At 37.0% G+C, this 71,872-nt stretch overlaps 5 protein-coding genes across 10 annotated transcripts in view; 1 reads left to right on the top strand and 4 right to left on the bottom strand.

The window, feature by feature from the left end:
* The first annotated feature begins 10,200 nt into the window (after positions 1-10,200).
* Positions 10,201-14,178, top strand: LOC116118754 (calcium and calcium/calmodulin-dependent serine/threonine-protein kinase-like). Of its 2 annotated transcripts, XM_031404729.1 has the most exons (7): positions 10,206-11,020; positions 11,518-11,572; positions 11,668-11,778; positions 12,555-12,787; positions 12,966-13,173; positions 13,681-13,740; positions 13,837-14,178. In XM_031404729.1, the coding sequence occupies exons 1-7, from the start codon at positions 10,302-10,304 to the stop codon at positions 14,011-14,013; spliced, it is 1,563 nt and encodes a 520-aa protein (XP_031260589.1). In that variant the 5' UTR covers positions 10,206-10,301; the 3' UTR covers positions 14,014-14,178. The 2 variants fall into 2 exon arrangements, with proteins under 2 accessions (XP_031260590.1, XP_031260589.1); XM_031404730.1 differs by lacking the exons at positions 13,681-13,740; positions 13,837-14,178 and adding an exon at positions 13,276-13,517 and having other exon boundaries at positions 10,201-11,020.
* Positions 14,179-14,340: 162 nt separating this feature from the next.
* On the bottom strand, positions 14,341-20,374 carry LOC116118736. 2 transcript variants are annotated; one of them, XM_031404706.1, is made up of 6 exons: positions 20,134-20,374; positions 18,994-19,067; positions 17,133-18,885; positions 16,837-17,041; positions 15,757-15,992; positions 14,341-14,617 (listed from the first exon to the last, which is right to left on the bottom strand). In XM_031404706.1, the coding sequence occupies exons 2-6, from the start codon at positions 19,051-19,053 to the stop codon at positions 14,583-14,585; spliced, it is 2,289 nt and encodes a 762-aa protein (XP_031260566.1). In that variant the 5' UTR covers positions 19,054-19,067; positions 20,134-20,374; the 3' UTR covers positions 14,341-14,582. The 2 variants fall into 2 exon arrangements, with proteins under 2 accessions (XP_031260566.1, XP_031260567.1); XM_031404707.1 differs by lacking the exon at positions 14,341-14,617 and having other exon boundaries at positions 15,313-15,992.
* A 1,994-nt stretch (positions 20,375-22,368) lies between these two features.
* On the bottom strand, positions 22,369-31,131 carry LOC116118748 (protein FAR1-RELATED SEQUENCE 3-like). 2 transcript variants are annotated; one of them, XM_031404719.1, is made up of 6 exons: positions 30,953-31,131; positions 27,552-29,875; positions 27,384-27,473; positions 26,865-27,014; positions 23,927-24,042; positions 22,369-22,712 (listed from the first exon to the last, which is right to left on the bottom strand). In XM_031404719.1, exons 2-5 carry the CDS (start codon positions 29,772-29,774, stop codon positions 23,932-23,934), a joined length of 2,574 nt encoding a protein of 857 aa, XP_031260579.1. In that variant the 5' UTR covers positions 29,775-29,875; positions 30,953-31,131; the 3' UTR covers positions 22,369-22,712; positions 23,927-23,931. The 2 variants fall into 2 exon arrangements, with proteins under 2 accessions (XP_031260579.1, XP_031260578.1); XM_031404718.1 differs by having other exon boundaries at positions 27,552-29,896.
* A 4,860-nt stretch (positions 31,132-35,991) lies between these two features.
* Positions 35,992-40,360, bottom strand: LOC116118750 (ethylene-responsive transcription factor WRI1). The gene is made up of 8 exons (XM_031404721.1): positions 40,034-40,360; positions 39,876-39,958; positions 39,706-39,714; positions 39,382-39,470; positions 39,107-39,231; positions 38,915-38,991; positions 37,346-38,044; positions 35,992-36,506 (listed from the first exon to the last, which is right to left on the bottom strand). The coding sequence occupies exons 1-8, from the start codon at positions 40,216-40,218 to the stop codon at positions 36,103-36,105; spliced, it is 1,671 nt and encodes a 556-aa protein (XP_031260581.1). The 5' UTR covers positions 40,219-40,360; the 3' UTR covers positions 35,992-36,102.
* A 30,261-nt stretch (positions 40,361-70,621) lies between these two features.
* Positions 70,622-71,872, bottom strand: part of LOC116118751 — a 5,358-nt gene continuing 4,107 nt past the window's right edge. For 2 of the 3 annotated variants that reach the window (XM_031404724.1, XM_031404722.1), the window contains exon 8: positions 70,622-71,142. In XM_031404724.1, coding sequence (XP_031260584.1) covers positions 70,738-71,142 — 405 coding nt within the window. In that variant the 3' untranslated portion in view covers positions 70,622-70,737. The remainder of the gene's footprint in view (positions 71,143-71,872) is intronic. The other variant, XM_031404723.1, reaches the window with a different exon arrangement.

A 71,872-nucleotide genomic window follows, 5' to 3' on the forward strand; every position in this document is an offset into this window, starting at 1 on the left:
GTCACGTGGGTATTACTATTTGATGAATTAACACACGTGATAATGGATATATGAAGTGAAATAATGCAAAAAAGACTTTTAAAGTGGTTCGGATGCTAGGTAGCAAGTCCTACGTCCACTGATTTGTATTGATATTATGTGGGGTCAGTCGCGAAACGGACTGACGTACATAAGAGTTATGAAAATAAGTGCTTTTACAAGAGAGAGAGAGAGTTTTTTCTATGTAAAGATGGCCGAATCCCCTTAATGGAGGGGTCTTCTTCATTTTATATCAAACTGAAGCGTGTAATCATCTTAAATCCATGGGTTGGTGTGATTGTCAGGATATAATCCGGCTTTATGTCCCATTCCCCTTCCCAAGCTGACTTCGCATGATTTGCTGCAGGAAACGACGCGTGTGAGCTCCATATCATGCGCGGTCTGACTTGTGCGTGTTGCTCTGACGGGAGCAGGTCGCCTTCACACGATTTTCCCACGTCAGCCCTTTATTTTGCCAGGCAATAAGAAGCCTCCTAGTTTTAAGGTTCGAGGAACGAGCCTTGGAAACTAAGTCACACTGGAGGCTTTGGTCGCTCCGACCTGGATGGGGTGAGCTCGGCTCAAGACTCGCAGCGAACACGATCTCGCGCGACCCCTTGCCTAAGACCCTGACAATCTTCATCCTAGTGACCTGGACTTGACGACGCTCCTTTCTATACCTTAGAGGTTCAATGAACCTGGCTCTGCGCTGTCAGGCGCTCTGCACGCGTTACAGCATCTGTCAGACAACTTAAATGCGTTGTATGATGACCCGACGTCATTTTGACAGCATTGACTGTGTAACACATTTGAAACGCACCCCTTATTACTGCATTTATGCGACGTGGGTTTGAAACGACGCCCCTTTTCACGGCATTTAATGCGACGTGGGGCGCATTTAATGCGAGAAGAGAGAACTGCCGTTTCGGTTCCGAGGGTGGTAACCGTCGATTCGCAATCCATATAAAAACTTTGTATTTTTCAGATGAGGTCACCGAAATTTTCTTCGCTTCGAGTGACAAACTTTGGCAAACCAAGAATCATTCTCTCCCGATCGGCCTTTTCAGCAACCAAACGAGTTTCGGCCCCAGCTCCATATACCACAGAGTAAGGTTCTTTCCTTTTTTCATTTTGCATTGGTTTGGTTGAACCACGACGTTGGGTCTTCCGGTGTTTCACCGAGTCGCGACGCGTTATTGGATTCAAGCCGTGGATGGCGGCTTGAATCACCGCTAGGTTTTAAGTATTTGTCCCTTGCCGCCGCACGGGACAAACCACGAAGGCCTAAATGACCGTGTCTGTCGTGTTGCATAGAATGAACCGTCACATCCAGGCCCAGGAAGGAGCCAGCTCGCCCTCGCGGGGAGCTCCCAGGACGTAGCTCTCGATGTCTACTCGGTTCTCACCTCCGAGGAATATGCTAGAATAAGAGCATTTCGACATCCGCTCGAGGTGTTCCTCGACCACACTAGCGCGCACGGCGTCCGGCCGACGGCCTTGCCGCATCTCTGAGAGCTTCAAGGTTGAGGGAGGATTCCCTTCCATCCTTTCATCAGGTCGGTCCTGGATCATTTCGGGATCGCACCATGCAGTTGACGCCAAACGCGTATGTCTTGCTGTCGCGATGTACATCACGTGCTGCGAAACGGCTTGGAGAGCCAACGGCGGTGGAGCTCGGCGTCGCCTACTACCTGAAGAAGAGTAGGACAAGGATTCGTACTATTTGTCTCGGCGACCTACCATTACCACGGGGATACACAGCTATCCCAGCAATGCGGGGCCTACGAGACAAAGTTTTTCTTTTTTCTTTTATAACGGCCACTGCCATTTTCAGGATCCAAGTAGTTTTCTTTCGCTGGGTTAGCTATCTGCTCGCTTGATCCTAATAACGACCTGTTTTCTTTTGCATTCAATAGAACGACCGAGGAAAAGCTACTCGCCGATCCAGACAGACTTGTATCTTTCGGGGTACTGGACGAGAACACGGGACGCGAGGAAGCTTGTGACGACTGCGAACCTGCGAAGTACGGTTTTTTCAGCGACAAGGCGTCGTTAGAACCCCTAGAAGGTAAGTTATGCTGTCTCTTTCTGGTCGTGGAATAAATTCCCTTACTGACGAGCTTAAATACAGAGACCATGCCCCCAAAGAGTCCGAGCAGTCCCGCCGAGCACCATTTATTTTGCCTCGATTGAGGAGGGAAGACGGCCGAAGCTGCCCGTGCTATTCCGGCACAACCGCTGCGAGCTTCTGCGCCTTTGCAGCCCCGTCCTGCGCAAGAAGCGACTAGGACAGAACAGGTCGCTCAGGCACCTCTGCTTTGCCCCAGACGGAAGGCTCCGGCCCAAAGTCCAAGAAGAGAAACAGGTCCAGGTCGAAGAGTCTGAGACCGAATCCGAGGAGAGCCTCTGAGAACGCGCCAGGAATCCGGAGGTCGGGCAAGGACCCGCGAGCGAGGCGGCCGCTGCCGGCAAGGTGAAGGATGCACCAGTTCTAACTCGTTAGGGAGTCTGCCCGAGCACCTGCAGCCGATAGTCTATGGCCTGCTCGAGTGCGAGCTAACGAGTCTACGACGAGTTCGCTGATACGGACGACCTGATGACCAGGTCTTTCCACATCTGAGCAAGGTAACGAGTTGGACTCAAGCTTCATTCTGATTTAGTCCTAACTCATATTTTGCTCGCAGCCGTTACTTGCGATGAGGATGGCCATGGAAAAGACGCGCTGGGGGCCGCAGGGGACAAGCGACCTGGAGGAGGAGGTCGCGAAGCTGAAGCAGAACTTGGAGTCCGTTGAGGCGAAAGAACTCAAGCGTTCGAAGCGGCGAACAGGTATCTGAACCAAAAGGAGCTGCTTTACGAACGTGACTTCCAGAAGGCGGAGCTAGATCGACGTCGGAGGAAGTCAAGGAACTTCAAAGGACAACCGCCAGCTCTCTAGGGAGATCGGCGAGAAGGACCAGAGCTCCAGCGACCTTCGCACGGGCTCAGCGAGCTGAAGAAACAAGGGGACCTCCGAACAGAAGGCTAGCTCTTGAGCCGAGCTTCAGGAGAGTCGGGAGAGAGTCGCTTCTCTGACTGTAGAATGCAGAACCAGTCAGAAGCTGAAGAAAAGGCCGCGACTGGGCAATCGGGTCTATTTACTCCCTGCTTAAGGAACCCGGATTTGGACATGTCCGACCTCCCGGAGAGTTGGCAAGCGACTTTGCGGATCATGGCCGAGAGGACGATCTGGAAGCCGCGGGCGCCCAACAACCCGACCAGCAGGGGGTTCTAGATCAAAGGATCCCCCCGACCACCTATACCGTAATGAGTTGTCCCCGTTAATCGGGTCTTTTGACTCTTTTGTTTGTAAATGAATGGAATCATCTTTTCAATTTGCAGTTCGTCTTTTTCATATATTTGTGTACAATTTACATTTTGCGATTTACATAAGCAATTGTCTACAAATTTTACATGCGAACAGAACACATACAACTGTTTTAAGCGAACAAAGTAATACTTAAAAAGAAATTAACAAAAAAAATGAGAGCTGAGTTTCAGGATTACTGATAGTACGGCCAGAGGTGCTCGGCATTCCAAGCTCGGGGTACTTTGGAACCGTTCAACCTTTTGAGATGTAGGTCCCCGGTCTGATTACTTTGTCGACCCGGTATGGACCTTCCCAGTTAGGTCCTAGTACCCCCGCACTCGGCTCTCTGGTTCCGAGGAGAACTTCCTTTAGCACAAGGTCTCCGCCCTGGAAGTCTCTTCGCTTGACCTTTGAGTCGAAAATCTATTTGCTCACTGCTAGTAGGCTGCTATCCTTAGCGAAGCCTTGTTGCGGTGCTCTTCGACCAGATCCAAACTTGCTCTCATTAGTGCTTCGTTTTCGTCCTCATTGTACAAGTCCCTCCGAGAGACCCAGTTCCGACCTCTACAGGGATCATTGCTTCACAGCCATAAGCTAGCGAAAATAGAGTTTCCGAGGTGGAGGTCCTTGAGTTGTCCTGTACGCCCACAAGACTTCAGGGAGGTCGTCAGCCCAATTTCCTTTGGCTGCCCCGAGCTTGGCTTTCAGAGTGTGCTTGATGGTCTTGTTGACTGCTTCAACTTGGCCATTCGCCTGCGGTCTGCGACTGAGGCAAATTTTTTATGGATGCCCACTCGTCGCAGAACTGCTTGAACTCCTCATTATTGATTGCTTTCCATTATCTAGATGAGGTGTGAGGAATTCCGTAGCGGCACACTGTTCTTGAAAACGAAGTCTTTCAGCTTTCTGGTGTTGATCGCAGCTAGTGGTTCGGCTTCGACCCATTTTGTGAAATAATCGACCGCGACCACGGCATACTTGACCCCTCCCTTTCCAACTGGCATGGGGCTGATAAGGTCGATCCCCCACATGGAAAATGGCCAGGGGCTAGACATGTGATCAGCTCGTGAGAAGGGGCTCGCGGAATGTTCGCGATCCGTTGGCATTTGTCGCATTTCTTGACAAAGTTGTGCGCATCTTCTTGGATTCGGGGCTAATAGTATCCCTGGCGAACAACCTTGTTCGCAAGAGACCGAGCTGCTGTGTGGTTACCGCAGATCCCCTCATGAATTTCCCTCATGATGTAGTCTGCTTTTTCACTAGTCACACATCGGAGGAGTGAGGCACTGAATCCTCTCATGTACAGCTGATCCCCGATGAGTGTGAAACGAGCAGACCTTACTCTTAGGACCCTTGCCTCGACCTTGTCGCTAGGCAAATCCCATCCTTGAGGTACTGGACAATGGGAGTCATCCAGGAATCTGGCTGAACCTCGTTCACGGCCTGGGCGTCGAGCTGATAGTTGGAGCATTGACAAACGAACAGGAATGCTATCAGGACTCTGAATCATGACGAGGCATCTTTGCCAAGGCGTCCGCTATTGATTTGCTCTCCCTGGGATCTGAGCGATCTCGAAGTGCTTAAACGACCCCAGAGAGATCTTAGCTTCTTTCAGGTAGCGGACCATGTTCTCTTCCTTAGCTTGGTATTCCCCTAGGATCTGGTTGACGACCAGCATAGAGTCGCTGTAAACACTGATCGTGGTTGCACCCATTTCTTTGGCGAGTCGCAACCCGGCGAGCAGAGCTTCATATTCGGACTCATTGTTAGTCGCCTTAAACCCGAACCGGAGGATACCATGAATCCGAACCCCCTCGGGCTCACCGGAGAAGACCCGCACCGGCTCTTTTCCTGTTTGATGACCCGTCGACGTAGAGGTTCCAGGTCGATAGGTTCTGAATAGTTTCTTGCCCGACTTCGCTAGACTGTTGCTCGCTAGGGAGATAGGAAAATTCCGAGATGAAGTCTGCAACAGCCTGCCCTTTGATAGTCGACCTGGGCGTATACCTTAGTCGAACTGGCTCAGCTCCATGGCCCATTTGAGCAGTTTACCTGAGGCCTCCGTTTCTGAGGACCTGCCTGAGAGGGTAACTCATCATTACATTGATTGTTGGGCGTGGAAGTAAGGTCACAGCTTTCTGGACCGCCCAGCAGGGCAAAAGCTAGTCGCTCCATTTCCGGGTACCGTATCTCGGCATCCGTATACGCTTACTTGCGTATATACCGACCACTGAACTTTTTCCTCTTCCCGTATTAAAGCTGCACTGACCCGAACTGAGACACGGACAGGTAGATGAGCAGGATTTCTTGTGGAAGAGGCTTAGAGAGGAGAGGTGGCTTCCCAAATGCTCTTTTATACTCTGGAATGCCTGCTCGCATTCGGAAGTCCACTCGAATTTCTTATTGGCTTTCAGAACATTGAAGAATGGTAAAAGCGGTCTGTTGCCTTGATATGAAGCGACTAAGTGCCGCTATTCGCCCGTTCAGACTCATGACCTGCTTTTTTGTGGTCGGGCTTTCCATGTCGAGTAGAGCTTGAATCTTTTCGGGGTTTACCTCTATGCCCCGCTGATTGACCATATATCTCAGGAACTTTCCTGACGACTCTGAACGAACATTTGAGAGGGTTCAGCTCATTCTGTAGAGTCGGAGTATGTCAAACATCTCAGCAGATGCGAAATATGCTCTGTGGCGACCTGGGATTTGACCAGCATGTCGTCCCAATAGACCTCCATTGTCCTCCCGATCTGGTCGGAGACCATTCGGTTGACTAACCTCTGATAAGTCGCACCCGCATTCTTGAGGCCGAAGGGCATGACTTTGTAACAGTACAGCCCCCGTTCCGTAATGAAGGTCGTATGTTCCTCATCTGGCTTATACAGTGGATTTGGTTGTATCCTGAGTATGCATCCATGAAGCTTAACAGCTCGTGCCCCGAGGTGGCGTCAACGAGCTGGTCGATTCTTGGCAGGGGGAAGCTGTCTTTCGGGCAAGCTTTATTCAGGTCGCTGAAGTCTACGCAAGTCCGCCACTTGCCATTTGGCTTTTTTACCAGGACCGGGTTAGCAACCTAGGTCGGTAGAGAGCCTCGCGAATAGATCCATTGCGAGAAGGTTCTCCACTTCTGATTTTAATGCGGCGTACCGCTCCGGATCCATTGCCCTTCTCTTTTGGCGAACGGGCTTAGCTTCACTGCTGACGTTCAGTGAAGGGCAAATAACGTTCGGCGGATCCCGGCCATATCTGTATGCGACCAGGCACGACACATCAATGTTCTCCTTCAAGAAGCTTACCACTCGGAAGCGGCTGAGGTTGAGACAACTTCCGATCTTAACATTCGCTCGGCTCTTTTGGATCAACCGAAACTTCGGACAGATCCTCAACGGCCGCTCGGGGGGATTTCCTGAATTGGCGGATCTATATTATCCTCTGCCGGACCAGGCTGTGGCTCGATCCGGCTGATCGCCATAGCTTACGGGTGCACACCGCGAAATGCCCTTTCCTTTGTCGGCCATCAGACGGATTTTACATAGCTTCGCGAGATGCGCTTTGTGATCCGCTTACCTCCCCTATCCCCGTTGGAGTGGGGAACTTCATCTTGAGATGATAAATGGAAGTGACTGCCCTGAAAGTTCTCAGTAGAGGTCGCCCCAGGATTCCATTGAAGGCCGATGGCCAGTCCACGACCAAGAATTTTGTAACCCTAGTCACCTCGTCGTGTCGCCGACGTGACTGGGAGCTGGATTGTTCCACTGGGGATCAGGTGATCCCCTGTAAAACCATACAGAGGCATCGAGGCTGGCTTCAGGTCGGCCTCGACCAGGTTCATTCTATCGAAAGCGGACTTGAACAGAATGTTCACAGCGCTTCCGTTTGTCCACAAGCATTCTGCAGACATTATGACACCCTATCAGGGGCGTGATTACCAGAGCATCCTCGTGGAGGATGTGCAAGTGAGCTGCCTCTTTCTCACAGAAGGTGTCGGTTCCTCTTTTCGGGCTTTTGGAGGTCGCTGCGCGAATTATTCATTACTCTGATTGGTCATGGCGCGCTTCGCGAACATATCTTTCCTGCGCTCCTCGCGTGTTTCCCGCGAGGTGCGACCTCCGAAGATTATGTTAACACTGTCGTACCCGCTGCGATCACGACGCTTTTTCTTTCGCTCCCCTTGGTTTTCTTTTGGGGAGTCATCATGTATTCCTTGAAGTGCCCCTTCTTGATGAGCTCTTCGATAGCCTGCTTTAGAGCTCGGCACTCATCGTTGAATGCCCATTTTCCCGATGATAACGGCAATACTTTTGTTGTTTCTAGCTGTAGCGGGGTTTTCATTGGTTCAGGCTCACCGAGCAGGCTAGCTTCCCGATTTGTCGAGGATCGCAGATATGGACACATTCAACGGAGTGTAGTGTCACGTCGCAGTCGCGACGGGGGACAGGAGCATAGGACTTTTTCTGCTCGTAGCGGGGTTTCTTCCCTTTTCGCTGCCCGTCAATGTCTCCCTTGCGATCAGCTCGCCTATTGTCTCCCCGACCTGACATACACTGGAAGTCCGTGATCGGACGGGGGAGTGCCGCCAGTGAATTCTCTATTCGGAGATACTTTTCTGCCAGGTTATAGAATCTGGTGAGGGAAATATCGTCCTCAGCCTGCATTTCTTTCCACAGTTCGGTTTGCGGGCGAACTCCAACTATTATAAGATGTCGGATGGACTCTTCTGGTGCGTGACCACTTTGTTGAGCTCCCTGTGGAAGCGATCAATGTAAGACTGCAGGGATTCGTCTCTTTCTTGCCTTATATTGCAGGTAGCTCAAAGGCATTGAAAATTTCCGGTTGGCTTGGAAATGCCGCAGAACGTCGTGCTCATCTGAGGCACGAACTGATCGATCCCGCTGGGAGCGACCTTAACCACCGTTTGCATGAAAGTCAGCATCACGGCCAAACAAGGCATTTCACAAGGTCCGAAACCTGGTGGAGCTCCATCAGGTCGTTGAACTCATATAATGTCCAGCGGATCATAGTTTCCATCAAACGGCCACATATCTGGCATTCTGAACCCTGGTGGAAGTGGAGCAGCTAGCACTTCAGAGAAAATGGGGATGTAGAGGCGACCTGCGCTTTTCGTTTCGCTGCTCCCTTAACCTGTCCAGAGCTCGCTGTAGCTCCTCAATTTGTGGTAACGGAGCCATACCTGGGTTGTTTTCACCCATGCAAGCCCGCCTTCCCGGTTGCGGTTCAGGAGAGTTCGAGGTCGGATCCCTCCTCGCCTCGGCTGGTATTCTCAGCCGCGCTTGACACATGCTGACTAGAGGCGTGTAAGGTGATGTATGTGGCGGGGCATTTTCACGACCCTCGCGGTGGTAGGAACCGCCCCACGAGGTATGGAGCCCACCCGCATGAGAACGATCGGGATCGTTCTGCTGGTGGTGATCGGAATCATCGCGCCCAGCATTTTCGGTCGGTTTGCTTGCGACGTGCATGGGACAGCTCAGGATCCACTTTTTCACCGAGTCTCAGCTTTGCCGACACCCTGCTCGGGCGCCTTTTGTATTCGCTGGCCCTTGGGAGCCCGTAGGCTTACTTTTTGCCACTTGCTTACCCTTGCGTTTACGCGCTGCAGTGCTCACGGCACGGATCGCCCTTTGCCGCACTTTCGCGGGACCTGCAGGCGTTTTTGGCGGTTGTACCGCTCCCTGTTTTAGATGACATGCCTGGTCCAGACGATCCAACCTCTGGTTGACCGTCTGGAAGTATTGTCGAACCTCTCCAGGTAGCTTCTGATGGCAGGTCCAATTGCGGAGCTGTCGGGGTATTCCCACAGCATTTTGCGAAACTGGAGGTATGTTGGAAGGGGTGTCCCTCTGGGCTGGGGGACTCCTTCAGCATGTTGGTTCCCTTGCTCAGTTCAGATTGGCGGGCCATTGTAGCTGTAAGACCAGTAGGTCAAAGATTCTCCTGATGAAGGTAGACGCTAAATCATGCCTCTCCTCTAGCGCCAAACTGTTGATGCTCGTTTTCGGCACCAACCAATTGTCACGTGGGTATTACTATTTGATGAATTAACACACTGATAATGGATATATGAAGTGAAATAAATGCAAAAAAGACTTTAAAGTGGTTCGGATGCTAAGGTAGCAAGTCCTACGTCCACTGATTTGTATTGATATATGTGGGTCAGTCGCAAGCGGACTGACTACATAGAGTTATGAAAAATAAGTGTCTTTTACAAGAGAGAGAGAGAGTTTTTTCTATGTAAAGAATGGCTGAATCCCCTTAATGGAGGGGTCTTCTTCATTTTATATCAAACTGAAGCGTGTTCATCATTAAATCCATGGGTTGGTGTGATTGTCAGGATATAATCTGGCTTTATGTCCCATTCCCCTCTTCCCAAGCTGACTTCGCACGATTTGCTGCAGGGAAACGGACGCGTGTGACTCCAATCATGCGGCAGATCTAACGTGTACTGTTTGCCTGCGGGAGCAGGTCGCCCTTCACACGATTTTCCCACGTCAGCCCTTTTTTTCCCAGCATAACATTTTTAAACAGCGGAATTATTAAAAAACATATAGATCAAAAATATTTGTCTCGTTTAAGACTTTCTATGGAGCTAAGATCAAAAGAAACAAAGTCACCAAAAATTACAGAGAAATAATTTCAGAGATGAATAGATATCGGAAGTTTCCTATTCAGGATTAGTTGACTATTTCTTTGTCTCTTCTTCTCCAGCTTCTACTCACCTAAATTTATTCCCTCGTTTCCATCTGAATTTCCCTCTTATTTTAATCCCATAAAACTATTATTATTCTGTTGCCAAGTCCCTTTCATTCCAATTTCTTTACCTTATCATTCCATAAACCTCTACCTGCTTCTTCATTTTTGTTTCTTCCTTTCTTTCCATTTCCCATCTGGGTTTACTTTTCCAGGAAGTTTTGTGTCCATGGGGCAGGAAACCAAGAAGCTTTCCGACGAATACGAAGTCACGGACATTCTCGGAAGAGGAGGATTCTCAGTCGTCAGAAGAGGAGTAAGAAAAATAAGTGGTGAAAAAAATACTGTAGCCATCAAAACACTCAAAAGAGTTTCCCAATCTACTCCATATGCAATTCCAGGCGGCCGCGGCCGTGAGAAAAGCTTAGCTTCAATCGGTTTCTTGGCCCGGAAGCAAGCCTCAATTTCGGATGCTTTACTGACAAACGAGATCCTGGTGATGAGAAAAATCGTTGAAAACGTTTCGCCGCATCCGAATGTTATAGACCTCTACGATGTGTATGAGGATCAAAGTGGAGTTCATTTGGTCCTGGAACTTTGCTCCGGGGGGGAATTGTTTGACAGGATTGTGGCTCAGGAAAGGTATTCGGAGGCTGGAGCCGCGGCGGTGGTGAGGCAGATTGCGGAGGGGTTGTGGGCGCTACACAAGGCGAATATTGTGCACAGGGATTTGAAGCCTGAGAATTGTTTGTTCTTGAGTAAAGATGAGGATTCTCCATTGAAGATTATGGATTTTGGATTGAGTTCTGTGGAGGGTTTTACTGATCCTGTTGTTGGGTTGTTTGGTTCTATTGATTATGTTTCTCCGGAGGCTCTGGCTCAGGATAGAGTTACTTCCAAGAGTGACATGTGGTCTTTGGGAGTGATTTTGTATATCTTACTTTCAGGGTATGTTTTTACTTCTCAAGTTTATGTCAAAATCTTATAATTGTGTGGTTTTGATTATTGTTTTTAAGATACACGTTATAACCACTTTTTATATTTATATCTCAGTTTAACAATATCATTTATCAATCAAGAATATTTTACTATATGAAATTTAACTTTATCTTTGCTTATAATAGCTAAAAGGATTTTACTACCAATAAATATCTCTAAACTTTATAACTTATAATACATGGTAAGACTAAGGTTCTATGTTACAACTAACATATAGTGGTAAAAGTTTATTGTTTAACATTACAAGTCAATTCTTGGAACTGCAAATTTATATCCTTTAAAAAGTATAATGTGAATTGGTTTCATATTATACAAAAGAGAAAAATGGTTTGATTATTTTTGATAATTTTCCTCTTGCAACATTGACAACCAATCCCTTATGTGTAATTATCAGGATTTCCAACTTGTACAGTTCTGATATTTGAAATTCCTGTATTACATTTCAGGTATCCACCTTTCATTGCACAGTCAAATAGGCAAAAGCAACAAATGATAATGGCCGTATGTATAATACAACTTATTCTTCTATCACTAAACAGATAGATAATCTTGTTAATTTGTTTAACAATGGGAGGAAATCCTGATTTTATGTCCAGGGAGACTTCAGTTTCTATGAGAAGACTTGGAAAAACATTTCTTCATCAGCAAAGCAATTGATTACAAGTCTCTTGACAGTTGATCCTCACAGAAGGCCTAGTGCTCAAGAGGTATGCTCTCTTCTTTTGCCCTGGGGTTCCACTATGTTACTGTCCCGGTAACATACCAGATTGTGGTCATGGGCATCTAATGGTTATAACTGTCCTGGTATTGTTACCGAGCCAGTAGCCATAAGAAATTCCCTATTTGATCTTTTGTAGAGCAAGGTTTAGGGTTTGATATTTTGGAGAGCAAGTTAACATACCGGGCCAGTCTTCACTCTTGGGTTGTGGTCATGGGCATCTAATGGTGGAAACTGTCCTGGTAATGTTACCAAGCCAGTAACATAGGTATTCCCCCATTTGATCTTTTGGAAAGCAAGGTTCGAAAACTAAGATATAAACAATTAAGTGATTGATTATAGCTGCATTTGATAGCAGGAGGAACATCATATCTGACAAGTGCCATTAATACTTGAGTAATACTAACCTTATAAAGAGTTATACAAAGAGTCAAATCCAACTAAGGAAAAAAGAGAGAGAGAAAGAAACAATCATGAATTTCAAAGGTTAGATTTGGCTCTTTGTATGCTTCTTTGTAAGGCTAGTATTACTCTTAATACTTACCACACCACATAGATAATTTCTTCAATACCCAACATTTAGTGGAAAGATTGTGAATTACTTTTAACCCATTTTCTTAGTTTGGATTTTGTTTAAGTTGTTTAAACAAAAGAATGAATAGGAGGGAAAAAGGAAAAACAAAAATTTAGTTTGATACTGTGTTTGCTGAACCCTTAGTACATTTAAGACCTAAGATCCCCTGTTCAATATGTTTGTTGAAACAGCTCCTGAACCATCCATGGGTGATTGGTGATTCCGCAAAGGAGGAGCAAATGGATGCAGAAATTGTTTCACGACTGCAGAGTTTCAATGCTCGTCGCAAGCTTCGTGCTGCAGCAATAGCCAGTGTGTTGAGCTGCACATTTTTCTTGAGAACAAAGAAGCTGAAAACTTTGTTAGGTTCCCATGACCTTACAGAGGAGGAGATTGAGAATCTCCGGGTACATTTTAAGAAAATGTAAGCAATCAAACTATTCTGTCTAGTTTTCTTAAACAAAAATATGCAAACACGATAGGAGAAGCACAAATTCTTCTTTTAAGCTAAAAATACGTTCACCTTTCTAAGCAATGAGTGCTATTATATCACTACAGAAACTATTTTTACAGGCTCTGACATGATGTATATTTGAGTGCAGATGTGCAAATGGTGACAATGCTACTCTAACTGAATTTGAGGAGGTGCTGAAAGCAATGAATATGTCATCACTAGTACCTCTAGCACCACGTATCTTTGACCTGTTCGATAACAATCGTGATGGAACAGTTGACATGAGAGAGATACTGTGTGGATTTTCCAGCCTCAGGAATTCTCGAGGAGACGATGCTCTTCGTCTGTGCTTCCAGGTGCATTTCCTTCCCTCTTTTCAAATTGACTTATTGCCAGCACATCTTCAGCAAAACAAACATGTGCTATATAATTGAGCGTGTTCTGTTCATATGTTGAAGATCATAAACAGAACTCACTTGAAAACTGCAACTAGGAGTTCTACATGGATGGAACAACATTGCGTTAAATGAAATGAAGCAGCCAGAATAATTCAACTAAAACTCAAATTTGTCACCAGATGCAGAGAAAAACAAAGAAAATTTTCCCATTCTACTCAGAAATTCAACCTCTTGGAAGTTCTATATCTGTCTTTGCCTTCTCGGCAACCAGCAGAAGCATATAAACTCCTGTCCAATTATTGATTTCTTGATTACCATATCCAAAATCATACATTGAATCTTGTCACTACATACACTGAGAAACTATGGCAATAGTTTTTTCCTGATACTCCAACAAACTTGTATAAACAACCTAGAAGAAAGTATTCATTCAAAGCTAATTATACCTTCTTCTTTTCCTGACAGATGTATGATACAGATCGATCAGGATGCATCACAAAGGAAGAAGTAGCATCCATGCTTAGAGTAAAGCAACTGCCCTAAACTCCCATAAAAGTCATCAAACTTACTAACTTTTGTCATTACCTTCAATATAAGTCTGACAGAGATTATTCTGTGCAGGCTTTGCCCGATGATTGTCTTCCAGCTGATATTACGGAGCCTGGAAAACTGGATGAGATATTTGACCTGATGGATGCCAATAGTGATGGAAAAGTCACATTCGACGAGTTCAAAGCTGCCATGCAGAGAGACAGCTTGCTCCAAGATGCTGTGCTTTCCTCTCTTCGCCAGCAATAGTTTTTCATTCACCATTATCTTTCTAATAAAGTTCTTGTTTTTTATTCCTTTTTTTTCTTCTTCTTAAATTATCTTTCTTCTAGGATTTATGCTACATGCATAGAAACTGGTGGCCAGGAGAGGTTAAACGGTAATTTATTCAAGTTTATTTGAGTTTGGATACAATTTTTTACCATCTAGATTACTGTAACTATCTGTATTATACAAGTAGGGGAAGACCTATTTACCTATTAATGCTCACTTGCTCTTTGCATAATCCTACATATATATATATATAAGGAAGAGAACCAGAGAACTGCTTCAAAGATTACTAAACACAAAGTGCCTTATGTTTATTAGTTGAAAGGAGCCACATTTGTTTCTGTTAAAGATATAAAAGAAAATTACGGGGAACCAATCTTTATCTTTTACACGAGTTTTTCAAATATGAAAACCAATAATATTGGCAGAACAGGGAAGCAATAGAATGAAATCTTGCTCCTAGAAGAGTTAAATATTTTCTCATTAGACAGTCCTTGAATTAAAAAATATTAATAAAATTAAGTCACCTTGAATTGGAGACAAACAAATTATAGTTGGATGAATGATATTGGTGAAGAGCATCCTTAAAACAACAGAAAATTTACAGCATTCAGTAGATACATCATGTTTGAAACTATGAAATATATGTTTAACATGGCAAAATTTAACATGTTTGAAACATAAATACTACTACAGAAATAATAGAAATGTAGTTGAAGGTTAAGAAGAGATTGAATGATTGTGTCATGTTTTTCAGCCAATATGCAAGAGATATGACAATAAGAACAAGTACAAGTAGCACAAATAGCTATCCATTCCATTAGCATATGCAAACCTTGCAGCAGTATCAAATTCAGTTCCATCTATATGGTAACGTTAAACAGTCATTTTTAAGGTAATACTATTTATACTGTCAACTTTACAAATATGATTTATATACCATATGTTAGTTCGGGCTAAACAATTCTAGCCTTCAGAGATAGAAAGATTGAGTCAATCAATAGCATTACAATAATTCAGCTAAGTAGCCTAGAGTGTGAAGCTCGCAAACTAAGCTAAGAAAAAAAAAAAAAAAAAAAAGATTTATGTGTATTACTCCAATTCTCATGAAACGGAGCACAAGTTACAACAGCAAAACAAGTGCTAGAATGCGTTTTTCCTCATATGGAGAACTATTAATTTTGCCCATTGATTTACAAAGACTAGTTTTCATGAAAGGGGAAAAAGAAAGGTTTTATTAGAGCAAGACTTATCTTCGCACAGCAACACTTGATGCACAACACATGATATCAATTTTATAACAATTCTTCCTTTTCCAATTTTTTGTTTTCCTTTTCTTTTCAGTTTAACCAACAAGAGCTAGACAAAGAGTCCATCTTTAAAGATAAACTGGATAATGTTTAAGTACAAGATCAACAAAAATTAAACTTGACAGCATAAAAGGTACTAGTTAGTGTCTTAGTAAAGATATATACAACAACACGCTTTTGTTTCAAGTCAAAGTGAAAGCTTTCAATGTACAAGTTTCTGGTTAACTCCACTAAAAAGCATCAGGATTGCTCAGTAAATTAAGCAATGCACAACAAGATACACTAGAATGAAAATATAATCATAATCACATTCAAACATTGTATAAAGCACCTAACTGCTTAATACAACTTTTTTGTTTCCTAAAGAGATTAAAAAATTAAAGGCACTATAAATCATCACTTTCATCAATACCTTTGGTGCCATCACTGCTTCTCTCCTCCGAACTGTCAATGGAATCATCCATATTTTTCACTTCATGATGAACCAATGTCTGCTCACAGGGTACTGTTACATCCATCCAGCTCAGATCCTCACCCTCCACGGATCCCATGTCCTCCACCCAATCTCCAATGTTTGCATCCATAGCTTCTAAGCATATAGGATCAAGTGTTTCTTTTGAACTCCTGGCTTTAACTCCTTCTGCTCTCCTGTTTGCATAGAGGAAACGCCAATGGATGAGCCTAGATTTTCCAAGCATATACATCAAGGAAAGAAAGTGCTAAATCAAGACAAGAGAATGACAAAAATGTGGAAGGTTTTCAACCAGAAGAAGCAACATCAAAATAAAAAATTCAATTAATAAAACAATGTAAAACCTAAAAATTTGAAACAAAATACCCATGAGTACAGCCACTAAATAAAGAAATTGGCATAAGAAATAAAATTCCTTGAAAGAGAGCAGAAGATAGATAAAAGGACAGCACTAAGAAGTCTAGCCTCGAGAGTGCTATGTTAGTTCTGTTCCTTTCCAAGGCTTTCAATCTCAGCTGGGTGCTGCTTATTCTTGATCCTTTCTTATTGAAAGAATTACGCTTTAGGAAGAATAAAAGAGCAGTAGTCTTGCAGGACTCTGCAATATTGGCCCTTTTTTGAGGAATTTTAAAAGGGGAGGATATCATTTCTTGTGAGCAAAGGTAAATTCTTGAGCTTCCTTGTAGACCCGTGTTCTTCAGAATTTAAAGACACTTCTTTCTAGCCATTCCACAAATGAAGTTGTTCCATACAATTAGGAGCTGCAAACTCCTAATCCTTTGTTGCTTTTTTTTTTTTTTTTTTTTGGCATGGGTGTTCCTTGGTTTTCTCTGTTTCTGTAACTAGAAACAAAAGCTAATAGATACTGTCTTTATAATTTTTGTACCTAGATACAGAGGTTAAAAGTTCTATATTTCTGATCCCCAAGTGGATAACCAGTTCAACTAATTTAACATCTTTAGGTCACTACTATAAAATTATTTGTTTCCTAATAAAAAAAGTAAGGATATGCAAAGTTACCTCTGCTGGAGTTGCAGGTTGTAGTGAACAAATAAGAGATCATTCAACCTCTGGTGTTCCAACCGATTCCTTTTCTTTGAATATATACGTTCAAACATACTCCAACTCCTTCCACATCTGATGATGCTACAGGATTGACTTAATATCCTGACAGCTAACCGTTGCAATTCAGGGTAATCAGCTGCATACAGAGACCACCAAGTAGCTACAAAGAAAACCAAATTCATAACCATCAAATTTTCATTGTGTGCAATAAAGAAGTAAAATTTGATAGACCGAAAGAAATAGATGCTGACCTGGGGCCAATGACTCTCGACCACGTAAAGCCACAGGTCGGCCAAAATCTCCCACTGCTTCCTCATATGAATTTATTTGGCTTGTAATCGTAACTTGAGAAGATATATCAGGCTCTAAGGTTTCAATGCAGTCTAGTAATCCTTTTTGGATGACTTTGTTAGAGGAAAAATTAGCTTTGTAGAATACAGATGGGTTGAGATAGTAAGCAGCTGCATGAAGAGGGCTATGGAATTCTTCCTGCCAAATAAGATCAATAACCCTGAAATATGGCATGAATTCTGATTCATCATTGTCAAATGCCATAATGATGGTCTTCTTTGCTTTTTCCATAGCATCAAATATGTAACCAACAGATGGTCGCTCTTCACAGTCCATAAGATGTAAAAATGAAAGTAAAGGCTTGGTGACCTTCAGAATTTGGTCACTTTGTAACCAGAAGATAGGGTCTACAATGGTTTCTGCCACCTCAACCCCTCCTCTTTGCTTAGAGAAACTTGACTGTATCCAGGCTGTACCAGTGAACACTTGATGGAGATGGTCCTTCAAAGATACAATGTTTTCTAGTGTTAGAAAGATGGAAGTAAACCGTGTAACTGAAAGCTGGAGAATATCCCTTCCACCTGTTTTCTTTCTCATTAAATTGAGGACCCAAGCATTGTTATATATGAACTGAGTTATTCTTTTAGCCTTTACTAAAATCTCATTCACTTCATCCATTCTTCCAATTTCTTCAAGCATCCTGTCAATACATTGCACTCCACATGTGCTGCAGAAAAATGTTCTGTATTTGTCCATTAAGAGTTTTCCTGCAGTTCTACTAATTGGTGAAGTATCAGTCACAAAATTTACAATATTCTTAGGCCCAACTCCTTGAACAATGCTGTCAAACAAATTCAGAAGCGCTTCAGAAGATTTTGTGATGTCTGATGCATCAACAGATTTGAGGAACAAGGTTCCTTTGGGGCAATAAACAAAGAAATTGAATGCTGTACGACCTGTTTTGTCCATCCACCTATCAACTAGGACTGAACATCCTGTCACCTCCCAAGTCTTTCTCAGTTCTTCACAGTATGCCCCTGCATCCTGAACAATTCTGTTCAACAATTTACTCCTCAAAGAGTGATAAGAAGGCATCTTATAACCCGGACCCACGGCAGCAATAGCATCAGCCATCTGTTGAAAGAAATAAGAATTTGAAGCAGAGAATGGTAAGCCAGCGTCATACATAAATCTTGCAACAGCCATATCAGCTTCATTGATGCTCTCTTGTGAAGCAAAATTCTGATGAAGAGGTTGAGCAACAAGAGGTGTAGCAGTTGGAAACTTTTGCTGTTTACGTCTCTTTGTTCGCTTGGAGGTTCCTTCCACAATCTGTTTTCCCCTTCTCCTGCTAGTGCCCTGCACAGAAGGCGGCTTCTCAGTTCGCAATGCATCGTCATCATCATCTCCTTCTTCCATACCCTCAAAGTGTGGTACAAAAGAGTTCTTGCCACTTTTTAAACCTTTCTGCCTTTTTAGCTTTTCCAGAACTTTAAAACCTAAATGTTGTTGAATTTGTAGTTTAACCTCATCAGGTACTTCTTCACATGGAGCTACGTTTCCCCTTTCACCAGCCAAATGTTGCTTTAGTCTGGAGATTCCACCCCCAAGAAAAACTTTATGACAATATTTGCACTTAATCTTCTGCCTACCCCCATTCACCATGGTTCCATGTGCCCAGCCAGGATCTGTCGCTCGAGGGGGTGTTAAACCCTAATGAAAATTACAAGGTCAAAGGTGAAAACATAAAACATGGATAGTAATACAGATTGTGTATATATATAGGAAAGGAAAGCATATGCGAAGATCTAAGTTGCTCACTTTGTTATCCTTGTGTTGCATAGCTGGAAAAGTGTCAATTAATTCTTGAGTTTCCACCATAAGCTATCAATATTCTGATTGAAGCCACAAGAGCAGAACATTATTAAACAGATAGCAGAACAGGAGAATTATAAACATATATTAAAAAACTTAATCTAAATCTTCATTTCCCTGACCAAGCAATGGTGGACAACTCTTAAAGATGACGCCAACAATTCAAAATTGCAAAGAAAACAACTCGTCAACTACTATAACTGCCTTTTACACTGATGCACCACAGCCTAATTATTTAACACTCCCAAAGCATGTGTTCACGGCTAATATAAAGTTTACCGCTGCAGAACAATATAACATGTCAACAAATGAGCATGGTCAAGAACACTAAATTGACTTCTCCATTTCTCAAGCAAAAGCTTCTAACCAGCTCACTTGAAATTTTACAATATCGAGCATTATTGATACGAGAAGGCATTCAGGCACGGTGGAAGTATCGCATTAATTAATCAGATAACAGCATAAAACAACACAAAACTCTAATGTTCGCATTGAACTATATTATATTGTATTGTACCGTATAATATCATATTACGGTAAATACTATACTGTGTTTAGTGCGACATCGGATAATGCGCCTACGAATACATTGAACGGTGTTTATAAATTTGCAATTTAGAACAAGCACAAAAGCAACTCCCAACAATGAAATCCATTGACGTTGTACTCATTTTATCATATTTCTACATTAAAAAAAAAAAAAACACACACACACACTTTTAAGCAAATTCATTTCCAAGAATATAAAAAAAATCAACTCAAGCCAACACAAAACTAACTATTTCACTTCTACACTTGAAACTAAGCTCATAACAATACTGTGATCAGACGCACTTTTGACACACTCCTAAAAGCATTTTCATATGGTTAAAAGTGCTTTTTTGTTAATTGTGCAGCATTTGTCAAAATGTACCTTCTTAAAGGGCACTTCCAAGTACTATTTTTCATCATAAAGTGCTTTTCTACTTCAATTTAATTAATTAACAATAAAGATTAAAAAAATAGACAGTAAAAACCAAAAACCAGATGCTTCAGATCCAGGACCTGTTGATTTTTGCTTAATAATAGTAAAGGAAAAGAAAATACCGGAAAAGAGAAATTTCGCTAGACGCCGAAATATCGGAATCCGCCTCCGAAGAATTGGATCTGAAACACCTACCGTCCGAATCGTGAAACACAAACTTCCGATCCGGTAAGAGGTGAATTTCGGCGATATTTAAAAGTTTTAAGCCATTTACTAATGTTGTTTCGGGGTGTGAAGTGCCGGAGACTCGGGTTAACGATGGCATAGAGAAGATAATGTACGTTGTTCTACTCGTACCGTTTCGTTTCGTACCGTTTCAGATTTTAAATTTTAATTTCTGTTGTTTCTAAATTTTCATTATGTTTTACTGATGGGCTTTTTAGAAAAATAATTTACTATTTTTTTATTATTAAGCAAATAAATTTTTAATTAAAACGTTTGGTAATTCTGAATTGGAGAACTATGTCAAGGCAGTGAAATTCTGGTAATTTTATAGTCAATGTTTTGAAAATCGGACCGGATAATGACCCGTTCAAGGATCTGATTTTCGATTTGACCGGTTTGACTGGTTGGATCGGTCAGTTGGACCGTAATTTATATAGTTTTTGTAGTCCCTAAAGGTTTGAAATTCATCAAAAACACCCCTATAGTGCTCCCTTAAGGTTTGAAATCTATCTAAAACACCCCTGTCACGCAAAGATTCTGGTGAGTGGTGACGGCAGCGACGATCGACGGCCAATCGAAGTGGAATCTTGGGGCTTTTGATGTGCAGGTGTCGGCGACTGTTGGTGGTGCTACGAAGTTCCATCGGCGTCGGAACTAGCCGGAATCAACAAAGAAATCCGACGTCGCGTAAAGCCGTAAACTTTAGGTGGATGGCGATCGACGAAGGCTGGATGACGGCAACTAAAAATGGATGGATTTGGTCGTGGAGATCTCGTCCATCAAATGAGGGTATTTTCTCTGTCGAAAGATGTCGGAATTTAGCTGGGTTTAGCTGCGATTGGACCGCGATTGGACTGCTATTCGACACTATTCCGATGATCCAACAACGGTCCAACAGCAGTCCAATCCAGTTTAACTCCAAATAATGGTTTTTTATATATGTCGGACCGGATTTGCCGTCGGTTGCCAGTCGAACCGGTCCTATCGGGTGGTCCGATCCGATTTTCAGAACACTGGTTATAGTTACCTATAGAAAAATAAATAAAAGCCTTGAACATTGTAATTGAAATCAGTGATTAGAAAGCCGACCCTTGCACTGACCCGGCCAGGCCACCAGGTCACGGGTCGAGCAGTTTAATAGGTTTGATTGGCGGGTTAAACCAGTGTCTATAGATGTAAAATCAAACAAAATCACCCCTGAAAGCTTCTTAAGTCCCCCATAGGTTTGAAATCTTGCATAAATACCCCAAACACCACTGTTAGCATCGGCAAATAGGGCTTATTTCCGGCAACGACAACACTCCCCGTCATTACAAAAACACTCCCCTTAGTCTCCTAACTAAAACTTATCTCACCCTCCCCCGTTCACCTCCCCAGTCACCGACGACAGTGAGCTTTGTTTTGTAATTTCCGACGACATTGTTTTGCGATTTTCGATTAATTCACTCACCAGAAATCGATGTCGTTGCCATCATTCCACTCACCGGCCATTCCTTTTCAAATGCCCTAATATTTCAACCTTCAATTGTTCACGGATTGATGTCCTAATTTCTAGGTTTTGAATAAATAAAAAAATTTGTAACTGAACATTGTAAAGGCGATGGTCACGGTTGAACCGACTAGGCCAGGCCAAGTTCCTAATCACGGATTGAAATGCAGAAAAGTCTTAGATTTTTAATTTTCAAAACTAAATTCCAAATAAGAATAGAATATTCAATAGGAATTGTGTACTTTTAAACATTCAATACATTCTGATTTTAATAGATAATTACTAAAATAATCTTAGAAATAAAATTAATATTACATATAAAAATTATTTAAACAAGATTACAATTATATTCAATAAAACCCATATAATTATTTAGTTGTCTATCAAGTCCTCACGTGAAATATGAACTAAGCTTATACATAAACCTACACGTTGATTCAAACTCAAGACTTTTGGCTTTGATATCATGTAAGCAATCGCTTTACTAAGTTGACATTAGCCATAGAAGAGAAAAGGGAAGTTTTGTGACTGCAGTTTCGAAACAACTTAACAGAAGATTGAACTGCCTACAAAAGCAACAAAATTCAGAAGCAGGAACCTCAAAACAGTCATTAGAGGAGTATGAGATTTGAGAATGAAGAAGTACAAACAAATTATGTGCAGTGTTCATTAAGTAAATGTAGGAGTCTTCTTCTTCACAACTTACATGTACAAATCAAGTAACCAAAATGTTACACAAGAAATAGTGATATATATATATATATAATTTTTTTTTTCTAGACGTTAGAAATGTAATTGACCATCACCTAAACTATAACTAATCGACATCGATTAGCAGTAAACATAACCTAACTACCAACTAATTTCCATTTCTATCAATCTTCCACATTCACAATGCTACATAAAATTTGGTTATTTCACCAAAAGGGACACACCTTTCTTGGCTCTATATATGCTACAAGCTTCTCACCTCTGGTTTCAGTCAGCCTGCAAGGGAAATGATAAAGACGCTCTCGCTTAAACATTTCAACCATTCCCAACAGCTTGATTATTTCGAAGATAATACAATCTAATTGACTAAGATTCAACCATTTGGCCAGAAAAGTTCTTAGAAACAATTCATTTGAATAATGAAAACTGCAGCATTTAATGAAAAATGTCACACAGTAATTGTTAAGTGTAACTGCAAAGTAGCACATCTAATTGAATAGATTAAATGTCTTAAAGCAAACATTCAAGGTCCTTTTTTAAGAATAAATTAAGGCGAGGGACGACCGCCAATTTCAGACATTAGAATCACTACATCAGCTTTGATTACTTTTTATATGTCCGTTCCCATTCCAAAACCTGGGACATAATCATTCTCATTCTTAGTGTACAAGGGACAAACTTGCCACTTCTTTTAGTATATTACCAACTTGAAACTTTCTTTATCTCTTATATACGTTTCAAGAGGAGAGTGAAAGAATGAGGAATAGAGTGACTAAAAGAGTGTTATTAACAACTCTTTCAATAAATTCATATTTCTAAGAACCGCAATATTGAATATCTTGAGATACACAAGCTTTGGGAACAAAGACACGATAAACTGTAGCACTAGAGCAATGAAACTGAATGGAGACTAACGGAGAATAGCAAATAAATAAAGTCATTATAAGGATGCAATGACACGTAGAATTATTTCATGAAAGATAGGGAGGTTGTTTAGGTAGGTTACGGACATACTATGAATTCTCTCAAAGTCACACTGACCACAGTGACAACAATGTATCTGACCGTCTTTCGACAGCAGGAGAAACAACAGTGACTCAGGTTTTCGGTTTGTTAAATATAAACTCATGCAGATTCATACTTCCAGATGCAGAAGTATATTCTTGGCATTTTAAATCAAAAGTCCTAAATGGTTGTTTCTCCCATATTTTTAGTACATTATTTCAACCAACCAAACAACATTGCCACTTCATCGGACCAGAACCATCCTTTTGCCTTAAACTAAGCTAGCTTCATAAATTTTTGCAACATGTCTTTTTATAGTGCTTATTTTTTACCTGACACAACAATACAAAGCTTTTAATTCAGTCACATCAGGAACTTAACAGAACTGCTCTCCGGAAAACAGAAATAAAGAATGAAGCTTTAGTGAATAGTTAATTATAGCAACACTGATAATTGATGAATGCAACAGGAAAGTGTATACTTACAGCTTTCACAGTTGCTCACGGATGTAGGCCATTGATTTCAACATGGAACCCAGTGTATCTCGTGACACTTGAAATTTCACCTCTGTTTCTCCTGAAGTTGTCTTTGTATCTTGCAGCTGAGTGCATAAATAATCAGCAATTAGTTAAAAATATTAGGCTCCGTTTGGTTCACATTTTTATGTTTTTGGCAAAAGTTTTTTGAAAAAAGTTAAAAAAAAGTTGAATTGAGCGGGTATTACGATGTAAGATTTACAAATTAATAAAATACCCCCTATGTTTGTTTTTTTACAAAACACCCCTATAATAAAACATTAAAAGTTAACAAAAACACCCCCAACCCACCCATCAAATACAGACAGCCGGCCACCACCACCTGAGGGTGGCCGGAGTCGCCGTATTGGTGCATGACCGGCTGGATCTTGCCGGTCGTGCGCCAATATGGCCATTGACGACCAGATCTGGCCGCATTTGCTCGTCAACGACGGCCAAAGATACGGCCGTCATTGATGGTCAACGACGACCATATGTTGGCTGTCGTTGACGTCTGGTTACGGCCAAAGATCTGGCCGTCAACGGCCAGATCTGGCCTTTTCCGGCCAGATCCACCATGGATCTGGCCGGAAAAGGCTAAATCAACGTACTACAGGCAAGATCCAACCGGTAGTGTGCCATCCTACCAGATTCCGACCAACTTCCGGTAGTGGTGGCCGAAATCTGGTATAATGTGGGCTTAGAGGTTTTTGCAATTTCGAAAAAAAATATTTAGGGGTATTTAATTAAATTAACAAATTTAGGGGGTTTAAAAAAAATTTAATAATATTGGATAATATTGTGAGTTTTTGGGCATTTTACTGTTTAACTTTTTTGAGAATACTAATAATATTATTCCCAAAAACCAACCAAACGGAGCCTTAATAACTTAATATCACCTCATCAAAAATTAAGAACAGCTCACACAAACAAAACCAATGATCAAATACCCAAAACGTTGTACAGACACAAGATGCAAAGCTCACTCATACATGAAGAGGGCTTAGCGTCAGCCTTATTTGAATCTTAGCAAGGGAAAAATAGATAGTGTTCAATTTCTTAATCAAAGACAATAAGAATGAAAATATATTAATAAATTTAAAGGTATTTCCTTTCATACAAAAATCTGATATAAAATTGAACTCAAGTTTATAGTTCAAAACTTCACACATATTTTAGAGTTTAAAAGTTGAAAGTTCACACCCATGTTCATGAAGCACATCATGATTCTCACACTGTAAAATCTTGTAGAACAATCAACTTAAATTGTTTCAAGTTTCCACTTTGGCACATAAAAGGACATACATAATTAGAAACAGAAGCCATTTACTAATCAGAAAAATGTTGGAGCTAGGAGCATGATACAAGTTATCATGCTCAACTGAAGTCGTCTTTTACAACATATAACATAGATATAAGAGAGAAACTGCAGACTTGAATGTGGCTCAAAAAAATCTTCAATCGCAATGAGAAATTAAAGAGAAAGTGAGATAAAACAAATATAAAAAGAGACAAAGACAGCTTTCAAAATAAAACTAATTCTTGTAAAATTATTTAGTTTGTAACGATAAATGCGAACTTGTGAAAAGTCCTAATATTTCACCAGATAAATGTGGTAATATGAGTTATCAGCATGAAGAATATTAATTTGATCACCAAAAAGGCTAATCCCCATAACATAGCATAAGAAGACTGCTAAACAATCAAGAATGTGCCATTTTTTTTAAGCTTGGAGAAACTTTGGAGTGAAATGTGGGACATCCTTTCTCTTGAAAAACATAGTCACTCCTGTATTTGTAAACTAAAAAATTTTTCTCACAATCTGAGTCGGTGCTGTCAATTAAAGAAAATCATTATATTTCCATAAGTACTGCAGATACGTACCAAGTTACCGACCAATAGAGATAAAGTTGTCACTATTCCAGATAAAAAAAAAAAGTCAATACTCGATCAGTGTCAGCTCGTAACCCAATAAAGTCTATCCTTCAGATATTGCAGCAAAATTTCATTTTGAAAGACTTATTAATGATTAGTATAGATTGGTGTTTGCGTCTGCTTTTTCCTTCCAAGGATTATAAATGTTAACTGTTTTACTTACCATTATATGGGTATGTTAAATAGTGCTCTCTTACAGAAAGAGTGTTCATAATTTCATTAAGTTAAAAAGAAAGAGGTTTTTTCCACCTGTTATGAAGCAAGAAATAAGACTTGGTTTAGTGGATCAATATAGCCCATCTGCACGTTTCAATCACAGATTTTTTTATATTTACAGAGGCATTAACCAACCCCTTAAACTCCAATCCAAAGATCATTGTATCTGAGAACAAGAAGAATACAAAGCAGAACCAAACATCCTTCTATTGTTTTTTAAGAAAAATTGATAATCAGCACTTACATTGGTCAACTTAAAATATTATCAAAAAAGACATATATGCCTAACAACTCCAACAAATTACAGAAATAATAGCATAAAATCATTCCACTTAAAGCAGATATATTATCTAACCTCCTAGGTAAAATCTGTTTAACTTAACGCAAAGAAGCTTCCAATTATTATGAATTTCAATGCACTGAAGCATCATTTTCTATTACTTGCTCAACTACCTTCCTGTTTCACTAATTCAACAAACTCAATATTCTTAAAAAGATACTGTCCTATGCTCAGTTAAACTGGTTTTGGGGTGACATAAAAATCCCCTTATACTGTTATTGCGACCAAATTGCAAATTTACAACAAAATCAAGTCATCTATTATCGCCTATCTTTCTGACAATCTGAATTATACTGTAATAGCAGGAATATTTGAAAAGTAACAGCAACAAGCAAAATAAAGCTTTTCCAAAATAATAGAACAATACAGTTAAAATTAACTAAAAAGAAAATGAAGACAAAATTCGAGTTTGCATACCTTCAGATTGATGACGGCAACCTTATTTGCTGGTGCTGAGAGTTGCTGACTGATGTAGGCCATGGATCTCAACATCGGTTCCAGTGTGACCCTTGTTAGTCTGAATTGTACCTCAGTCTCTCCTGAAGGATTCTTTCCATAATCTTGCAGCTAAAGAAGAATTACAAGACATTTAAAATACATACACAGACGATGTATATCGAAAGAAATCCACTCCAGTTATACTTGTTAACCGTAACATGTGCTTAATTCGTTTGAAGAAAAATATAAGCATATAATAAAGTAATTATCATTGAAACATCAAGGGAGACTGCATTTGTGAAAAGGTATAGGATAAGATTGATCTATTCCACAGTACAGAATGCACAGGAATGCATATTTGTTAACATTGCATAAACTCACTCAACTCTAAAAGCAGATGAACTGCATCTTGAATTCATCAAATAAAGGTCTCAAAACAATGCAAACAGTTAAGTTAATAAAAATAACCAGCACAAAGGCAATGAAAGGCATGAATACCTTCAAGCTGATGACAGCTACTTTACCAGCTGGGCTTGAATTTTTATTCTCTATCACCCACGTCATGGACTTGAAACAAGTGAGCACCACCTACATCAACAAACAATATCTAGATATTACCACCAAATACACAACAGTACCTATAAAATTTATTGTCATACTTCATACCGGGCTGTCGGGAGTGCCACAATCACGGTGAATAGACACAGGGGCCATACTGGGCTGATTCAAATCAGAAACATGAACCCCAGAATCATTTAGATTAAAGCGATGCGGCATTGTCTCTTGCCATGGCCATAACGATGGGACCATTTCAGGAACTGATGGAGAAGTTCTCTTGTTACTGTCTTCATGACCATTCCCAGATCCCTGAGAGCTTGGAGGTGTGACTTTAGCAACATTCTTCTTTACCACAGCAATCTTTTTCCCACCCTCTCTTAGAGCAGCAATTGCTGCATTGTAAGTCTCCACTGCTATTGCCCCTTCTTCAGCATATTTGATTGCTTCTCGACAAAGATTGTTGAAGCGTAAGGTGAGAGTCTCAATACCTTGTGTATCTGCGTTTTGGTCATCCAGCCCAATCCAAGATTTGGCATTCCTTGTCCATCGCTTTAATATATAATGGCTTGGAAGGGTAAGAACATTTGTTACTGTGAAGACAGTTAATATATGTCTACAGAGAATGCCTGAGTATTCAAACATTTGACAACTGCAAGTTGCTTTCATCTCTGAAACATTCAACGTGACTATGTAAGCCTTGTCATCATGTTCGTATTTTGCAACCCGAAATTTACTGACCACCCCATCACCCTCGATCTTATTTGCAGTATATACAAAAGTTTCAACTAGTTCATCCTGAAACTTTCCAAAAACTTTCTTGGTATAGAGGTTGGCTGCCTGTTGTTCCATTGGTGAGGGTGTCTTTAGCACTGGTGTGGTACAGATAGTATCATAATCTGCTTCTATTTCCTTTTCTATAGAATGTTCTAAAGCCCTTTCATACTGCTTAAAGAATAATGGAATGGTGGTCTGTTGATTCACAAACCCATCAAAGAAGGAGTTAACACCTTGGTTTGAAGAAAGTGCAGCAAAAAAAGTGCCTCGAAAATAAACTGGGGCCCACTGTCTGCGAGCATTGTATACTGCATGAAGCCACTCATTCTTTAGGAGGTCATATTTCTCAAGGAGACAGCACCATGATGACTCAAAGTCCTCAATTGTCTCAGAAAAGTTTATGCAGCTATACAGTTCGCCATAGAAGGATGGATGAGAAAGGTAGATATGAGCCAGCCTTTCTTGGCCTTCTCTCAAGATATGCCACTTGCAAATGCAATGACGAGTAGCTGGGAACACCTGAGCAACAGCTACTTGTATGGCCCTATCTTGGTCAGTGGTGATAGAGACTGGAGGCCGATCATTCATTGCAGAGAGCCATGTCCTAAATAGCCATGAAAAGGAAGATTCTGACTCGTCTAGAAGTAATGCACAACCAAACAGAACCACATGACCATGATGATTTACACCAGTGAAAGGAGCAAAGGGGACCTGATACTGATTTGGTCTATACATTGTGTCAAAAATAACTGCATCGCCAAAGTGACTATAAGCTATCCTTGATCTGGCATCAGCCCAGAAAACATTAGTCATGCGGTTCTCATCATCAAGTTGTATTGCATAATAGAAGCCTGGGTTTTCAGCCTGCACCTTCTTGAAATAGTTAAGAAGATTTTGGGCATCTTTTCCCAGGGTTCTCTTTCGACCAGGAGATCTAAAATAGTTTACAGGGGAAAAATTTCGAGCTGCACGATTTGATTCTACAGGGGAGACATTCCTTATATGATTTGTTTCATAAGATACATGATTTCCATCCACTGTAACATAAAGATCATTTGAGACGTCCAGCGATCCAGAAGAATTCTTCGCAGCACCAGCAAAATGTCGACGAGGTCGAAGGTATTGAACCTTATTAGAAGTCGCCATAGAATGGTTATGGTCCTCCACAAACTTCGTCAAAATCCATTTTTCTGAATCATTTCTCTCTATCCTAAGCATCGCATTGCAGCTTTCGACATTCTTTCTCTTAAACACTTCCCTGGAACATGCAAACTCCCAAGTTATAATAGGGCCATCTGGCTTAGCACGGGTAAACTGACCATTTTGGGTGGCAAAACCCATAAGCTTGGCATAAGCCTCGTATAAGGTCTTGGCAGCCTCTTCTGAGTCAAATTCCATGCCGAGGCATGGTTTAGAACTCTGATCATCATCGCAATTTCTAAGCTCTTCTGAAGAATTTTCAGTTACAGGGTGTCTCTCTGACTTATCAGGTTCAGCATTTGTTGCCACATAGTCATCACCTTTTTCTCCATCCGCATCTACCACTGCAACATCCATCTTTGTTGCTTATTAGATATGAAAACCAATACTTCCTTTTTCTCAGCAGGCTATAGCCACTGCCTCATGCTTATCCCAAATTCAGCAGAAGCAGAAACAGCCTTCATTTAAAAAATACCTATCTGTAAATGTTCATACCCAAATGGAAAAAATAAAATAAATAAATAATAGTTGTGAAAGTCAAACAAAAAGAAACATCTAAAACCAAACTTTAAAGTCTATGAACACTAATTGTAGAAAGCCAGACTTTAAAGTGTATTGCAGCTCATCTAAACCCCAGAAAACAGGGTAACAGTTCTTCTTTTCGCAATGCCAATAGCATCTCCCAACTATCTTAGGTAATAGCTCCAATCCAACACTCAGGCAGTATTTTTTTCTTTCTATCATGATAAACCACAAAAAGTATTCTAAAAGAATTCGAGGCTGCATTTTGTTGCTGGGACTGAGACCCTAAAATTGGAAATGAAAGAATAAACTCCAACTCCGTATTTTTCCAACTGCAACTTGTTTCCAAATCTGCCTGTGTGTTTAACTGATCTCATAGTTCATTGATTACAATCCACAAGTACAACACTGCTAGAGGCCTAAATGTGATTTATTATCAATACTTAATAATCAATTCCAAGATTTTAACGTATCCTATTGATAATTATTAGAAAACTAAAGCAAAATACTTGACCAGTGAGACTCATGGATAAATTCTCAAGATACCTTCAATTAAGCACTTAAAGATAAACTACTCAACAGAATTTTCACTTTTGAGTTACAAAAATGGACCTAATTTTGCTTCCTAGAGCAATCAAAACACTTCAAGAAATGCAAACAATGCAAAGCCTGAACATAATCTTCGTTGCCACAAAATTAACTTAAAAAGTTGTAATTACAAAATTGAAATAGCACAAGCGGCAAGATCAACAATGGCAGACAAAACAATTCCCTACAATCTGAAGAACAAAAAACAGAACCACACTCCAAGATAATGCTAAAACCACATTTTTGTTTCCAAAAACAAACCAACTCCAACTTCAACTTCAAACACTGACAACCCTCACTTCCCATTTCAGCATCAACATCTCCAGAGGAAGAAACTTTCTACTCATTAGCCATAAAGAACAAGAACCCACTAAGAAACTACAAAAACAAACCAGAAAAATAATTAAAAAAAAGAAAAAACTGACCTGAGTATGTGAATAAAAGAGGTGAAAAGTGAATTGAAGTGAAGTTCGAGAATCGTGTAGAAGTGGGTAAGTGAGGGGTTAGGGTTTTGAGTTAAAAAGGGAAAATTTTTGAAGGTGAGTTGAGTTGGGAGTTGAGTTTGAGAGGAGTCTTTTGTCTGTGCGTGAATGTTGTTTGAGTAGGACCCGTCGATCCCAGAAATGACATCAACTCCTTTCTTGTTTGATTGTTATTACTTTTGTTTTCTTGCATTTTCACCCCCACCTTTCTACTGTAACTTTTTCTTTCGCTTTTGATAGGGCTTCCCATTTGCTAGGTATCTTGATAATCTTTGAAAAATTTTAATAAAATCCAAAATTTTGAGTTGGACTTTAATATTTTTAGTTTGAAAATCAATTTTAGAGTTAAAATTAATTAATTAATTAAAAATTACTAAAGAATATTTACTTTGAAAATTATAGGGTTAATTTTATTGGCCCATGAGGAATCCTTAAATCTCAAGCATTATAACGATTTAAAATTTTTTATCAAAAACCTCTCAATTTTTTAGTTTTTTTTTTTTTTTTATGTTTTCAAAGTTTTTATTATTAGTATTATTGATTTTATGGATATTTAATTAGTGTTCTTAAAACTATTGGATGTTTAAATCTTAACAATCTCTCGGCAAATGAAATTAATCTAAAATTAATTTCTAAAAATTGCTTTGAAAATGATTATGATAAACCTTGTTTTGATAAATATCTTTATATTTTTTTTTCAAAAACGAAAAATGGTATTTAAATTCTAAATTAAATGATTCAATTATATAACATTAGGCCTACATTTACTCCTAATCTTAAATTTGTGTTATTATAAATTATGATTTTATATATAAAATGTATAATGATGATCATGTATATGAGAAATTAATCCTTATGTGGTTTAAAATACATAATAATCAGTTAAGAATGCATTTAATATTTATTCGAAAATTAATTTTAAAGTAAAACATTTGTTAAAAAAAAAAAAATCAACCCTTATATAATTGTTGTATTAAGAAAAAAATGATTTCTGAGTTTTTCATAATTATGTACCATCAAATCAAATGACTGAATTAAGATTAAATTAATTGAGGGACAAATTGAAAATTTAATTGTGTTTAACTTTTAAAAGCATTAATCAAATCACGTACAAAAAATCTATGAAAAGAGGTTTAAAAGATAATTTTAAAAGTACTACTAAAAAAATATGTTGTACTACTTTTAAATGACAAGAATACGAGATTGGAAATTTAGAATTAGGGCCGGCTCAAGCCTTACTTTGGGCCTCGTTAAAATACTTTTGTTGGAGTTTGAGTAGGCAAGAGGATCAAAATAAAAGAGACTCTGATATTTTTTAGAGGGTAAAAGAGATAATTAAAAGGGTGTTGGAGTATACGCAAGAGATATCTTTAGATAAATTAAATTTAATTATATTGAATGATTTTGAATCGTGAATACATCACCTATTTGTATAAAAATTTAACTATATAATAAGAAAACATAATATGCAATAATGTCTATAATTTCCTAGGATAAGAAAACACAGTATTGTTTCACAATTAAGGAAACATATAAATTGCATTCTATTTTGCACTCTGACAACTTTCATTAGATTTTAACTTTTATTAAAATATTTTCAGATTAATAATTACTATTTTCGAAAGTAAAATTTTGGTATTAAATAATTTTTCCTTTGTTGAAATTTAGAACACGTAACTTTATATTTATATTGTTGAAATTTAGGACATGTAACTTTATATTTATATCGACAAGAAAAATTTACAAAAAAGACTTAAATAACACCACTCTTTTAGTTATAAATATTGGAACATATTAGAGCGAAGGAAAATTCCTGAGGTAAGAACGTCCTTAAATTTTTAATATGTAAACCAAAAGTGAGTATTTGGTTACAGACTTTTAATTTTAGTTTTAGGGTTTGTAAAGTTAGTGACTGAGAATTCAAATTTAGTCAACACGTTTATAAATTTAAGGACATCCTCGTTAGAGATTGACTATTAGAGCTAATAGAAGGAAAATTTGTCTTCGGATTGCTATTGTAAATTTTGTTTCGATTATTTTATTTTTATTTTTTTAAATGAATTATTATTGTTTTTCAAGCTAGTGTCATAAATGTCAAGTCTGGAGATTGCAGACAAGTGTATTGCTTTACATTTTTGGGCCCAACATTTACAATGAGGCATTTTGGGCTTTTTTGTCTACTCATTGGGCCCAACTCTTATTGAAACTTTTTGTGCTTTCCCCCATCTATATTAAACCTTGTTAGCACCTACACATTTTTTATAATTAAAAAAAAAAAAAAAAAAAAAAAAAAAAAAAACTTTTAACTCCATTTGATACTGAAAATGGTCCTCTAAGTTCAATTAGGTTTATTTTTTCCAATTTTAAATTTAATTAAGTTTTTTGTTTTACACTCTTTTCTCTCATTCTCAAACGTAATTAGGTTTTCCGTTTACACCTCTTTTTCTCAAATTTCCTAATTTCAAACTTAAAACTTACTTTTTTGTTCTTCATAAATTTAGATTCACCTTATTGTGTTGTTACTTTGTTCATAGCTTTAGTATTAGATTTTCATCAAACAACAAATTTTTGAAATAAAATAAAATGTTTTAATTGATTATAAAAATTTAAAATTTTGAAATAAAACAAAATGTTATAATTGATTATAAAAATTTAAGGTTAAAGTTTACGCAAGATTAAATGTCAAAACATATGTATTATTCTTTATTTGATAAGAAAGAAGACTTGACCAGCTAACGAACGTGGACAGCCAAATAGACTTAAGACATAATTTGTTGATTATATAAATAGATTAGAGTAATAATTAAGATTATATTAAATATATGCTAATTGTATAATTATTTTAATCGAATATAATCTTACTCGTGAAAGGTTCATTTTTAATATATTGAGACTGCTTATTGATCGTGCCCCATGCATGCACTATTATTTCTATATATTTTTTTAAAAGTTTATGTTTGAACGAAGTCTTTGAATCACTAAATGAAGAAACTCTTTTAGGAATTTGGAAATAATTAAATAAGACATGTTGGATAAATCAATTAAGAATGGCACATGAATTGCTTACTTAATAATACAGTTATTAATATAGCAACGTGATTACAAATTTATTTTAGGATAGATTTAATAATACATTTTTTTTCTTTCAATAATGCTTACTTACAAATATTAATCAGATTTTTTATTTATTTATTTTAAAAGCAACCTCCCACTACTACTAGCAATGGTTTTTATTAACAGACTAACTAGCACATACAAATAATCACCCAAAACATTTTAGGGGCGTTTGGATTATATAATGTTTTATTATAGGAGAATATTATATTAACGGAATAAAATATCACCTTGAAGATTATTCAGAATGTTTAGAAAATGTATTTAGTTGATTCGAATAAATTGATAAATAATATGTTTGGTTGGGAGGATAAATATGTTGGTATGTTATATAGATTACTTAATTACCCTCCTTTTTAAATATTAAAATAATAGTATTTTTTATTATATTTTTTGAATAATTCTTTTAACCCCCTACTTTTCAGATTTAGCACAAACACCTTACAACCAAAAATGTTTTAAACTTAACAAAAACACTCATACCCACCCCAAGCCACTGTTAATAGTCAGCCACCACCGTCGGCAGCCGCCAACAGTGCCACATATCTGGTCGTGGCGCCGGTACTGCCATAGATCTGGTTGTTTCACGGCTAGATCTATGGCTGTTTTTTTATCCATGGTCGGAAAAGACCTCACCGGCGCGATCCATGGTGGCTGGCGGTGATGGCTAGTTTTAGGTACAATGACATTTCTGTAAATAATGAAAATAACAAGGACAATGTTGTCCGAAAAAATTAAAAAGTGAGGGCAAAAGGGTCTACATGAGTGAATGGGTATTTTGTAAATCGTAACAAATATAAGGCTAATTTGGACCAAATGCTCAAATGTTTAGAGGCAATATGAAAAACAAAATTGGATTACCTTAGGTAAGTTTTAATAATAGCCCCCCCAAGGTATCAATATTCTCGGCAACTTACCCTCCAAATGCTATTGTTTGTCATAAAAGATTTTGGGAATAATTTTTTACAAATCAACTAAGCATTGTCATTTGCTCAATTTAAAAAATATTATCCCAGTTATCTAATATTACCCCCATCCAAATGGGTCTTTCAGTAATTTTTTATTAATACAGTAGAACCTCTTTATGGTGATACTCTATATAGGAATAACCTTCATGTAGTCATACAAAATTATAATCCTAACTTGGACCAATTATAAATAAGAATTAAATTTCACATTATAATAAGTTATAATTTTTCTAGGTCTTGTCTTAAGGAACTCGCCTCTCTCTCTCTCTCTCTCTCTCTCTCTATATATATATATATATATATATTGCAAAAAATATATATTATGTTACATTAAAGGTTTAAGATGAAATAAAATATTTATCCAAAGTTGTTTAGGACAATGATTTATGCTTTAGAATTGTTATCACATTTTTTATCTTGCAGGTACGTAATAAGTCGTCAGTATGAATACCTTCTTGTTGAAGTCAAAATATTTTTAGCTTCTCAAGCATGTTTAGAGCTTTTTGACACGAAACTTTCGGTATTTCCGTACTATCATTCTCAGGATTATCTCTTTCCTCTTCCTATTTAATTCTAGTAAATATTTCTTTTTCAGTTAAAGCATACATGACTTGTTGCTCATTTGGATGATTAAGGAAGATATTAATATCAATTTGACTAGTGTAGCGAAGTTGAATCTGATAACTCAATTTTACAATGACTCTTTGATATCCATTTCTGTATTATCCTAATGCCATTAAAATAATAAATTGAAATTCTAATACTATTAAAACATGAATTATAAAATAAGAAATCAAAACTATAATTATCGTAACTACACACCTATTAAATTATAACATTTTCATAGTAATAAATTTAATTATAATTATAGAGAGGTTCGACTTTGGTTACAACTTACAAGAAACCGAGGTTGTTGTTGAATTAGATGATGGCCACGAACTTGATAACGAAGACGACGACAGTAACCTAACTTTCTCAGCTGTCTCAACGCTATTATCCTCCATGTTCCCATCAACCAACACAGTCCATGATGTTTGTTGCCTCGTTGCTGTTGTTCATGTTGTTTATCTCGTTGAACATGAAGTCTATGTCCTCATCGAATCCGGTTTCATCAAATATGTCGGGGAGGAGATCGTAGGCGCCATTTCTGAGTGAGAAATCGGGAACCGGAAGCGACCTTAGTCCCGGATTGTCTAGACAAAAACTCCAAGTGAGCTCATGAATATCCTCGTATTCATGATGTTGATGGTCAATTAAGACTACTGGCGACGAAACAATGGCGTCGGCGTCGGCAATGGCGTCGACGTCTTGTTGTTGTTCCGGGGGTTGTGGTTGTTCGACCTCCGTTTCAGCATTTGCGCCTCGGTATTCAATGGCTGCCATATCATAAGCTGCAGCGGCTTCCCCTTGTGTATCTAGAAGACGACAACAACAACAACAACAAACAAAAAAAGCAAAAAAAAAAAGTTAAAAAGGTTAAAAAAAGGGATGGAAATGAACTTTTATGAATGTTTTATAAAAGCAGATCAAAGCATATAAAATAATTACAAGTCACGTGAGGGAGTGGAAAAAATAGTCCATAATTAGTAAAGATACTGATGATGTTGATTCAATGATTCTGCAAATTATTTATTTTAGTTCGAAATAATATTTAAAAGAGAAAGTGTTGCGATATGGTCCCCTTGGATCTGTGGGGTGCATGATGGGGGAGAAAGTACATTAGTGTACTCTATTTTCAGACTGTTTCTTCTCTAACTAATCTATTCTCTGCCTTTTCCATCTGGGAAAATTTCAACAATTTTGGTAATATATTATATATATATAATAATAAAAGGTTATATGAAAAAAAATTAAAATAAAATGTTTGGTATATATTAAGTGTCGTGCTATCGACAGTCACAATTGCCATTGTTGCTAATCTTTTCATGTCACGTGCCCAAACTAAATATAATGTATATTTTGTTTTATTATCGAACTCAACCGTTTAGACTAACACCCAGCAAGAATATATAATATTGATTCGAAGCCACGCATTAGATTTAAACAAAGGAACGTGATTAGAAATTTATTTTACGATGGATTTAATATTACTTTTTTTTCGATAATGCTCACTTACAAATATGAATTAGATTTTTTTTTTAAGGAAAAAAAAAAAAAAAAAAAAGTAAAATCCAACCTCCCACTACTACTGGCAATGGTTTTTCAATAATCTCCCAAACACTTCCAGTAAATGTTTATAATAGTTACAACTTACAAGAAACCGAGGTTATTGTTGAAGAAGACAATGGCGACGAACTTGATAAGGAAGATGACGACGAGGACGAAGACAGTAACCTAACTTTCTCAGCTGCCTCAATGCTATTATCCTCCATGTTCCCCTCAACCAACACACATTCCATGATGTTTGTCGCCTCGTTGTTGTTGTTCATATTGTTCATCTCGTTGAACATGAAGTCTATGTCGTCCTCAAATCCAGTGTAATCGAATATGTCGGGGAGGAGATCGCAGGCGCCATTTCCGAGTAGGAAATCGGGAACCGGAAGTGGGCTTAGTCCCGGATTGTCTAGTCCGAAACTCCAAGTGAGCTCATGAATATCCTCGGTTGTGTCCATGTATTCATGATGTTGATGGTCAATTAAGACTACTTGCGGCGAAACAATGGCATCTGCGTCGGCATTGGCGTCGACGACTTGTTGTTGCGGTTGTTGTTGTTCATGTTGTTTTTGTTCTGGTTGTTGTTGTTCTGGTGGTTGTTGTTCCGGGAGTTGTGGTTGTTCAACCTCCGGTTCAGCTTCGGTTTCTTCGAATTGGTCGGTGGAGGATTGATGAGGGAAGATGCCTTTCTTCTTTAAGCGATCAAGGTAATGACTAATGTCAAAGTTGGTTACTGCATTTGCGCCTCGGTATTCAATGGCTGCCATATCATAAGCTGCAGCGGCTTCCTCTTGTGTATCTAGGAGACAAAAACAAAAAAACAAAGTTAAAAATAAAAATAAAAATAAAAACCCAATAAGATTTGATAATCTTTTGAGTCAAATCTAAGTTGGAAAATTAATCTAAATTGTGACACATGAGTCCTCGTGGGAGTCACTAATTAGATTGAAGAATGAAAGATTAGATCTTGGCTGAAAAAAGACTGTAAATCTCTCTTTTGACAGACTCAGATAGTCGTGGACGACGTGGAGAGAGGTGTCACGTGACATACTACATGCCGTTGAAGAAATACATGGAAATATTATTGTAATTACTGACTGATTACAGAGGGCTTAATCGTAGTTTTAATGGTTGAGATCTGAATTGAAGGCAACTGCTTACTGACAATCTCTCGTGCAACTGACTCAGATATCATGAAAAATGAGAAGTACCTATGATACTATTCAAACCTTGAGGGTTTGAATGAGTTTTTCCCCTAATATTAATGATGAAAGAGCCAGTTTCAAAGCAATACATGTGAGTTGTTCACCATTTCTTTTCTGTCTTTTTATTCAACTCACGACTTGTGTGGACAACGAGTTGTGTTTTGAAAGATTTTGTTTGTGTTTTCAAACCAAACAAGAAACTCAAAAAATGACAAAACAATATTATAACGTGGTGAACTGTTCAGAAATCCCCTCGCCACGTTTGCCTTGTTGACTAAAGCCGCTTATTCTTTAAAATGGGGATCCAGTATGCCAAAATTTGGCACTATTTACTTTTCTTTTTTTTATAACTTAAAACTCGAGATTCTGTCTCATAAATTCATAACTTTTATACCATAAGAGTGACTGGAAAAAAAAATATATGCAAGAAATTGCGGTGAGAAATGGAGAGAATTAGAGCTTACTATAAGTTCCGAGGTACAAATATTTATTTCCAAAAACTCTTCCGATTCGAGCTTCCCAGCGTCCATTATGGTGATGCCTACCGTCAAAGTTAATAAATTAACAAGGGTTTTTGATTAATTAAGAGAGGTGCTTAATTGTCTCCATTAATTAATTAAGCACCAAATTAGGGAATTAATTGATTGATTAATTACCTGGCCACGCCGCGGTATTTAGAAACTCCTCTAGAGAAGCCGCTGCTACGTCGTCGTAGAGAGGCCAAGTATTCTTCCTTGGATACCTTCTGCATTTCTTCGAGCTCCTTTTTGTACGTCTCTATCTGCAATTAATTACAAGAAAATTAAATAAAACACACAAATAATTAGTAAATAATTAAATTTTGTCAAAAATAATACTCAATGCGTGCTAGTAAAATTATGAAGTACTCAAGAATAAATTAAGTCATAATTAGGAAATTAGGAATCTGTACAGCAAAATTCAATGTCGTTTCTGGTCCCCAATACTTCAAAGCAGCAAGATCATAAGTTCTAGCCGCAGTTTCTTCACAATCATAAGCTCCTACAATAAAAAAAATAAAAATAAAAAACAAAAAATTATAATCAGAAAAATAACGTTTTTGAATCTGGAAGTGTTCGAATTCCAGGATTTGAATTCAGTATATCCGAGTTTACGGTTCATTCCGTCTCCCGAATTTGTTTAATGTGAACAAGAAAGTAGAAACACGACGAAGTAAATAATACGAAATGGAGATTGATTGAGATTTGTGAAGAATATTTAAATAAACTGGACTTACCCAAATAAACTATGGATGGTGGAGGTGAACGTTACAATGACAGAGAGATTACCAGGAACAAAACATAGTCAGTAACATAGGAAAAAAAAATTAATTAATTAAAATAATAAACAAATATTACAGATCTCCTTGATTTTGTTAATCTTCTTAATTAATGGAATAGAATTTACCTTGTCGCCCCTTCTTGTTCTGAATGTTGTTCCACGAACTCTTGTCCCAGAGATGAGCTTCAAACCTCCCCGTCCATCTATGCCTGTTCACAATTACTCAAAGATTAATTAACATGCATTGAAATGAAGATTAATTAATGCTTAATTAAGTAATTAACCTGGTGACTCCTCTATAAATGGAGCTTCGTCTTCCTGATAAGTTTGGAGTAGTCTGGCATTTCTCTTTTGTTTGGTTTTTTCTCGGCCGCTTGATCTTTGGTTTAACTGATTGATGATGATCAGGAAGAACAACATCAGAACTTGAAGAAGAAGAAGAACAAGAACTAGAAGGAGACCTCTTCATTTACTTGACGAAACTTTAATTCGTTACAATTTCGTCCCCTTTGGAAACTCTTTGAATAAAAAGAGGAGTTAAGTCAAGTAGGTTTTAGAAGCGAAGACTTTTGGTGAAATGGCAACCAAAAGTGGTTTACCAAAACAAGGAGAGACAGAAAGAAGGAGAAGGAGGAAAATATTAATGGGGAAGTAAAGGGGAAGGCAGCTAAAAATAGAGGTGGAAAAGTTAAACCAGGGTTAAAGGAATGGGGGTTAGGTTAAGTAACTCAGGGTTAAGAGGTTAACACTTGGCCGAGGGTGCAGCCATGCTACCAATGGGATGTATTGTCTAGGTTGGCTTTCTATGTATGTTTTAAAGAATCATTTTAAAATTCATGAATTTTTGAAAAACTTTTTATTTTATTTTTATTTTTATTTTGTAGAGGAAGAGGAAGACAGAGTGTTGGTTGCGGCTGACAAGCTTTGTATTTTTAATGCCGACAATTTAATCACTCGCTATTAATTAATTAGTCAATTAGAAGTTTGAACAGGTTTATAGTATATTTAATTTATCACTTAATTCTTATTGTATTATTGTAATATAATCATGTTATTTCAAAATTTGATATATAAAATCAAGTTCAAGCGATACAATAAATAGAAATTAATATTATAAATTAAGGGATATAACCAATTTAAACTATTTTCTTTTTCAGATTTTAGAACGTTGAGTTTTTTCGTCAATTTGTAAAATAAATTACTCTAAATATCATTATACAAAAAATGTATTAAAAATATATATATTTTTTTTCTCTAATGTATGATTTCATATAAACTATAATTCATGTATTTTTTCTAACATGTAATTTCTTATAAACTATTATATATTTTTTCAAGGGGGTGGAATGAAAAACATATATTTTATCATTAATAAACATATAATATATATGTATGTATCATTATATATATATATATATTTTATTGGACTAATTTATTTTAATAAAATTATTTGTGAGTAATTTGATGGTATGAGAAATTGTATTAACAAAAAATGAAAAACATGTTTGGAGTGTCATAAGGAATAAAGTATATTTATGTATTCTGTTTTGTTATTTAAATATTAAAAAGCTATATCACTTACATGTATAAATATAAAATATAAAGAAAATCAATTACTTAAGATTCAAGAAGTTTAATAGTGCTCACGTGATAAATTAAACTTATTTTAATTTTTCTTAAGAGAAAAATGAAAAAAATGAGACTTTAATTTAAAGGAAGAGGGTAGATATTATTTAGATAAATTATTTCTTTTTATAGAAAATATATAAAGAATGAAGAATAAAAAAAAAAAATTGAAATTGGATGGCATATTTTACATGATAAAATATATTCCCCAAAATCTTGGCTTGTCTATTGCCCAACCAAAGCCCCCCTCTTAATTAGTCCCTAAATATAAGTAAAAAAACTTTGTTATAAATGAATACTAAACAATATAAAAAAAAAAAATTCATTAAAATAAATAGATTATATTATCACAGATAGATGATGGTTTTTAAAATAAATTTACATCCTATAAAAATATAAAAATACAGTATATTATAAGGTGGTATTTTAAATTAATAAAAAGAATAATTACAATGAGTGGTATGGAAGCCTGTGAAAATGTCAGTTTGCTGAAAAAGAAGTGACGTGGAAGGAGGAATCTGAGGTGTCGGAATGATAGTAATGTTAGGAAAGTCATCCACTTGTAAGTTGTAACCATACATATGAATAAACCAAACAATTAGGTCGTGTGTGTTTTAATATTTATATTATGTTCTACTCCTATTTCATTTAAAATACATATTTAGTTTCTATTCTGAAAATCTAATTCTATTTTAATCAATTATTTATAAATCTTTAGATTTGTTAATTTAACTAAATTTAGAAATTGACAAAAAAACACATATATCTATCTATATTTGCTAGATTCCTACCACCACTAATAGAAGGTGACCAAAATTTAGCGTAATGATACACTAACGTCTGTATCTTGTGCACTGATTTAACCTTTTTCGATCAAATTCACCATGGTTCTGACAAAAAAAGATCAGATCTACGATTACAGCTAGATCTTTGGCCATGGTTGGTCATCAACGAAAGCTATATTTTTTGCTGTCGTTGACCAAATGTGGTTTAATAATTATTTCTCAACTATTCTCAGCTTTCGAGAAAATATCTATAAAACCTAAAATTATGAAAAATAATCCATAATTTATCTCAGGTTTAACAAAATTATCTCTATGGTTTATTTTTTGTTCACCCCTAGTTATCTCCCTCTTTGCATGAAATCTAATGGTCAAAATTTAATATAATTAAGAAAAAAAAGGGATGATTTTATAAAATGTGACAGAAGGGATAATTTCTAAATAAATCTGAGGATTTTGTTAATATTTTCTTAAACATTAGGGATTCAATTATAAGACAATGAAGCAATTGCAAAAATACAAAGACTAAGAACAAAAACTTTCATTTGTTCTTTTGTCAAGAAACTCACAAATGAAATGCGCCTCTTCAATGACAATCACCTGTTTTATATGTCAACGTATTGATTTCCTTAACTAGGTGCTATCAAACAAATTTTAAAATGATAAAATACATTTAATTGAATTGAAAAATTCGTAATATATACCGTAAATTAACAATTATATATATAATATTAAACATACAAACTTTTATAATAAAAATCATTTATTGATTTGATAATTTTATTTTATTCTTCCAATAATTCAATAAAGAAAACCCCATTTTAAAATTTTTATTTGAAGCTGAAACTGATGACTTGACAAAATAAAATTATCTTCACATTATAAAGTACAAAGTTCAGATCACATAATTATATAATCAAATGAATGAGATATTAATTTTTTTCTATGCTAATTAATAAGTTAAATAACTTAATTTTTTGGATAACTTAATTACAAAAAATAGGTCGAAATCATACAACTGGTCGATTTAATTGAGTTAATAGTACAATATATATATATTCTTTTGATCATATGCCTATATTTCACGTCTATATCAATACTATATTTTGGATGACCTCATAAGCCTATTGAAATCACTTTTTAATAACGACTTGACTTAGAAATAAGAAATAAACACATTTTTACAAAGACTAGCTCTTTTAGTTATTGGATAATTGGTTATGATAGTTAAGTATACGAAATTTAGGTTTGAATATTACAATTCGAACCCATTAGAGTATATTAATTTTGAATTAAGTTAGAAAATGACAATACAATAAACAACATGATTTTGGTGTGGATCACCAAAAAAAAAAAAAAAAAAAAAAAAAAATTTACTAGGGTAGCTTAGGATTTTTTTCCTTGATTTAGTTAGAGTTTTTTTTTTTTTTTTTTTTTTAATATTAAATTATTAGGTTTTAATATAATTTACTCTCTATTAGCTTGTATGTGTCATTAGACGTCCAACACTTCAAATTACATCTTTTTACTATATATATCCGTAATATTAAACTTGAACTTATTGGATAAGTACAAATTTGAAGACATTAATGTTATCTTAAGTTTGAATGTGACCACTCAACTTGATTAGAATTTTTGGAATAAAACGAATAACAAGACAAAATAATTAAGATTTTGATTTTGGTGTGTTATTTCCATTAGAGGAAATATTTATATTTGAAACGAACAGTTTGATTCATTACTTATTATTTCTAACCTAGTTTCATCAATATTTTTAAGTCATTAGACAATTTATCTTAAGCTTTTCTTTAATCAAAGATCTACGACTTGTTGATTTGTGATTTAAAAATATTTTTAAAAACAAAATCGACAAATTTTTAAGTGAACTTAATTTTTTTATATATTCGAAAATTTGACTAATATAAAATTTAAAAATTGTTTTTATATTAGAAGCTATTGAAAACATGAAAACGACTTTTAATCATTTTTTAATTTCACACTAATTTTTAGGATGTATTAAAAAATTGTTTTTGAAACACTTTCTGCTCATTTTACTAAATGCATTTTCATAAGATTTGTTATTATCTTTTGTTTAAAAACAAAATACGTGTATTTAAATTCTTTATCATACGGACCTTAAGATTCAATAAAATAAATATTAATTAAAAATTAATGACTCAATATTTTATGTTTAGTCTTTCCAATAAATAAGCCCTCCCCTTAACATTTAATTAATTATATTTAGTTCAATGTTTATTCTTTAATCTAATTATCTTTTGAACTAAATTTTATGAAAAGAATTTATAAACATTCGAATAATGCTATGGATACAAGAAAAATGAATTATATAATTCGACGTGATGCAATTTTCTTCAACATAATACTAAACAAACCAAATTTTATATAAAATCATTTATTGATTTGACAATCTTACTTTGTTCTTCCAATATTCAAGAGCCCCCATTTTAGAATTTCTATTTGAAGCTAAAGCCCTACGTACTATGTCAATGCTTATTTGGATGACCTGATTTGTCTACAAAGGTACTCTTTAATAGCTCATTGATTAGAATAAAAAATAACACCTTTAAACAAAGATATAAATCTCTTTTAATTATTGAATAATTGGTTGTGATAGTTAAGTATACGAATTCAGGTTTAATGGTACTATTCAAAGATATTAGAGTATATTAATTTTGAATTAAGTAAGAAAAGAAAAAATGACAATACAATAAACAACTTGATTTTGGTGTGGTTAAAAAAAAAAAAAAAAAAAAATGTAGGGTGAGGTACTTGATGAGGCTATTTACCTCATTTAACTTAGGATTGTTTCGTTATTTGTTAGAGTTTTTTTTTTTTTTTTTTCTTTTCATTCATAATATTAATTTATTAGGTCTAAAATAATTTTTTTTTTTTTTAGTCTCTTAATTAAAACTTAATATTTAATCATTCAATATTCCAATGTTTAGTCTTTCAAATAAATAAGACCTCCCCTAATATTAACATTTAATTTAATTATATTTAGTTGAATTTTTATTCTTTTTAATGTAATTATACTTTTGAATGTAAATTTTATGAAAAAAAAATTCATTTATAAACAATTCGAATAACGTTATAGATACAAAGAAAAATGAATTATATAAATCGACATGATGCAATTTTCTTCATCACAATACTAAACATACAAATTTTTGTAATAAAATCATTTATTGATTTGACAATTTTACTTTGTTCTTCCAATAATTCAATAAAGAAAACCCCGTTTTAGAATTTTTATTTCAAGCTGAAATTGACTTAACATAATAAAATTATCTTTACATATAAATTACAACATTTAGATCACATAATTATATAATCCAATGAAAGTGATACTAAAATTTAGCTATGTTAATTAATAAGTTAAATAACTTAATTTGTTAGGTAACTTAATACGAAAAACAGGTCGAAATCACACAACCTAACGATTTATTGAGTTAATGACACAAATAATATATATATTATTTGTGTCATTAACTCAATAAATCGATAGGTTGTGTGATTTTGACCCATTGGTGTTGAACTAATAAAGGAACAATAATCGAGCACAATCACATAGAACAAAAAGAATTTTTAAAGTGGTTCGAATTCTTATCATGCAAATCCTATGTCCATTGTTATGATATCGAAAGTTGTCAGTAACAACAGGCTAAGTTGCAAAGAGTTATCTCAAGGAATCCCTTAAGTTGTCTCTTCTCTTCGGCCATATGCGAACAAATTTCTCTCTATGTGTGCTAGGAGTAGTGACTCTTCTCTCCCCAAAGCAAACTCGGGTTTGGGTTTATATGCTATACCCATTACAAGTTTGAGTTTAATACAAAATCAATGAAATAGGAAATTGACTTGATCTTCACCCATTGATTTGCGGAGCCTTGATCATGTGATATCTTTGCACTAAATTGAGATATATCTTCTCTGGATTTTCCACACAACACTAGATGCCTTGACACGTGGCACAAATCCATACATCATGATTCGATGCACAACATACCCCCCCCCCCCTGGTTTTTGAAGGTTAAATGCAAGCTTAAAAAACTACGATCTATTCATTCGAGCTGTTGGTGTGCGAGCTTTCGAGCTCTTTGTGACGAACTCTACCCTTCCTTGAGAGCTATAGACGGGTTATTATGTTATGTTATCGACAATCTGTCACTCAACTTCATGTGCCTTTAAGGGGCGCAAGAAACGAACATATGCTGGCATACCAAGAACTGTATTTTGGTAAGTAAATCTATTAGATGATTTTGTTAGAGTAAAATTAACATTTCTTGCTTCTGTAAAAAGAAATGTCACATCCATGCATTCAATGCCATGCCTATTGAGTTGACATTCTTTTTTTGCATGGAATGAGATATCTGTTACCCGCATCTAACTAAACTCTTGATGGGTGCATGCCATGTGGCTAGGATTGAAAGACTGAGATTACACATCTTAGTGACAACCTATTCCCTTGCTTTGATTCACGCCACATGTAGAGATTGGCTGGCCAGGATTGTATTCGTCCAAGTTATAAATTGATGATTCTTCTTCGAAAGTAGGGTTTTTCCTGTAAAACACTATTTCTCTTCTTCTTTGAGCAGTTTTGACAATTCTCTCTAATGTTTCAACTTTTGTCCAACATTTTCTCCGATGACAATTTGTAAGGTAAATGTATCATTTTTTTTCCTTCATTTCTTATCACATTTATGCATGTTGTGCTTGCTTGTATGGGTAGACCTAGGGCTTGAGAAGTTACATGGCTGGCTAAGAGTTGTTGCTAGTTTAGTTTCGTTTGAAACTCCTTAGGTATCGGGGACCTAAAGGCAAGTGTGGTATAGACTTTGGCTTTGTGTCTATAGAATTCATTCTAACACTTGTCCTTCATGTCTTAGATGTCCAAGAAGAATTCTAAAGAGGTGAGGGCTCGGTTTGAGGAACTTGAGGTAAGGGCCCTTCCTGAGGGAGTGAAGGCGAGCCTCATGGGTGAAGAAGTCAAGCCTATGGTTGTAGTAAACTGAATGGGTCCAATAAAAGGAAAGTTGGCCTACATCGTAGAGCAGTATGGGATTACTTCCCTACTACGCCGTAGTGAGGGTGTTTCACCTCAACATCCTCTTGTCGGTTGGGCTATGATTTGCAAACTGATTCTTCAATGCGGGGTCTCCTTCCTACTGTATCCTTTCATTGACGCAGAGCTACGTCACTTCAACATTGCATTGTTCTAGCTGACTCCCAATTCTTACCTGTACATGATTGGGATGTACGTGGCTTCACAGAGAGCTAGTTTGGGCGACCTCACTATCAATGAACTCGTTCATGTGTATGGTTTGAAGAAAGATGATAACCCCACCTGCTATTTGTCCAAAAGAAAGTAGAGTATTAATGATGTAACTGGAGGACCCAACTGTTGAGGTTAGGAATGTTTCGCAGAAGCGCTCGTTGCTAGGATTTTAAAAATTTCTTCCCCATAATGCCATTATGATTGTGGTAATGACATTTTAATGCAAATAATGCATGCATTTATACATGTATCAACAATAAATCCACATATCATATATGAATATAAAGAACATAAATAATACATAATGAGTAAGTAATTAAAAAGTTATCGACTCCTTAGCTATAGCTTTCTCCTCGTTGAATCCTCTCCAAATAGCCCAAGTGTGGTACCTCTAGATCAATACACACATGATCTCATGCTGATGGAAATTATCCTACTACAATGGAATTAAGAACAACTTCTTCCTTGCGATGGTAGAGAATATTGGAGGCTAGGGTTTTTCTTAAATTTTTTGTATGTCGTATATTGTGAACTCTCTTAAAAATAATGAACCCTAAGCCTCTTTTAAATAACCACTTAATATTGGATTAGTAGGCTATCCCTAGAATATCTTATTCTAGTTCAAATTATTCTCTATTGGATTAACTAATAACTAAACCTAAGTCCATTTGGGTGCTACCCAATTTGGATCCCAAATTTAATTATGAAACCCATTTATAAAGTCTCCTAATTTAGACTTAATTTTTAACTAATAATTAAATTATCCAATTACAAAAACACCCTTTTAACAAATTCTACTATTTAGTCAATTAAAACTTTTGGAAACTTTAATATCCTTATTAACTCTATAATGAGAAAATATTTGATTCCCATCAAGCTTAGAAATCCATAATATGTGTGACCTTTCTAGGTTCATTTATCGGTTGGTAGTAAGGTAAATATCAACTCTTGATATCTATCTTCCTTACAGACTATGAGTGACACCTAACAGTATATCATTGCCCCAATCAATGAATGAAGTGAGATCACATGAACATGTAAAATTGAGCATTTCTATCATGTCACCTCATTCCTTCCAGTGTCGTGTTATGATCAAGTATAGACCATGATATAGTCAAATCCCTAACTTGATCACATAATTCATATCATCTTGAATGTGGAATTGTGTTTCTATGAACTATTCATAAAACACAAATACTTTGGTCAAAGACTTCCTCCACATTTGTTGATCCCTTGGAACACTTAAGTTAATAAAATTTGAGCCATCATATTCCTTATTGAATCCGTATCTGACTCCATACATGATTAACTCATGACCAACAAGCACTACATGCTAGATATAAATAATTTAGTGATAAGGTACTGAAGAACCATGAGCACCCATGCACAAGACATGATCACATCTCAAGTCTAAGAATAAAGTGACACTAATGCACATGACGATGATCATTGACTGAAGATATTACACTCATGTGATCAATCGTCGAGCAGTCACATTTGGTGCTTCATTCTCTAATGACTCACCTCATCACTTATGCCCTTATGATATGAGTCTCATCACCCAACCATTAGTATTTCATGCTAATCAATGGCAACACATAGTAATGATGATCTTGTGATAGTATTGCCCTCGATTATTATCACATCTTATCAGGAACATACTTAAGAGGGAGTCATACCACAAGAATCCTGATACTCATATTCTCAAACTCTTTGAAAATAGAATTCTTTATAGAACAAGCTCATAGACATACACAACTTAAGATGATATAAAGTAGCATAGAATAATTGACATTTTATTAATGATAAAATCATTACGAAGTTTATATATATAAATGTTGCACTAAACCTAACATTTATCATTGGTTTTAGGGCACATACACTAACACCAACAAGGTCAACAAATGGGACTCCAACTATTTCTTTGAATATGAAGAAGATAGTTCTTTCCGAGAGGAAGCTAGTAGGATTTGCTAATCCACTCTTCTTTATGTTGCTTGATTTGACATTATCTTACTTTTATTTGTTCTGATGAGTTTTTTCCTTCTTCGCAGTTCATAAGGATCAGCCCTACCTATGGGTGTATATGAGTCGAGCCGAGCTAAACAGTGATCGGCTCATGCTCAGCTCACAATCTGTTCACTAGGCTCAAGTTTGAGTTCAAGCTCGAGCTCAACGAGCAGGAAAATCTGAGGTCGAGATCGAGATTGTTAATTAGTTGGTGCTCGCAAATAGTTCGTTTGGCTCGAGAATGTCTTGAACTCAATTTGATTTTGAGCCAAGCTCATTAATAGAGCTTGATTTTTTGTCCATTTTATTGCTCGAGTATGTGCTCATTATCAGGCTTGAAATTGAGCTTGATTGACCCAGCATTCTTAAGGTTGAATAGCATCACCTTGTAGCAGTAGATGCCTCTCTTTATGATAAAAATTGTCTTCTCTTGGTCATCCGAATGCATGAGAATCTGATTGTAGCCTGAGAAGGCATCTATGAAGTTGAACAACTCATGACCGACTATGGTGTCAACTAACATGTCGATACGAGGGAGTGGGAAGGAGTCCGTAATGCATGCTTTGTTTAGATCCATGAAATCTATGCAGACTCGCCACTTCCCATTCTTTTTCTTGACCGCGACCACATTAACTAACCAGTCAGGGTAGTGTACCTCTCAAACCAACCTATTGCTTAATAGCTTATCAACCTCCTCATTGTGACTCGGTTGCGATCTGAGGTAAACTTCCTTATCTTTTGCTTGACTAGGGGATGATGGTAAGGGTCTGCTTAGAGGTGATAGACTGTAGCTTCAAGATTGATTCCTATCATGTTTGAATGGAACCATGTAAAGCAGTCATGGTTCTGCTTGACGAAAACATTCAGTCGCTTTCTTATCTTAGGCCTCAATTGAGAGTTAATTTGTGACTTCCTGTCAAGATCATTCGGGTGTATCTGGACCTTATCTAACTCTTCCATTGATGGTTGATCCAACTCAGTTGGAAGAGTCGGGTGAGTTAATAGTTGTCATAAGGCGTGAGATTTATCCTTGAAAGCATTCTTGTAATAGTTTCTCAAGGCTTGGGATCACCCATAATCTTTCTCACTTCCTACTTGGTGCGAAACCTAACTATTTGGTGGAAAGTGGATGGGATGACTCTCATATCATGGATCCAAAGACAACTTGAGATGATATTATAGGGTGAGGGACAGTCAAGGACGAGGAAGGTGGCAGCATAGATAGGGACGGCAATCTCCCTAATAGTGTACTTCTGTTTGAAGCTAAACCCAACTAAGATGGTTGGGTGCTTGTTAATGTCTGATTCATCCAAACCCATTGTCTTCACGACTTCTAGGAAGAGGATGTTGGCTGAAGAACCTCCATCCACGAATATTCTTTTAACAAGGATATCTGCGATCTATAGGGTGACGACTAGAACGTCATGATATGGGACGGTCATGATGACTGGCTTATCATCTTCGAACAAAATGACCTATTTGGTTGGTGTTTGTGAGGGTAAATGGGAAGAGCAGGCTTTGGGGAAAAAGAAAGAACAGACATGTCTTTTGGCTGAGGAATAGCTTACCCTACTAACTTTTGAACCACCAGAGACGATGTTATAGAACCTTTTGGTTTTGGATCCAAGGGAGGGGAAAACGCTCTTTGCTACTTTTGTGATTGATGGTGTTCTTACCCTTGTCGGTCAACAAGTCCTGAAGGTGTCCCTATTCAATAAGGCTACAACGTCTAACCTTAGAGCGATGCAGTCAATGGTATTATGGCCATGGTCATGGTGGAATTCACACCATACGGAGGTGTCTCTCTTGATCCCAAGATTAAGGTTAGTCGGCTACTGTACAGTTGAATCCATCCCCTTCATTATTGCTACCACCAGGGTTGGCTCAATGTTTAGGTTGTACTCTAGGATTGTGAATGGAGTAAAACTGGATGGTCGATTTGCGGGTCAAGTTGGTAGCGATCATACGGTCTTTTGTTGTTTCTACTGGAGATTTGTGGTGGGGATGGGTGATATGATTCATATTGGTGAGGTTCAAGTCGTCTGTCATTTTGTCTCTATCGATAGTCATCATATGGGTTATGTCTCATTTGGTTCTTCTTGTTTTCCTCTTATCTGATTTGGATGATAGCTCAGGCTAGAGCATCTTCCATTGTGATACAGCCAAGCTTGGTGAGGACTTTGTAGAGTTCTCCATCAAGAAAGAACCAATTCTTGAAAGCGTTCACTACTGTTTTAGGATTACAGGATGAGATGGAGATCTTCTTTTTGTTGAACTGACTAACATACTCTCGAAGTGGATCTCCTCGATTCCGGTAGACTCAGTATAAGTTGGCTGACAGCTTTTCAAGTTCCTTACTGCTGGTAAACTGTTTGATAAAGGTGTTAGTGAGTTGGGCGAAAGAGCCTATGTTGTTGTGGGGAGGTTAGTGTACCACTAGAGAGCTGGTGCCGAAAGACTGAAACCAAAGCTCTTGCACATGTAGCTTTCTCTCAGGTTTCTAGATATAGAGACGGCAAACATTCGTTGTTTGTAGAAGGCAATGTGGTCATCCGGGTCAGTCGTGCCATCATAGGGTTTCATGTTGGGGATGATGAACTTGTGTGACATTTTGACTAGAGCTATGGAATGCACAAAGGGTGAGCTACATAGCTACAGGGTAGGCTTTTCTTGGTTGGAGTGGATACTCCGGGTATGTGCCTCATCATGGCCTCCATGTCAGCCAATTTCTTTTTGCCAATATTTGCTCAAGGGGTGTGGTGGTAGACAACAAGTTTGCATTGATAGCTTAGTGGTGGGTTTGTCTCCTACTCGGCATGTTAGGATAAGCCGAGTTATAAGGTGTGGCATAGGAGTTGGTTCCATCATGGGTGGTTACTTGGGGGTTAAGGTCTCCATTAATCCCTTTTGAATGATTTAGCCCAAGTGTAACAATTTGGGTGTTTTAGCCAGCTGGATGGCAAAGGGGGGTAGTTTGGAGGCCACTCGATCCATGAAAATGAGCAGAGTCGAGCGGTAATTGGTGGGTATAGGTTTGTCCACTTGACCCATGAGGATGAGTTGAATTAAGTCGAGTGGGGCTAAGGTCTCCATTAATCCCTTCAGGATGATTCAACCCAAGTGTAACAGTTCGGGTGTTTTAGCCAGCTGGATGGCAAAAGGGGGTAGTTTGGAGGCCACTCGACCCATGAAAATGAGTATAGTCGAGTGGTAATTGGTGGGTATAGGTTTGTCCACTCGACCCATGAGGATGAGGCAGGTTGAGTCGAGTGGAGTGGAGTGGAGTTTGGTGATAAGGTGTGTCACTCACATTCACATGGATGGGAGGATTGAGGGTCTATAGTCGAGGCTTTGGGGTCTAGGGTCGTCAGGGGCTACATGGAGTTCATTAGGACGCAAAAACAATTCCTTGGCAATTGGTTATATGGGAAATCAAGGGAGTTGCATTGAGTTACTTGTTCTTATAGAGTTTGGTTCTCAGCCCGGATGTTAGCGTTTTCGGCGTCTAGTACTATAACCTTGTTTGAGTGTTGCTGCATTAAAGCAGTGAGAGCCTCGACCTTAGCTGCGAGGTCTATGGGAACACTGTCCGTAATTTCAGCCATGACGTGATTCTTTATAGAGTAGATTGCCGAAGGAAGGTTGCTTGTCAGAGGCCCATGATCGGTGTCAAATTGTAGATGGTAAAAATATACGGTTACGAAGAAGGACTGATCCTGTGAGGTTGAGGCCACTGACAATCTGTTGAACTTACACACACAAAAAAAGCGTGAAACATACATAAAACACCAGTGTAGTGTCTGCCATGGTACTCTGACGCTCAAGTTAGCAAGGTTGAAATAGGCTATTTAGTGAGGGTTAAGGGAAGGAAAGTTTACTAGAAGTTTGGTTGGAGACTATAACTACGACGAAGGTGTATAATTCTCAGGAGTAAGAACTTAAGAACTAGCAGGTGGTAATGAATATTGGATGCCTAATGTAAGGTCAGACCTCTGTTTATATAGTGGTCATAGGATCTTTGTGTCTTATTAGGACTATGAGTCCATAATGGTAGAAGTTTGATGAAATAGGGAAGACTCTGATTCCCTTGCCTTTGGAGTATTAAAAGTCTTGATTCACATAAGATACCGGATCTTGGATGAATTAGGATAAATGCCAAAATAGGATATAGATGTACTAGGGTTTGAGGAGGACTTTTGGACCCTTATTAGACATCATGGGCCAATGGGTCTAGGTCTGGATGGGCTACTGTTGAGGCCCAATCTGAGTGGCCCAATCTGGAAAGGAGCTAGAATGGTGTCATGGGATTGGCCTATGACATGAATCTTGATGTAGGTCTAACCGGAATTGGATCATAACCTTAGGCCACGTAGTAGACGTTTTGTGCTTCGGCTTGATAAGGCCGAAGACTATTTTTGGCCCAGATAAGGTCCAAGACTATTTTTGGCTCATACATCCAGCATAATATTAAGCATACAAAATTTTATAATAAAATCATTTATTGATTAGACAATTTTACTTTGTTCTTCCAATAATACAATAAAGAAAACTCCATTTTAGAATTTTTATTTGAAGCTGAAATTAACTTGACATAATAAAATTATCTTTACATTATAAAACACAAAGTTTAGATCACATAATTATATAATCTAATGAATGAGTTATCAAATTTTGCTATGCTAATTAATAAGTTAAATAACTTAATTTGTTGGGTAGCTTAATTACAAAAAATAGGTCGAATCATACAACCTATCAATTTAATTTAGTAAATATATATATTATTTCACGTCTACGTCAATGCTATTTTTTGGATGACCTCATATGTGTATCGAAATTACTTTTTAATAACGACTTAACTTAGGAATAAGAAATAAACACATTTTTACAAAGACAAAAAACTATTTTAGTCATTGAATAATTGATCATGATAGTTAACTATACAAATTTAGGTTTGAATGAGACCATTCAAACATATTAGAGTATATTAATTTTGAATCAAGTAAGAAAAAGACAAATGACAATACAATAAACAGTTTGATTTTGGGGTGGTATATCTACAAAAATAAATAATATTATTTTTATTTAAGTCTCTTTATTATAACTTTATTTAATCATTTAATTGCATCTTTAGTCTTCTCAATAAAACCCCTCCTAACTTATTATATTTTGTTGAGATTTTAATCTTTTTAAATAATTATACATTTTAAAACTCTATGCCTAAAATTTGTAATTATAACAAATTAGAGAAAGACAAATTGGTGAAATTATTTAATACATCTAATTATTTTATGATCTAATGGGTTTTAATGAATATATATATACGATCACATTTATCTTCAAAATTTTAAGCTAAAATTTCTATCTCTAAATTTTAACTTGAACTCTAGACTTAAGTGTTGTAGGTGAGCAAATAGTATTTAGGATTAGGAGTACCAAGCCCTGAAATAATTAAATTCTGTTCGTGTTTCTTATATGGTAGACAATACTTTTGATTGCATTTAAATGCTATAATGAGACTATAATCTTAATTATATTAAATAGGGACAGATCATAGATGATATACCTGATTTTCTATTCTATAGTACACAGTAGCAACTTAAATAATAAGTGAACACCTAACAGTATATCATTGCCCCAATCAATGAATGAAGTGAGATCACATGAACATGTAAAATTGAGCATTTCTATCATGTCACCTCATTCCTTCCAGTGTCATGTTATGATCAAGTATAACCATGATATAGTCAAATCCCTAACTTGTCACATAATTCAATCATCTTGAATGTGGAATGGGTTTCTATGAACATTCATAAAACACAAATATTTGGTCAAAGACTCCTCCACATTTGTTGATCCCTTGGAACACTTAAGTTAATAAAATTTGAGCCACATATTCCTTATTGAATCCTATCTGACTCCATACATGATATCATGACCAACAAGCACTACATCAGATATAAATAATTTAGTATAAGGTACAAGAACCATGAGCACCCATGCACAAGACATGATCACATCTCAAGTCTAAGAATAAAGTGACTAATGCACATGACGATGATCATTGACTGAAGATATTACACTCATGTGATCAATCGTCGAGCAGTCACATTTGGTGCTTCATTCTCTATGACTCACCTCATCACTTGTGCCCTTATGATATGAGTCTCATCACCCAACCATTAGATTTCATGCTAATCAATGGCAACACATAGTAATGATGATCTTGTGATAGTATTGCCCTCGATTATTATCACTTTATCAGGAACATACTTAAGAGGAGTCATACCACAAGAATCCTGATACTCATTATCTCAAACTCTTTGAAAATAGAATCTTTATAGAACAAGCTCATAGACATACACAACTTAAGATGATATAAGTAGCATAGAATAATTGACATTTTATTAGATAAATCATTACGAAGTTTATATATATAAATGTTGCACTAAACCTATTTTCATTGGTTTTAGGGCACTACACTAACACCAACAAGGTCACAAATGACTCCACTATTTCTTTGAATATGAAGAAGACGTTCTTTCCGAGAGGAAGCTAGTAGGATTTGCTAATCCACTCTTCTTTATGTTGCTTGATTTGACATTATCTTACTTTTATTTGTTCTGATAGTTTTTCCTTCTTCGCAGTTCATAAGGCAGCCCACCTAGGGTGTATAGAGTCGAGCGAGCTAACATTGATCGGCTCTGCTCAGCTCACAATCTGTTCACTAGGCTCAAGTTTGAGTTCAAGCTCGAGCTCAACGAGCAGGAAAATCTGAGGTCGAGATCGAGATTGTTAATTAGTTGTGCTCGCAAATAGTTGTTTGGCTCGAGAATCTTGAACTCAATTTGATTTTAGCCAAGCTCTTAATAGAGCTTGATTTTTTGTCCTTTTTTGCTCGAGTATGTGCTCATTACCAGGCTGAAATTGAGCTGATTGACCCAGCATTCTTAAGGTTGAATACATCACCTTGTAGCAGTAGATGCCTCTCTTTTGATAAAAATTGTCTTCTCTTGGTCTCCGAATGCATGAGAATCTGATGGTACCTGAGAAGGCATCTGAAGTTGAACAACTCATGACCGACTATGGTGTCAACTAACTGTTCGATAGAGGGAGTGGGAAGGAGTCCGTAATGCATGCTTTGTTATATCTGAAATTATGCAGACTCGCCACTTCCCATTCTTTTTCTTGACCGCGACCACATTAACTACCAGTCAGGGTAGTGTACCTCTCAACCAACCTATTGCTTATAGCTTTCAACCTCCTCATTGTGACTCGGTTGTCTGAGGTAAACTTCTTATCTTTTGCTTGACTGGGATGATGGTAAGGGTCTCTTAGAGGTGATGACTGTACTTCAGATTGATTCCTGCATGTTTGAATGGAACCATGTAAAGCAGTCATGGTTTGCTTGACGAAAACATTCAGTCGCTTTCTTATCTTAGGCCTCAATTGAGAGTTAATTTGTGACTTCCTGTCAAGATCATTCGGGTGTATCTGGACCTATCTAACTCTTCCATTGATGGTTGATCCACTCAGTTGGAAGAGTCGGGTGAGTAATATGTCATAAGCGTGAGATTATCCTTGAAAGCATTCTTGTATAGTTTCTCAAGGCTTGGGATCACCCTAATCTCAACTTCCACTTGGTGCGAAACCTAACTATTGGGTGAAGTGGAGTGGATGATCTCATATCATGTCCAAAGACACCTTGAGATGATATATAGGGTGAGGGACAGCAAGGACAGGAAGTTGGAGCATAGATGGACGGCAATCTCCCTAATAGTGTACTTCTGTTTGAAGCTAAACCAACTAAGATGGTTGGTGCTTGTTAATGTCTGATTCATCCAAACCCATTGTCTTCACGACTTCTAGGAAGAGGATGTTGGCTGAAGAACCTCCATCCACGAATATTCTTTTAACAAGGTATCTGCGATCTATAGGGTGACGACTAGAACGTATGATATGGGCGGTCATGATGACTGGCTTACATCTTCGAACAAAATGACCTATTGGTTGGTGTTTGTGAGGGTAAATGGGAAGAGGGGCTTTGGGGTGATGGTTGGCCCATGTCTTTTGGTGAGATAGTTACCCTACTAACTTTTGAACCACCAGAGACGATGTTTAGAACCTTTTGGTTTTGGACCAAGAGGGGAAACGCTCTTTGCTACTTTTGTGATTGATGTGTTCTTACCCTTGTGGTCAACAAGTCCTGAAGGTGTCCCTATTCATAAGGCTAAACGCCTAACCTTAGAGCGATGCAGTCAATGGTATTATGGCCATGGTCATGGTGGAATTCACACCATACGAGGTGTCTCTCTTGATCCAAGTTAAGGTTAGTCGGCTACGTTACAGTTGAACCATCCCCTTCTTATTCTACCACATGGTTGGCTCAATGTTTAGGTTGTACTCTAGGATTGTGAATGGAGTAAACTGATGTCATTTGGGGTCAGTTGGTAGCGATCATACGGTCTTTTGTTGTTTCTACTGGAGATTGGTGGGGATGGGTGATATGATTCATATTGGGAGGTTCAATCGTCTGTCATTTGTCTTATCGAAGTCATCATATGGGTTTGTCTCATTTGGTTCTTCTTGTTTTCCTCTTATCTATTTGGATGATAGCTCAGGCTAGAGCATCTCCATTGTGATACAGCCAACGTGGTGAGGACTTTGTAGAGTTCTCCATCAAGAAGAACCAATTCTTGAAAGCGTTCCTACTGTTTTAGGATTACAGGATGAGATGAATCTTCTTTTTGTTGAACTGACTAACATACTCTCGAAGTGGATCTCTCGATTCCGTAGACTCAGTATAAGTTGCTGCAGCTTTTCAAGTTCTTACTGCTGCGAAACTGTTTGATAAAGGTGTTATGTTGGGCGAAAGAGCTATGTTGTTGTGGGGAGGTTAGTGTACCATAGAGAGCTGGTGGAGAAACTGAAACCAAAGCTCTTGCACATGTACTTTCTCTCAGGTTTCTAGATATAGAGCGGCAAACATTCGTTGTTTGTAGAAGACAATGTGTCATCCGGGTCAGTCGTCCATCATAGGGTTTCATGTTGGGGATGATGAACTTGTGTGACATTTTGACTAGAGCTAGGAATGCACAAAGGGTGAGCTACATAGCTACAGGGTAGGCTTTTCTTGGTTGGAGTGGTACTCCGTTATGCCTCATCATGGCTCCTGTCAGCCATTTCTTTTTGCCAATATTTGCTCAAGGGGTGTGGGTAGACAACAAGTTTGCATTGATAGCTTAGTGGTGGGTTTGTCTCCTACCGGCATGTTAGGATGCCGAGTTATAAGGTGTGGCATAGAGTTGGTTCCATCATGGTGGTTACTTGGGGTTAAGGTCTCCATTAATCCCTTGAATGATTTAGCCCAAGTGTAACATTTGGGTGTTTTAGGCCAGCTGGATGGCAAAGGGGGTAGTTTGGAGGCCACTCGATCCATGAAATAGCAGATCCGACGGTAATTGGTGGGTATAGGTTTTCCCTTGACCCTGAGGATAGATTGAATTAGTCGAGTGGGCTAGGTCTCCATAATCCCTTCAGGATAGGAGTAGTGACTCTTCTCTCCCCAAAGCAAACTCGGGTTTGGGTTTATATGCTATACCCATTACAAGTTTGAGTTTAATACAAAATCAATGAAATAGGAAATTGACTTGATCTTCACCCATTGATTTGCGGAGCCTTGATCACGTGATATCTTTGCACTAAATTGAGATATATTTTCTCTGGATTTTCCACACAACACTAGATGCCTTGACACGTGGCACAAATCCATACTTCACGATTCGATGCACAACATACCCCCTCCCCCCAGTTTTTGAAGGTTAAATGCGAGCTTAAAAAACTATGATCTATTCATTCGAGCTGTTGGTGTGCGAGCTTTCGAGCTCTTTGTGACAAACTCTACTCGTCCTTGAGAGCTATAGACGGGTTATTACGTTATGTTATCAACGATCTGTCACTCAACTTCATGTGCCTTTAAGGGGCGCAAGAAACGAACATATGCTGGCATACCAAGAACTGTATTTTGGTAAGTAAATCTATTAGATGATTTTGTTAGAGTAAAATTAACATTTCTTGCTTCTGTAAAAAGAAATGTCACATCCATGCATTCAATGCCATGCCTATTGAGTTGACATTCTTTTTTTGCATGGAATGAGATATCTGTTACCCGCATCTAACTAAACTCTTGATGGGTGCATGCCATGTGGCTAGGATTGAAAGACTGAGATTACACATCTTAGTGACAACCTATTCCCTTGCTTTGATTCACGCCACATGTAGAGATTGGCTGGCCAGGATTGTATTCGTCCAAGTTATAAATTGATGATTCTTCTTCGAAAGTAGGGTTTTTCCTGCAAAACACTCTTTCTCTTCTTCTTTGAGCAGTTTTGACAATTCTCTCTAATGTTTCAACTTTTGTCCAACATTTTCTCCGATGACAATTTGTAAGGTAAATGTATCATTTTTTTTCCTTCATTTCTTATCGTATTTATGCATGTTGTGCTTGCTTGTATGGGTAGACCTAGGGCTTGAGAAGTTACATGGCTGGCTGAGAGTTGTTGCTAGTTTAGTTTAGTTTGAAACTCCTTGGGTATCGGGGACCTAAAGGCAAGTGTGGTGTAGACTTTGGCTTTGTGTCTATAGAATTCATTCTAACACTTGTCCTTCATGTCTTAGATGTCCGAGAAGAATTCTAAAGAGGTGGGGGCTTGGTTTGAGGAACTTAAGGTAAGGGCCCTTCCCGAGGGAGTGAAGGCAAGACTCATGGGAGAAGAAGTCAAGCCCATGGTTGTAGTAAACTGAATGGGTCCAATGAAAGGAAAGTTGGCCTACATCGTAGAGCAGTATGGGATTACTTCCCTACTACGCCGTTGTGAAGGTGTTTTGCCTCAACATCCTCTTGTCGGTTGGGCTATGATTTGCGAACTGATTCTTCAATGCGGGGTCTCCTTCCTACTGTATCCCTTTATTGACGCAGTGCTACGTCACTTCAACATTGCATTATTCTAGCTGACTCCCAATTCTTACCTGTACATGATTGGAATGTACGTGGCTTCACAGTGAGCTAGTTTGGGTGACCTCGCTATCGATGAACTCGTTCATGTGTATGGTTTGAAGAAAGATGATAACCCCGCCTTCTATTTGTCCAAAAGAAAGTAGAGTATTAATGATATAACTGGAGGACCCAACCGTTGAGGTTAGGAATGTTTCGCAGAAGCGCTCGTTGCTAGGATTTTAAAAATTTCTTCCCCATAATGCCATTATGATTGTGGTAATGACATTTTAACGCAAATAATGCATGCATGTATACATGTATCAATAATAAATCCACATATCATATATGAATATAAAGAACATAAATAATACATAATGAGTAAGTAATTAAACAGTTATCGACTCCTTTGTTATAGCTTTCTCCTTGTTGAATCCTCTCAAAGTACCCCAAGTGTGGTACCTCTAGATCAATACACACATGATCTCATGCTGATAGAAATTATCCCACTACAATGGAATTAAGAACAACTTCTTTCTTGCGATGGTAGAGAATATTGGAGGCTAGGGTTTTTCTTAAATTTTTTGTATATCGTATATTGTGAACTCTCTTAAAAATAATGAACCCTAAGCCTCTTTTAAATAACCACTCAATATTGGATTAGTAGGCTATCCTTGGAATATCTTATTCTAGTTCAAATTATTCTCTATTGGATTAACTAATAACTAAACCTAAGCCCATTTGGGTGCTACCCAATTTGGATCCCAAATTTAATTATCAAACCCATTTATAAAGTCTCATAATTTGGACTTAATTTTTAATTAATAATTAAATTATCCAATTACAAAAACACCATTTTAACAAATTCTACTAATTAGTCAATTAAAACTTTTGGAAACTTTAATATCCTTATTAACTCTATAATGAGAAAATCCTTGATTCCCATCAAGCTTAGAAATCCATAATGTGTGTGACCTTTCTAGGTTCATTTATCGATTGGTAGTAAGGTAAATATCAACTCTTGATATATATCTTCCTTACAGACTATGAGTGACACCTAACAGTATATCATGGCCCCCAATCAATGAATGAAGTGAGATCATATGAACATGTAAAATTGAGCATTTCTATCATGTCACCTCATTCCTTACAATGTCATGTTATGATCAAGTATAGACCATGATATAGTCAAATCCCTAACTTGATCATATAATTCAAATCATCTTGAACGTGGAATTGTGTTTCTATGAACTATTCATAAAACACAAATGATTTGGTCAAAGACTTCCTCCACATTTGTTGATCCCTTGGAACACTTAAGTTAATAAAATTTGAGCCATCATATTCCTTATTGAATCTGCATCTGACTCCATACATGATTAACTCATGACCAACAAGCACTACACACTAGATATAAATAATCTAGTAATAAGGTACTAAAGAACCATGAGCACCCATGCACAAGACATGATCACATCTCAAGTCTAAGGATAAAGTGACACTAATGCACATGACGATGATCATTGACTGAAGATATTATACTCATGTGATCAATCATCTAGCAGTCACATTTGGTGCTTCATTCTCTAATGAATCACCTCATCACTTGTGCCCTTATGATATGAGTCTCATCACCCAACCATTAGCATTTCATGCTAATCAATGGCGACACATAGTAATGATGATCTTGTGATAGTATTGCCCTCGATTATTATCACATTTTATCAGGAACATACTTAAGAGGGAGTCATTCCACAAGAATCCGGATACTCATATTCTCAAACTCTTTGAAAATAGAATTCTTTATAGAACAAGCTCATAGACATACACAACTTAATTAAATATAGATGACATAAAGTAGCATAGAATAATTGACATTTTATTAACGATAAAATCATTACGAAGTTTATATATATAAATGTTGCATTAAACCTAACATTTATCATTGGTTTTAGGGCACATACACTAACACCAACAAGGTCAACAAATGGGACTCCAACTATTTCTTTGAATATGAAGAAGACAGTTCTTTCAGAGAGGAAGCTAGTAGGATTTGCTAATCCACTCTTCTCTATGTTGCTTGATTTGACATTATCTTACTGTTATTTGTTCTGATGAGCTTTTTCCTTCTTCGCAGTTCATAAGGATCAGCCCTACCTAGGGGTGTATACGAGTCGAGCTGAGCTGAACAGTGATCGACTCGTGCTCAGCTCGCAATCTGTTCACTAGGCTCGAGTTTGAGTTCTAGCTCGAGCTCGAGCTCAACGAGCAGGAAAATCTGAGGTCGAGATCGAGATTGTTAAGTAGTTGGTGCTCGCGAATAGTTTGTTTGGCTCGAGAATATCTTGAACTCAATTTGATTTTGAGCCAAGCTCGTTAATAGAGCTTGATTTTTTGTCCGTTTTATTGCTCGAGTATGTGCTCATTACCAGGCTCGAAATTGAGCTCGATTGACCCAGCATTCTTAAGGTTGAATAGCATCACCTTGCAGTAGTAGATGCCCTTCTTTGTGATAAAAATTGTCTTCTCTTGGTCGTCCGAATGCATGAGAATCTGATTGTAGCCTGAGAAGGCATCTATGAAGCTGAACAACTCATGACCGACTATGGTGTCAACTAACATGTCGATATGAGGGAGTGGGAAAGAGTCCTTAGTGCATGCTTTGTTTAAATCTGTGAAGTTTATGCAGACTCGCCACTTCCCATTCTTTTTCTTGACCGCGACCACATTAACTAACCAGTCAGGGTAGTGCACCTCTCGGACCAACCTATTGCTTAATAGCTTATCAACCTCCTCATTGTGACTCGGTTGTGATCTGAGGTAAACTTTCTTATCTTTTGCTTGACTGGGGGATGGTAAGGGTCTACTTAGAGGTGATGGACTGTGGCTTCAAGGTTGATTCCTGCCATGTTCGAATGGAACCATGTAAAGCAGTCATGGTTTTGCTTGACGAAAACATTCAGTCGCTTTCTTATCTTAGGCCTCAATCGAGAGCTGATTTGTGACTTCCTGTCAAGATCATTCGGGTGTATCTGGACCTCATCCAACTCTTCCATGGATGGTTGATCCAACTCAGTTGGAAGAATCGGATGAGTCAATAGTTGTCATAAGGCGTGAGACTTACCTTTGAAAGCGTTCTTGTAATAGTTTCTCGAGGCCTTGGGATCACCCCTGATCTCACACTTCCTACTTGGTGCGAAACCTAACTATTTGGTGGAAAGTGGATGGGATGACTCTCATATCATGGATCCAAAGACAACTTGAGATGACATTATAGGGTGAGGGACAGACAAGGACGAGGAAGGTGGTAGCATAGATAAGGAGGGTAATCTCCCTAATAGTGTACTTCTGTTTGGAGCTAAACCCAACTAAGATGGTTGGGTGCTTGTTAATGTCTGATTCATCCAAACCCATTGTCTTCACGACTTCTAGGAAGAGGATGTTGGCTGAAGAACCTCCATCCACGAATATTCTTTTAACAAGGATATCCGCGATCTGTAGGGTGACGACTAGAACGTTATGATGTAGGGCGGTCAGGATGACTGGCTCATCATCTTCGAACTAAATGACCTATTTGGTTGGTGTTTGTGAGGGTAAATGGGAAGAGTGGGCTTTGGGGAAAAAGAAAGAACAGACATGTCTTTTGGTTGAGGAATAGTTTACCCTACTAACTTTTGAACCACCAGAGACGATATTGTAAAACCTTTTGGTTTTGGATCCGAGGGAGGGGAAATGCTCTTTGCTACTTTTGTGATTGATGGTGTTCTTACCCTTGTTGGTCAACAAGTCCCGAAGGTGTCCCTTATTCAATAAGGCTATAACCTCTAACCTTAGAGCGATGCAGTCGATGGTATTATGGCCATGGTCATGGTGGAATTCACACCATACGAAGGTGTCTCTCTTGATCTCAAGGTTAAGGTTAGTCGGCCACTGTACAGTTGAACCCATCCCCTTCATTATTACTACCACTTGGGTTGGCTCAATGTTTAAGTTGTACTCTAGGATTGTGAATGGAGTAAAACTAGATGGTCAATTTGTGGGTCGAGTTGGTAGCGATCATACGGTCTCTTGTTGTTTCTACTGGAGCTATGTGGTGGGGATGGGTGATGTGATTCATATTGGCGAGGTTCAAGTCGTCTGTCATTCCGTCTTTATCGACAGTCATCATATGGGTTGTGTCTCATTTGGTTCTTCTTGTTCTCCTCCTATCTGATTTGGATGATAGCTCAGGCTAAAGCATCTTCCATTGTGATACAGCCAAGCTTGGTGATGACTTTGTAGAGTTCTCCATCAAGAAAGAGCCAATTCTTGAAAGCGTCCACTACTGTTTTAGGATTACAGGATGAGATGGAGATCTTCTTTTTGTTGAACTGACTAACATACTCTCGAAGTGGATCTTCTTGATTCCGGTAGACCTAGTATAAGTCGGCTGACAGTTTTTCAAGTTCTTTACTGTTGGCGAACTGTTTGATAAAGGTGTTAGTGAGTTGGGCGAAAGAGCATATGGTGTTGTAGGGAGGTTAGTGTACCATTAGAGAGCTGGTCCCGAGAGACTGAAACCAAAGCTCTTGCACATGTATCTTTCTCTCAGGTTTCTAGGTATAGAGGCGGCAAACATTCGTTGTTTGTAGAAGACAATGTGGTCATCCGGGTCAGTCGTGCCATCATAGGGTTTCATGTTGGGGATGGTGACTTGTGTGACATCTTGACTAGAGCTATGGAATGCACAAAGGGTGAGCTGCATAGCTACAGGGTAGGCTTTTCTTGGTTGGAGTGGGTACTCCGGGTATGCACCTCATTATGGCCTCTATGTCAGCCAGTTTCTTTTTGCCAATATTTGCTCAAGGGGTGTGGCGGTAGACAACAAGTTTGCATTGATAGCTTAGTGGTGGGTTTGTCTCCTACTCGGCATGTTAGGATGAGCCGAGTTATAAGGTGTGGCATAGGAGTTGGTTCCATCATGGGTGGTTACTTGGGGGTTAAGGTCTCCATTAATCCCTTTTGAATGATTTAGCCCAAGTGTAACAATTTGGGTGTTTTAGCCAGCTGGATGGCAAAGGGGGGTAGTTTGGAGGCCACTCGATCCATGAAAATAAGCAGAGTCGAGCGGTAATTGGTGGGTATAGGTTTGTCCACTTGACCCATGAGGATGAGTTGAATTAAGTCGAGTGGGGCTAAGGTCTCCATTAATCCCTTCAGGATGATTCAACCCAAGTGTAACAGTTCGGGTGTTTTAGCCAGCTGGATGGCAAAAGGGGGTAGTTTGGAGGCTACTCGACCCATGAAAATGAGTAGAGTCGAGTGGTAATTGGTGGGTATAGGTTTGTCCACTCGACCTATGAGGATGAGTTAAGTTGAGTCGTGTGGAGTGGAGTTTGGTGATAAGGTGTGTCACTCACATTCACATGGATGGGAGGATTGAGGGTCTATAGTCGAGGCTTTGGGGTCTAGGGTCGTCAGGGGCTACATGGAGTTCATTAGGACGCAAAAACAATTCCTTGGCAATTGGTTATATGGGAAATCAAGGGAGTTGCATTGAGTTACTTGTTCTTATAGAGTTTGGTTCTCAGCCCGGATGTTAGCGTTTTCGGCGTCTAGTACTATAACCTTGTTTGAGTGTTGCTGCATTAAAGCAGTGAGAGCCTCGACCTTAGCTGCGAGGTCTATGGGAACACTGTCCGTAATTTCAGCCATGACGTGATTCTTTATAGAGTAGATTGCCGAAGGAAGGTTGCTTGTCAGAGGCCCATGATCGGTGTCAAATTGTAGATGGTAAAAATATACGGTTACGAAGAAGGACTGATCATGTGAGGTTGAGGCTACTGACAATCTGTTGAACTTACACACACAAAAAAAGCGTGAAACATACATAAAACACCGGTGTGGTGTCTGCCATAGGCACTCTGACGCTCAAGTTAGCAAGGCTGAAATATGTTATTTAGTGAGGGTTAAGGGAAGGAAAGTTTACTAGAAGTTTAGTTGGAGACTATAACTACGGCGAAGGTGTATAATTCTCAGGAGTAAGAACTTAAGAACTAGCAGGTGGTAGTGAATATTGGATGCCTAATGTAAGGTCAGACCTCTGTTTATATAGTGGTCATAGGATCTTTGTATCCTATTAGGACTCTGAGTCCATAATGGTAGAAGTTTGATGAAGTAGGGAAGACTCTGATTCCCTTGCCTTTGGAGTATTAAAAGTCTTAATTCACATAAGATACCGGATCTTGGATGAATTAGGATAAAGGCCAAAATTGGATATAAATGTACTAGGGTTTGAGAAGGACTCTTGGACCCTTATTGGATATCATGGGCCAATGGGTCTAGGCCTGGATGGGCTACTGTTGAAGCCTAATCTGAGTGGCCCAATCTGGATAGGAGCTAGAATGGTGTCATGGGATTGGCCTATGACATGAATCTTGATGTAGGTCTAATTGGAATTGGATCATAACCTTAGGCCACGTAGTAGACGTTTTGTGCTTCAGCTTGATAAGGCCCAAGACTATTTTTGGCTCATACATTCGCATAATACTAAGCATACAAAATTTTATAATAAAATCATTTATTGATTAGACAATTTTACTTTGTTCTTCCAATAATACAATAAAGAAAACTCCATTTTAGAATTTTTATTTGAAGCTGAAATTAACTTGACATAATAAAATTATCTTCACATTATAAAACACAAAGTTTAGATCACATAATTATATAATCTAATGAATGAGTTATCAAATTTTGCTATGCTAATTAATAAGTTAAATAACTTAATTTGTCGGGTAGCTTAATTACAAAAAATAAGTCGAATCATATAACCTATCAATTTAATTTAGTAAATATATATATTATTTCACGTCTACGTCAATGCTATTTTTTGGATGACCTCATATGTCTATCAAAATTACTTCTTAATAACGACTTAACTTAGGAATAAGAAATAAACACATTTTTACAAAGACAAAAAACTATTTTAGTCATTGAATAATTGATCATGATAGTTAACTATACAAATTTAGGTTTGAATGAGACCATTCAAACATATTAGAGTATATTAATTTTGAATCAAGTAAGAAAAAGACAAATGACAATACAATAAACAGTTTGATTTTGGGGTGGTATATCTACAAAAATAAATAATATTATTTTTATTTAAGTCTCTTTATTATAACTTTATTTAATCATTTAATTGCATCTTTAGTCTTCTCAATAAAACCCCTCCTAAATCTAATATATTTTGTTGAGATTTTAATCTTTTTAACTAATTATACATTTTAAAACTCTATGCCTAAAATTTGTAATTATAACAAATTAGAGAAAGACAAATTGGTGAAATTATTTAATACATCTAATTATTTTTTGATCTAATGGGTTTTAATGAATATATATATATATTTTTTTAATACTATCACATTTATCTTCAAAATTTTAAGCTAAAATTTCTATCTCTAAATTTTAACTTGAACTCTAGACTTAAGTGTTGTAGGTGAGTAAATAGTATTTAGGGTTAGGAGTACCAAACCTTGAAATAATTAAATTCTGTTCGTGTTTCTTATATGGTAGACAATACTTTTGATTGCATTTAAATGCTATAATGAGACTATAATCTTAATTATATTAAATAGGGATAGATCATAGATGATATACCTGATTTTCTATTCTATAGTACACAGTAGCAACTTAAATAAAAATAATAGAGCCAATAAAATTTTCTTTATTGATTAATAGAATTTCATATTTAACTCTTTTCCTATATAGAATATATTATAAAATACTTACAATAACCCATAAATTCTATATCAAACAGGCCTTTAGATTCTAATTAAATAAAATTATTATTATTCTTTTAGTCTCTTGATTAAAGCTTTAACTATTTAATCATTCAATATTTTTATGTTTAGTCTTTCCAATAACTAAGACCTCCCCTAATATTAACATTTAATTTAATTATATTTAGTTGAATGTTTATTCTTTTTAATCTAATTATACTTTTCAGCGTAAATTTGATGGGAAAAAAAAAAATTAATTTTATACACAATTCGAATAATGTTATGCATACAATGAAAAATGAATAGCATAAATCAACGTGATGCAATTTTCTTCAGCATAATACTAAATATACAAAATTTATAATAAAATCATTTATTGATTAGACAATTTTACTTTGTTCTTCCACTAATACAATAAAGAAAACACCATTCTAGAATTTTTATTTGAAGCTGAAATTAACTTGACATAATAAAATTATCTTCACATTATAAAACACAAAGTTTAGATAACATAATTATATAATCTAATGAATGAGATATCAAATTTTGCTATGCTAATTAATAAGTTAAATAACTTAATTTGTCAGGTAGCTTAATTACAAAAAATAGGTCGAATCATATAACCTATCAATTTAATTTAGTTAATATATATATATATATATTTTTTTTTCACGTCTACGTCAATGCTATTTTTGGATAACCTCATATGTCTATCGAAATTACTTCTTAATAACGACTTAACTTAGAAATAAGAAATAAACACGTTTTTACAAAGACAAAAAACTCTTTTAATCATTAAATAACGGATCATGATAGTTAATTATACAAATTTAGGTTTGAATGAGACCATTCAAACATATTAGAGTATATTAATTTTGAATCAAGTAAGAAAAAGAAAAATGATAATACAATAAACAATTTGATTTTGGGATGGTATATCTATAAAAATAAATAATATTATTTTATTTAAGTCTCTTTATTTAATCATTTAATTGCATCTTTAGTCTTCTCAATAAAACCCCTCCTAAAATTGACATTATTAATTATATTTAGTTGAGGTTTTATTCTTTTTAACTAATTATACATTTTAAAACTCTAAGCCTAAATTTTGTAATTATAACAAATTAGAGAAAGACAAATTGGTGAAATTATTTAAGACATCTATATTTAAACTATGAACTCTATTTTATTTGAAGTAGTGACACTAATGTACTAATTAATTATTCTACAAACTCTTTTATATAAATTAACGACTCCCATGTTGAATTGAAGATCGAAGATTTACCTTTAAACACTAAAATCTCCATCTTCGGTTCTACTTGAATTAGATAGAAACTAGAAAAAACAATAAGATATCGACTTGTTGTATAAGAATATTAACATCGTGCTTTTGCATTCTTGCATTATGTGAGTAACTAAACTTATTAGATGAGTCCAAATTTGGAAAAAAAAAAACTATTTTAGTCATTAGATAAATCATTACGTAACATTGATTAATTTTGGAGGGTGGCATTGGTGTTGTGTGTGTGGGAAACAATCTTCCTGCTGTTTGATAAATCAAACTTACTAGAACTTTTATAATGTTGAATTTTATTTTGGTCTGTTATTTCTGTAAAAACAATTATATTCATCTATTTGCTTAGTAAATTAATTTTACTATAATTAAAAAAAACAACTATTATTTTTATAAAATATAATATTTACTATTGTCTATGTTAACTTTGGTTTTCAACTATTATATCTCAAATCATGATGTAACCACTCTTGAACTTTAAATTATAGATCACATAATCATATAATCCATATATATCAATAAAAAAAACACCTCAATTTTTTTTATTTTTAAAATTGCGACAGCCTCAAAAAATACTTCAGCCAAAACTTTGAAAAAAAAAAATCCTCTGAAAAGTATATGTAACTACTTTTAGGAAGTAAAATAACTAATGGTCCTCTACAAATTAAGTAAAAATTTCAGAACACCCCTTATTTTTTTGGGCCAAAAGCCCAGATAAGCTCAGCCGGAGCTTGGGCTTTGGCCCGGTAAGCCTGAATGGGCTCAGGTTTTTACATCCCTAATCATATGAAAAAGACAGTTGATACTATAAAGTCTCCCATAAAAATTGATTTGATTAGAATCGCCGGAACCGGCAGCCAATTTTTGCCCCAAGAAGCGATTAAATTTGTCAATGCTGCCATTAACGGGCAACGGCTATTCAACGACTGTGAACTTTCCATTTTCTTTATAATTTTGTGAAGAACAATTTACTTAAATTGATTGATTTCATTTGATTAGTTAATTTTAAGTATTACATATGGGTACTAATGTCTCTCCCACATTAAAAATCAACTTAAGAATAATCTGACTATCAAAAGCTACTTAAATAGCTTTTGAAAATTCTATATAAAACTGATTATTCTAAAATCAAACTTAAGTTATAATCTCTTAATAAAGTACAACCTTTTCACACTTGTGTATACTCCCACAAGTTCATATGTAACACGTAAAAAGTTTAGCAAACTCAAAAAATTAAATTATAGAAGGGGAAGATGAAATTGCAATACCTCCGCCACAGAGTAGCAGACTACCAGAGTCTAACCTGTTTTTCAACAAAACCCGATCGAACAACAAGCTTTGCGATGAGGCCTGCAAATTGTACTCATCCAGATCATGCTGTTTTGATGTTACAATTTGTGGGTCACTATTTATTTTCTCTAAATCCTTCTCAAAATTCCTGACATACTTCATTATGTTGGGTTGGCAATCTAAGGTGTCACTTGGACTGAGACCAAAGGAAAACTTCCGACCCTCTAATTTATCAGTGCTGATTACACTGTCTTGATCACAAATGCGCTCTTTACTACTGCTACTAGCCGTCAGTTCCATAGCATCTCGGATACGCGTGAACCATCCTTCCTGTAAGTGTGACATTATCTGAAATTAGAAAACTACAATCCCGTTAATAATATGAGTAGGTATTGTTTTTTAGTTAAATTTCAGTACTTCAGCTTCTCACATCTCTCTGTGAACAGGAAAAGCTAAACGCGGAATAAACCACTAGTTGCATGATAGAGGAAACAAATCTCATTTCTATGGAATGATTAATAAAAAAAGAAAAGAGAAAGAACACAGGGAATGCATCTTTCCTATAAAGCAAATCAAACAAATCTATGCATAAAGAGTAGGATATAACGCTATGAGAAGGAAGAACTTTTTTCTTAAAGTTGCTCTGCTGTAACTCATTTTCCTAATGTTCAACAATTTGGTGCTTATGTTGAATGAATTAGGTAGCACTTAAAAACTAGGAAACAGGTAAAATAAACAGGATGTACTTTGTTACTTGGCTTCAACGACTCAAAATTCACCATTCAGAGACTAACCTTGTGGAAAGAGGATACAGTAAGTACCCTAAATATATATGTAAATACATGCTGCTTACACAGTAAATAAAGGCAAGCTCACAAGTAGTATTTAAGGGATGCCTCTTTCATTAATGTATACTCTATGAAATACCACGGACTTGTATATTTAATTTGCCTTAAAGGAGAGAAGCAGTGTGAATAGTAAAGGTCCTAAAGGATCCGACAGTCACTAAAATTGGATAAATTTTTGAGTAATTTGTTTCATTAATATGCACACTAAAATAGTTTGGAAAAAGAAAAGA

The sequence above is a fragment of the Pistacia vera genome, unplaced genomic scaffold (assembly GCF_008641045.1).
Source record: "Pistacia vera cultivar Batoury unplaced genomic scaffold, PisVer_v2 Contig858, whole genome shotgun sequence".
Lineage (NCBI taxonomy): Eukaryota > Viridiplantae > Streptophyta > Magnoliopsida > Sapindales > Anacardiaceae > Pistacia > Pistacia vera.

Coding starts and splice junctions, on each gene's coding strand:
- LOC116118754 (XM_031404729.1), top strand. CDS start 10,302: ATGGGGCAGGAAACCAAGAAGCTTTCCGACGAATACGAAGTCACGGAC. Junction 11,573..11,667: donor AGCAACAAATGATAATGGCC/GTATGTATAATA, acceptor TTTTATGTCCAG/GGAGACTTCAGTTTCTATGA. Junction 12,788..12,965: donor CGGGTACATTTTAAGAAAAT/GTAAGCAATCAA, acceptor ATTTGAGTGCAG/ATGTGCAAATGGTGACAATG.
- LOC116118736 (XM_031404706.1), bottom strand. CDS start 19,053: ATGGTGGAAACTCAAGAATTAATTGACACTTTTCCAGCTATGCAACAC. Junction 18,886..18,993: donor TGCAACACAAGGATAACAAA/GTGAGCAACTTA, acceptor AATTTTCATTAG/GGTTTAACACCCCCTCGAGC. Junction 14,618..15,756: donor AAGCAGTGATGGCACCAAAG/GTATTGATGAAA, acceptor TGTTGTTTTAAG/GATGCTCTTCACCAATATCA.
- LOC116118748 (XM_031404719.1), bottom strand. CDS start 29,774: ATGGATGTTGCAGTGGTAGATGCGGATGGAGAAAAAGGTGATGACTAT. Junction 27,474..27,551: donor GTGGCACTCCCGACAGCCCG/GTATGAAGTATG, acceptor TTGTTGATGTAG/GTGGTGCTCACTTGTTTCAA. Junction 27,015..27,383: donor TAGCTGTCATCAGCTTGAAG/GTATTCATGCCT, acceptor ATTCTTCTTTAG/CTGCAAGATTATGGAAAGAA.
- LOC116118750 (XM_031404721.1), bottom strand. CDS start 40,218: ATGAAGAGGTCTCCTTCTAGTTCTTGTTCTTCTTCTTCTTCAAGTTCT. Junction 39,959..40,033: donor ATTTATAGAGGAGTCACCAG/GTTAATTACTTA, acceptor AATTGTGAACAG/GCATAGATGGACGGGGAGGT. Junction 39,232..39,381: donor AAACGACATTGAATTTTGCT/GTACAGATTCCT, acceptor AATTAATTGCAG/ATAGAGACGTACAAAAAGGA.